The following is a 72,089-nucleotide window of genomic DNA, read 5'->3' on the forward strand; positions in this document are numbered from 1 at the left end:
GTCAGCAACACTGCTCCTGGTGAGGAAGATATCACCAGGGTCAGCAACACTGCTCCTGGTGAGGAAGATATCACCAGGGTCAGCAACACTGCTCCTGGTGAGAAAGATATCACCAGGGGCAGTAGCACTGTTCCTGGTGAGGAAGATATCACCAACGTCAGCAACACTGCTCCTGGTGAGGAAGGTATCACCAGGGTCAGCAACACTGCTCCTGGTGAGGAAGATATCACCAACGTCAGCAACACTGCTCCTGGTGAGGAAGGTATCACCAGGGTCAGCAACACTGCTCCTGGTGAGGAAGGTATCACCAGGGTCAGCAACACTGCTCCTGGTGAGGAAGATGTTACCAAGGTCAGCAACACTGCTCCTGGTGAGGAAGATGTTACCAGGGTCAGCAACACTGCTCCTGGTGAGGAAGATATCACCAGGGTCAGCAACACTGCTCCTAGTGAGGAAGATATCACCAGGGTCAGCAACACTGCTCCTGGTGAGGAAGATATCACCAGGGTCAGCAACACTGCTCCTGGTGAGGAAGATATCACCAGGGTCAGCAACACTGCTCCTAGTGAGGAAGGTATCACCAGGGTCAGTAGCACTGTTCCTGGTGAGGACGGTATCACCTTCTTCACAGTACCTATACGAAAAACTAACCAACCTATTGCTTTTCGCCCCATCTCATTGACCAGTTGTATGTGTAAAACCTTTGAGAGAATGGTGCTTAACAGATTACTGTATCGGGGTAACGTTGATATCATGTAACATGTGCTCTTTATCATACATGGTCACTGTGTCACAACCATGTTCACTCTTCATGGAAATAGAAGAAAAAAATACACAACAATTAAAGATTTAAAAAATGTATTTGATATTGCTAAGTGGGAAGTTATTCTGTATGAATTAGCAAGGTGGTCAGTTGTTACAATGGATACGAGGTTAGCTTACCAACCGCAAGTCTTCAGCACTCTTACAAGGCTACAAAAATTTAACTATATTATTGCATCTAGACACCTCACAAGACGTACTAAGTCCCCCTCTTCTTTAATGTATGAAAATGTCTTGCTAATATCAAGAGCAACTAGTCCTACAAACATCACTATTAGCTATACAGATAATAGTGATGTTGATACACCCACTACGAAATGCAAACAATCTTAAATTGTATACATCCAGCTTGTGAGAGCCTAGGTCTTGTCTCACACACACACACCTTGAGAGCCTTGGTCTTGTCTCACACACACGCACCTTGAGAGCCTTGGTCTTGTCTCACACACACACACACCTTGAGAGCCTTGGTCTTGTCTCACACACACGCACCTTGAGAGCCTTGGTCTTGTCTCACACACACACACCTTGTGAGATATATGTCTTGTGCAGGCATATATGCAACTGAAAACTCACACCCCAGAAGTGACTCGAGCCCATACTGCCAGGAGCACTATGCAACTGGTGTACAGGTCACCTTATACAAATATAAAAAGCCTCGGGGAAATAGCCTATAAATAGGGGAAATAGCCTCGGCTACCATCTGCTTTTGTCCGGTCGTGATGGTCAAGTGGATAAGGTGCCCTGTACACCAGTTGCATAGTGCTCCTGGCAGTATGGGTTCGAGTCACTTCTGGGGTGTGGGTTTCAGTATACATACCTTGTGAGAGCCTTGGTCTTGTCTCACACACACCTTGTGAGAGCCTTGGTCTTGTCTCACACACACACACACACACACACCTTGTGAGAGCCTTGTTCTTTTCTCATACACGCACACCTTGTGAGAGCCTAGGTCTTGTCATACACACACACACACACATCTTGTGAAAGCCTTGGACTTGTCTCACACACACACACACACACACACACACACACACACACACACACACACACACACACACAGACCTTGTGAGAGCCTTGGTCTTGTCACACACACACACACCTTGTGAGAGCCTTGATCTTGTCTCACACACACACACCTTGTGAGAGCCTTGATCTTGTCTCACACACACACACCTTGTGAGAGCCAAGGTCTTGTCTCACACACACACACACCTTGTGAGAGCCAAGGTCTTGTCACACACACACACACCTTGTGAGATCCTTGATCTTGTCTCACACACACACACCTTGTGAGAGCCTTGGTCTTGTCTTTCACACACACACACCTTGTGAGAGCCAAGGTCTTGTCACACACACACACACCTTGTGAGATCCTTGATCTTGTCTCACACACACACACCTTGTGAGAGCCTTGATCTTGTCTCACACACACACACACCTTGTGAGAGCCAAGGTCTTGTCTCACACACACACACCTTGTGAGAGCCTTGGTCTTGTCTTTCACACACACACACCTTGTGAGAGCCAAGGTCTTGTCTCACACACACACACACCTTGTGAGAGCCAAGGTCTTGTCTCACACACACACACCTTGTGAGAGCCTTGGTCTTGTCTTTCACACACACACACCTTGTGAGAGCCAAGGTCTTGTCACACACACACACACCTTGTGAGATCCTTGATCTTGTCTCACACACACACACCTTGTGAGAGCCTTGATCTTGTCTCACACACACACACCTTGTGAGAGCCTTGATCTTGTCTCACACACACACACACCTTGTGAGAGCCTTGATCTTGTCTCACACACACACACCTTGTGAGAGCCTTGATCTTGTCACACACACACACACCTTGTGAGAGCCTTGGTCTTGTCTCTCACACACACCTTGTGAGAGCCTTGATCTTGTCTCACACACACACACCTTGTGAGAGCCTTGATCTTGTCACACACACACACACACCTTGTGAGAGCCTTGGTCTTGTCTCTCACACACACCTTGTGAGAGCCTTGATCTTGTCTCACACACACACACCTTGTGAGAGCCTTGGTCTTGTCACACACACACACACACCTTGTGAGAGCCTTGATCTTGTCTCACACACACACACCTTGTGAGAGCCTTGATCTTGTCTCACACACACACACCTTGTGAGAGCCTTGATCTTGTCACACACACACACACCTTGTGAGAGCCTTGGTCTTGTCTTTCACACACACACACCTTGTGAGAGCCTTGGTCTTGTCACACACACACACACACCTTGTGAGAGCCTTGATCTTGTCTCACACACACACACCTTGTGAGAGCCTTGATCTTGTCTCACACACACACACCTTGTGAGAGCCTTGATCTTGTCACACACACACACACCTTGTGAGAGCCTTGGTCTTGTCTCTCACACACACCTTGTGAGAGCCTTGATCTTGTCTCACACACACACACCTTGTGAGAGCCTTGGTCTTGTCTCACACACACCTTGTGAGAGCCTTGGTCTTGTCTTTCACACACACCTTGTGAGAGCCTTGGTCTTGTCACACACACACACACCTTGTGAGAGCCTTGGTCTTGTCTCACACACACCTTGTGAGAGCCTTGGTCTTGTCTCTCACACACACCTTGTGAGAGCCTTGGTCTTGTCACACACACACACACCTTGTGAGAGCCTTGGTCTTGTCTCACACACACACCTTGTGAGAGCCTTGGTCTTGTCACACACACACACACCTTGTGAGAGCCTTGGTCTTGTCTCACACACACACACACCTTGTGAGAGCCTTGGTCTTGTCTCTCACACACACCTTGTGAGAGCCTTGGTCTTGTCACACACACACACACCTTGTGAGAGCCTTGGTCTTGTCTCACACACACACACACCTTGTGAGAGCCTTGGTCTTGTCTCACACACACACCTTGTGAGAGCCTTGGTCTTGTCTCACACACACACCTTGTGAGAGCCTTGGTCTTGTCTCTCACACACACCTTGTGAGAGCCTTGATCTTGTCTCACACACACACACCTTGTGAGAGCCTTGGTCTTGTCTCACACACACCTTGTGAGAGCCTTGGTCTTGTCTTTCACACACACCTTGTGAGAGCCTTGGTCTTGTCACACACACACCTTGTGAGAGCCTTGGTCTTGTCTCACACACACCTTGTGAGAGCCTTGGTCTTGTCTCACACACACACCTTGTGAGAGCCTTGGTCTTGTCTCACACACACACCTTGTGAGAGCCTTGGTCTTGTCTCACACACACACCTTGTGAGAGCCTTGGTCTTGTCTCTCACACACACCTTGTGAGAGCCTTGATCTTGTCTCACACACACACACCTTGTGAGAGCCTTGGTCTTGTCTCACACACACCTTGTGAGAGCCTTGGTCTTGTCTTTCACACACACCTTGTGAGAGCCTTGGTCTTGTCACACACACACACACCTTGTGAGAGCCTTGGTCTTGTCTCACACACACCTTGTGAGAGCCTTGGTCTTGTCTCACACACACACCTTGTGAGAGCCTTGGTCTTGTCTCACACACACACACCTTGTGAGAGCCTTGATCTTGTCACACACACACACACCTTGTGAGAGCCTTGGTCTTGTCTCTCACACACACACCTTGTGAGAGCCTTGGTCTTGTCTCACACACACACCTTGTGAGAGCCTTGATCTTGTCTCACACACACACACCTTGTGAGAGCCTTGATCTTGTCACACACACACACACCTTGTGAGAGCCTTGGTCTTGTCTCTCACACACACCTTGTGAGAGCCTTGGTCTTGTCTCACACACACCTTGTGAGAGCCTTGGTCTTGTCTCACACACACACCTTGTGAGAGCCTTGGTGTTCTCTCACACACACCTTGTGAGAGCCTTGGTCTTGTCTCTCTCACACACCTTGTGAGAGCCTTGGTTTTGTCACACACACATCTTGTGAGAGCCCCTTTTCTAGTCATGCACACACCCTGTGAGAGTCTTGGTCTTGTCTCTCACACACACACACACATTGTGAGGGCCTTTATCTTGTCACACACACACACACACACACACACACACACACACACACACACACACACACACACACACACACACACACACACACACACACACATTGTGAGAGCCATGGTCTTGTCTCTCACACACACACACACATTTTGAGAGCCTTGGTCTTATCTCACTCTCACCTCTCTCACACACACACACACACACATTGTGAGAGCTTTGGTCTTGTCTCACACACACACACACACACCTTGTGAGAGCCTTGGTCTTGGCTCACACACATCTTGTGAGAGCCTTGGTCTTGTCTCACACACACACCTTGTGAGAGCCTTGGTCTTGTCTCACACACACACACACACACACACACCTTGTGAGAGCCTTGGTCTTGTCCTACACACCTTATGAGAGCCTTGGTCTTGTCCTACACACCTTGTGAGAGCCTTGGTCTTGTCTCACACACACCGTGTGAGAGCCTTGGTCTTGTCTCACACACACACCTTATGAGAGTCTTGGTCTTGTCTCTCACACACACACACACACACACACACACACACACACACACACACACACACACACACACACACACACACACACACACACACACACAGACCTTGTGAGAGCCTTGGTCTTGTCACACACACCTTGTGAGAGCCTTGATCTTGTCTCACACACACACACCTTGTGAGAGCCAAGGTCTTGTCTCACACACACACACCTTGTGACAGCCAAGGTCTTGTCTCACACACACACACCTTGTGAGAGCCTAGGTCTTGTCACACACACACACACACACACCTTATGAGAGCCTTGGTCTTGTCACACACACACACACCTTGTGAGAGCCTTGGTTTTGTCTCTCACACACACACCTTGTGAGAGCCCTGGTCTAGTCATGCACACACCCTGTGAGAGCCTTGGTCTTGTCTCTCACACACCTTGTGAGAGCCCTGGTCTAGTCATGCACACACCCTGTGAGAGCCTTGGTCTTGTCTCTCACACACACACCTTGTGAGAGCCTTGGTTTTGTCACACACACACCTTGTGAGAGCCTTGGTCTTGTCTCACACACACACACACCTTGTGAGAGCCTTGGTCTTGTCTCACACACACACACACCTTGTGAGAGCCTTGGTCTTGTCTCACACACACACACACCTTGTGAGAGCCTTGGTCTTGTCACACACACACACACACACACACACAGTTGACGGTTGAGAGGCGGGACCAAAGAGCCAGAGCTCAACCCCCGCAAACACAACTAGGTGAGTACACACACACACACACACACACACACATTGTGAAAGCCATGGTCTTGTCACACATACACACACACACACACACACACACACACACACACACACACACACACACACACACACACACACACACACACACACACATTGTGAGAGCCTTGGTCTTATCTCGCTCTCACCTCACACACACACACACACACACACACATTGTGAGAGCTTTGGTCTTGTCTCACACACACACACACCTTGTGAGAGCCTTGGTCTTGTCTCACACACATCTTGTGAGAGCCTTGGTCTTGTCTCTCACACACACACACACACACACCTTGTGAGAGCCTTGGTCTTGGCTCACACACATCTTGTGAGAGCCTTGGTCTTGTCTCACACACACACCTTGTGAGAGCCTTGGTCTTGTCTCACACACACACACACACACCTTGTGAGAGCCTTGGTCTTGTCCCACACACCTTGTGAGAGCCTTGGTTTTGTCTCACACACACCTTGTGAGAGCCTTGGTCTTGTCTCACACACACACACCTTATGAGAGTCTTGGTCTTTTCATACACACACACACACACACAGACACACACACATTGTGAGAGCCTTGGTCTTGTCACACACACCTTGTGAGAGCCTTGGTCTTGTCACACATACCTTGTGAGAGCCTTGGTCTTGTCACACACACACCCTGTGAGAACCTTGGTCTTGTCACACACACACACACACCCTGTGAGAGCCTTGGTCTTGTCCCACACACACAAACACACACCTTGTGAGAGCCTTGGTCTTATCTCACAAACCTTGTGAGAGCCTTGATCTTGTCACACACACACACACCCTGTGAGAGCCTTAGTCTTGTCACACACACACCCTGTGAGAGCTTTGGTCTTGTCCCACACACACACACCTTGTGAGATCCTTGGTCTTGTCTCTCACACATACACACACACACACACACACACACACACACACACACACACACACACACACACACACACACACACACACACACACACACACATGGCCACCATTAACATAATAGAAAGAGCAGCTTCTGTTGCTAGCAGGAATGGATCTGGACTACTAATTATGGGAGACTTCAACCATGGAAAGATAGATTGGATGAACAGACCCGAATGGAGGACCAGAAACATGGAGAGCTAAGCTGCTGGACGTGGCAACAAGAAACTTTCTAAGCCAGCACATCAAAGAACCAACAAGAATGAGAGGAGAAGATGAACCAGCAATGCTTGATTTGATATTTACCCTAAATGAGTGGGATATAAGGGAAGTTAAGATGGAAGCGCCCTTGGGAATGAGTGACCACAGTGTATTGAACTTTGAGTACCTGGTAGAGCTAGGACTTATCTCCCCCAAAAAAGAACTAGGAACCAAAAGGCTGGCATACCGAAAGGGGAATTATGAACAGATGAGAAGTTTCCTTAGTGAAATACCTTGGGACACAGACCTCAGAGCTCAGTCTGTACAAGACATGATGGACTATGTCACCCAAAAGTATCAGGAGGCAGTAAACAGGTTCATCCCGGCCCAAAGGGAAAAATCCGAGAAGCAACAGAAGAATCCATGGTATAATAGGGCATTTATGGAAGCGAAGAAACTGAACAAAAGGGCGTGGAGGAACTTCCGGAATAACAGAACACCAGAAAGCGGAGAGAGATACCAGAGAACCAGGAATGACTACGTCAGGGTGAGAAGAGAAGCAGAGAAAAGTTTTGAAAATGATATAGCAAACAAAGCCAAGACCGAACCAAAGCTACTCCACAGTCACATCAGAAGGAAAACAACAGTGAAAGAACAGGTATTGAAACTTCGAACAGGCGAGGACAGGTATACAGAGAATGACAGAGAGGTGTGTGAAGAACTCAACAAGAGGTTCCAGGAGGTCTTCACAATAGAACCAGGTGAGGTCACTGTGCTAGGAGAAAGGGAGGTAAACCAGGCAGCCTTGGAAGAGTTCGAAATTACGAGAGAGGAGGTCAAGAGACACCTGCTGGATCTGGATGTTAGAAAGGCTGTTGGTCCAGATGGGATCTCACCATGGATACTGAAAGAGTGTGCAGAGGCACTTTGCTTGCCACTCTCCATAGTGTATAATAAGTCACTGGAGATGGAAGACCTACCAGAAATATGGAAGACGGCGAATGTGGTCCCTATATACAAAAAGGGCGACAGGCAAGAGGCACTGAACTACAGGCCAGTGTCCTTGACTTGTATACCATGCAAGGTGATGGAGAAGATCGTGAGAAAAAACCTGGTAACACATCTGGAGAGAAGGGACCTCATGACAAATCGCCAACATGGGTTCAGGGAGGGTAAATCTTGTCTTACAGGTTTGATAGAATTCTACAATCAGGTGACAAAGATTAAGCAAGAAAGAGAGGGCTGGGCGGACTGCATTTTCTTGGATTGTCGGAAAGCCTTTGACACAGTACCGTATAAGAGGCTGGTACATAAGCTGGAGAGACAGGCAGGTGTAGTTGGTAAGGTGCTCCAGTGGATAAGGGAGTATCTAAGCAATAGGAAGCAGAGAGTTACGGTGAGGGGTGAGACCTCTGATTGGCGTTAAGTCACCAGTGGAGTCCCACAGGGCTCTGTACTCGGTCCTATCTTGTTTCTGATATATGTAAATGATCTCCCGGAGGGTATCGATTCATTTCTCTCAATGTTTGCGGACGATGCTAAAATTATGAGAAGGCTTAAAACAGAAGAGGACTGTTTGAGGCTTCAAGAAGACCTAGACAAGCTGAAGGAATGGTCAAACAAATGGTTGTTAGAGTTTAACCCAACCAAATGTAATGTAATGAAGATAGGTGTAGGGAGCAGGAGGCCAGATACAAGGTATCATCTGGGAGAGGAAATTCTTCAGGAGTCAGAGAAGGAAAAAGACTTGGGGGTTGATATCACGCCAGACCTGTCTTCTGCAGCACATATCAAGCGGATAACATCAGCGGCATATGCCAGGCTGGCCAACATACGAACGGCATTCAGAAACTTGTGTAAAGAATCATTCAGAACTTTGTATACCACATATGTCAGGCCAATCCTGGAGTATGCAGCCCCAGCATGGAGTCCATATCTAGTCAAGGATAAGACTAAACTGGAAAAGGTTCAGAGGTTTGCCACCAGACTAGTACCCGAGCTGAGAGGTATGAGCTACGAGGAGAGACTACGGGAATTAAACCTCACTTCGCTGGAAGACAGAAGAGTTAGGGGGGATATGATCACATTCAAGATTCTGAAGGGAATTGATAGGGTAGATAAAGACAGTCTATTTAACACAAGGGGAACACGCACAAGGGGACAGAGGTGGAAACTGAGTGCCCAAATGAGCCACAGAGATATTAGAAAGAACTTTTTTTGTGTCAGAGTGGTTGACAAATGGAATGCATTAGGAAGTGATGTGGTGGAGGCTGACTCCATACACAGTTTCAAGTGTAGATATGACAGAGCCCGATAGGCTCAGGAATCTGTACACCTGTTGATTGACGGTTGAGAGGTGGGACCAAAGAGCCAGAGCTCAACCCCCGCAAACACAACTAGGTGAGTACAACTAGGTGAGTACACACACACACAAAGAAAATTGAGAAGGTTTTCAGGTTAGGCTGGTACAAAAAAGACCGACACCGTGTGTTAAAGATAGTGTTTGCAAACGAGAACACAAAGGACACGATTCTAACAAAGAAAAGCCACCTGCAACATGTGGGAGAATTAAAAAAAAGTATTCCTCCAGAGGGACATGACGAGGGAGGAGAGGGCCATGGCAGCAGAAGCAAGGAAGAAGCGCAGGGCGAGAGGAGAAAACCAGGAAACCACAGCTCCTAACACATCACCCCCAGAGGCAAGGGTGGACCCACAACCAGCTACGCTGAAGCCTCAACTGAATCAGAACACGAGATGTCTGGTACACAGCCATTTGACGAGACGGTTGTGACAGATGACTCTGACTCAAGTCTTCCACCTCCTCAGAAAAGACATAGGTGTATTGTTGATCAGAAAATCGTCTGAACTACAAGCTGAAACATGAAATTGTCAAACTGCCAATACGTCTGAGGTGTCACGTGTGCGCAAAGTCCGGTATAAGGAAGGAAACCGGCATAAGATGCATGACCTGTGATGTTGGACTGTGTTATTCCGTGCTACACCAACTACCACTGGAAAAGGGTGTATTGGGTGGAGAAGTAACCACCCGCAACAGCTTCACTCCACCTACGAAAGATCTGTTGAGCAACTTCAGGACAGTTGACCTGAAGGAGGTGGAGTGGATAAAAAATGCTGAACTTATTGTTCTATAATCATCTTTCCCTTGGTAAGTACACATAAGTGGTCTAAGTTTTTATAGTCTTATAGTCAAATTTATTGCGACTACGTTGATACCATAATGAACACTGTATCACAAACTGCCGTAAGTAGACTCGAAACTTCATAAAAGTTTTTTTTGGGTGTAGCGGGTGTTTGTATGAGTGTCCCAAACGGGTTACAGTAGGGTGACTTTGGGCGTTGGTACAGGTAGGGTTTCCCCAGATTTTTTTTATATGCATATGTCTGTGTAGGGAATTTTATTCCGATCACTGTCCAACCAAATAAAACAAACAGTGTGCCACAAGTATAGACTTGACAAACATGACAACAGTAGAAACATTTCGTTGGTGTTTGACGCTCACGGATATGGACCAGCATAGTTTTATATTTGGCACATATCTAACTTACGCTTTGTTGACCTATTTTACCTATGCTCTTATAGAACATTCTATTGCGAACACATTGCTACAAATATTAAATACGTATATAGAAAAATAATGTCAGGACAGTGAAAAAAGAATAAACTTTCAAAGTGTTGTATCACAGATGTGTCGTCACATCTGATATACCGGGTAACGTTTCGGCCACTTCCCACACTCTTGCAGGTGGCCCGCGACCATGATTCTACATTTATAGACATATGTCTGCGTAGGGAATTTTATTGCGAGTTCAGTGATACCAAATTTAATGCTGTAGGAATAGTGTGGAGTTGACAACCTTCAAAAGAGTAGAAACATTTTGTTGATGTTTGGCGCTCACGGCGAGTGATCTCTACATTCTTGTAAAGTCACTAACACAGCGTTTTGGGCAGGTCTTTAATCTAATATATTTATTTATTTATTTATTTTAGCTCAGGTCAGGTCTTAGACCTGGCCTACAAACTAACCTCCACTGAGTTATATAGATTCATTCAGTGATTGGGTACAAACACTGGACTGTCTGTAGATAGAGAGTCACACTAGCTCACTGTCTGCGGATGAAATACACTAGCGCTACACCCATTGACGCTATTGACTTCACCACTATTTTCTACCATGCAACTAATTCTACTACCTCTTCTCACTTCAAATACGCCAACCCCAAAAGCATCAAATTTCTCCTTGCCACTGAAGACGTACTTTTTGCCTGTCTTAAAGAACCTGCTCATAGTAAACAAGCCCAAGCTTTTCTGACCCCCAAGCTCACTGTTGAATAAAAATGTAAATGCTCTGTTCTTGAGTGTAATGTTGATAGCTCTGTTCTTTCTGCACTTCAGGACACCGATCTCTCTCAGGACATTTCAGACAGGAATGACATTACTGTTAAGGAGATTTACCCAGTGCCTAATACCAAACACCTCAAGATTCAATGTTCCTCTCCTGCAGAAGCCCAAAACGCTTGAAACAGGGTGTAAAAATTATCAGTACTAGTACACCTTCATCTTGCATCAGTCCAGCAAAATGTCTTCCATTGATTCAATGCTTCAAATGTTACAAATATGATCATGAAACCCGTAAATGTAAAGCCCCATCGAATTTGCTAAAGGTGTTCTGCCCCTGATCACTTCCATACTGACTGCATATCTACTGCACCACCCACCTGTACTAACTATAAAGAATCGCACAATGCTGTTGTAAAAACCTGCTCTGCTAGGAAACAAGCTCTGAAAGACCTTCACAATAACCAACCACAGCATGCATATTCATCAAGCACAACTTCCAATGCACATCAGCCTTCTTACAGCCGGCATACTTCTCATTCCTCTCAGTCATACTTCCAAGCTGCACAATCTTCTCCATTCATACATTACTCTCATCCCCATCCTGGATATCCTTATCCTCCACCGTCTCCTACCCAATCCCCTTTTCTTCCCTTTATATAACCAACAACATGACTTAATTAGCGCCAAGATATATGCTTGCATTTTCTCAGCCATGATCCAGACCCAATGGAACATCAGGACTTTTACTGTTAACTTTCCCTTATATCTCAAGCATCATAATCACCCTGTCATCGATGTCCCTCCATCTCTTCTAGGCCAAAACCCTGAACACACTCCACACCGCCCATCACATTATCCTCCTCCTCAACATTCATATCACACCTTCAACATCCCCCACCTCTATCCCCCACCTGCAGGGTTTACTGCATTCACAGTTAGGTCAGTATTTAGGCCATGTTCTGTGACTGGTGTGGGATCAGGTAGGACTATTGTTGTAGAGTCATCGGGGAATATTTCCTGGAAAGAAGGTAGAGATTGAGTAGGAGGATGGAGTTCTCCATCTCTATTGTTTTACAGTCCATCCATCCTCCTCCTCAACTCCATCCTTCTACTCAATCTCCACCTTCTTTCCAGGAAATATTCCCCGAATGACTCTACAATAATAGTCCTTCCTGATCCCACACCAGTCACAGAACATGGCCTTAATACTGACCTAACTGTGATTGCAGTAAACCCTCTTCCTCCCCCACCACCAACTCAATTCTCCACACCCATCAACTTCCTCACCCCTTCTTGTTCATGTGTCTACTTCTACCGATGCTCCATTACCTATTCCATCTGCTACCCCCCATCTCCTTACCTCACCCAGAGATCCTGGAAACAACCAACCAACTCCATCCCCCACCCTCATCCCCTTGGCTTCCATTTATCACTTCCAGCACTTCCTCCTATCACCATCACAATTCTCCTGATCGTGTATTCCAAAAACCCAAACCCCACCCCCACCCCCATCCCCCTCTCCATCGCCCAGCACTTCCTCCCCTCCCTCTCCTGCTTCCAGTTCTCCTGTGAGCAAAAATACACGTGTAAATAGCCTCAGCAACAAATTATCACATTCATAAAGCAGTTCAATGTCAAGAGCATATTTCACCATTCGTCACCTGGTGTCTGATTTTATTGAGACTGAACGACCTGATGGGCTCATTTAAACAGTACATACACATCACGAACTCATATAAAATCAAACATTATGGTTATTCTTCTTATTAATCACCTGACGAAGCACATGAAGGCGTTGCCATACTCTTACGACGTTCATACAAACATGAACTTTTACACACTACCTGGCTTCACAAAAACTTTCTAGCCATTAAAGTCCACACCCACATGGGCCCTCTCAGCATCTGCACGACCTACATCCTTCCTAACACTGGCATTCCCATGAAAGACATCACCACCCTTCATTCACACTCACTAGCCTATTTTCCTGCTTGCAGTCTTCAATGCACAATATCCTACATTCCACCTCAATACCACAAATCAACATGGTCAACAGCTTTATCAACTATACATCCAAAAACATATGTTCTTATTTGACCCAGAATTCCCTACTTCTTTCATTCATGCAGGTTCTGGCAGACCTGATCATATATTCACAAATAGACTTTGCAACAACGAACAACACTACATGCTATCAGGACCCATTACCGGCTCTGATCATATTCCCTTATTTCTCACACTCTCCACCAATCCTATTCTCATCCCCAGCACTCCTCATTTCTCATACCACAGGACAAATTGGGACATGTTCAAACAACACAATGATGACATTGATCTCACTTATGAATACAATGACAAACATCACGCTGACATTGACACACAACCACGCAACATACAAGACACCATCATACATGCAGCAAACATCTCCATTCCTAAAATATCACACAAACCACATTTTAATTTCACCCCTTCCATTTACACTAAATGCCTCTTAGCTTGTTATCACTCGATTCTTACACAACATACATCGATAGGGACAAGTACTCTGGGATCTCACAACATTAAGAAGCCACAGCCTCAACAGCTTAGATGAAGACCACACAAAACACTGCAAACACCTCACTGAACAAGCAGTACAACACATAAAACTGACACCTCCGGAATTTTGGAAACAAATCAAACGCTTACAAAGATCAACTCATACACCATTTAAATACCTTCTACAGAACAATAACAAAATCACTGAACCTGATGAAGTACTGACAATTTTTAAGCATCATTGGGGACGCATTTTTCAGTCACATCCTTCTGGACCAACTGCTCTTCCTAAAATTGAAGTAGTTAAAGACTGGGTACACTGTTACGGCCCTCTCGGGTCGCAACGGGGTTCGTACTCTGATGTCGTTAGAGGAAGTTGTATCCGGCCCCGAGCCAGTAGTGGCTTTCAAGGAATGAGATCCGTGACGCAAGAAACTTAAAGGGGGAAGGGAAAGAAAGTTAAGAACTTAAGACTATAATTATTACCATCACCAAATAAATAATATATAAAAGAGTGCACAGGGGGAGGGGTATTAACACTGTACAGGGGAAATACACAAACGTCTTCTCCTGAAGACTCTGGATCCAAACTCTCGGTGCTGAGTCCTCGGTACTTTCGTGGTCTCTTGACGAATCCTTCGACCAAGCTGAGTCTACCCCAAACACAGGCCAGCCAAAACACAGTTCCACTGGGGGCACCGCCGTGGAGGCCGTCAACCACAAGTCCAGCAGGTCTGCTGGCAGGTTCCGGAGCAGCAACGCTGGTCAGGCCACTCCACGAGCGATACTAGGGTAGCGCCCAAGTCAGGAGCCTCGTGTGATGCCACAAATCACTCTCCTGTTCTCAATACCCCAGTGGATAATCGTCTCCAGCAGTCGGTCCCGGGTAAGACAATCATTCTACTGCCACTCCACTGGCAGGGTAACACCACAGTGTTCTTCCGGGAGGCGACTTCACAGCTGCTGCAGCAAAGCACAAGGTATGGGGACTGCTGCCTTGGGTAGACTGACTCAACTTCCATCACAGCAGTCCCAGGTCGACTCTGTAAGCAGACACGTCATCAATAACTGGGACACATTAAAGCACCTCACTTACAGGCTCAGACACAAACGCCCACCTATCCACTCCATAGATGGCGCTGTTGTCTGAGCACCACCTCACCAGAGGTCAGCAGCGGCGGTGTTGTGCTGAACAGGACTGGAAACTGGCCCTTGTGGCCAGTACACCTTGTCCTCACCAGGTGTCGTCGTCCATTTGGTGGGGGTTTCGGGAGCTGACCCACAGATGGCGCGGTCGTCACTGCTCCGTGCTCGGATGCTGGATCCGGGTTCGTAACATACACCAAAACAGACATGAAACCACACCTGATGACCTCATCCACCTTGACAACCTCAATTCACGCTGAACTACAGACTCCCCTGACTCCAGCTGATGTCAAGACAGCTTTTATGGGCACTCGTTGTAAAGCCCCTGGTGCGTCTGGCATTGGACATACCCTCCGCTACTCTCTATCTCTATCATTGCTCCTGTCACTAACTTATTCAACGCCTCTCTTGCCTCTGTGCATTTTTCTCTCCTCTTCAAATCTGCCACTGCTGTTCTCATCCCAGTTAACATGAGACTCACAACGCATCTGGAAAACAATGACTTATTCACTAATAAACAGTTTGGATTCCGGCCTTACCGGTCCACACGTGATGCCTTAAATATCATGAACAATTACATCAGCATCAATCATCACCAAAGACTTAGGACTGCACTCATCACTAAGGACGTTGAGAAGACCTTTGACACTGTTTTGCATAAAGGCCTCAAATTCAAATTATACAATAACTTCAATCTTCCACTTATCACCACTTAACTTCTTTCTATCTACTTAGACACTTGGACAATGAGGATTAAGTTTCTCCGACAACACTGATTACTTCAACTTACATGCCAGTGTTCCCTAAGGCTCTGTTCTTGCCCGAACAATTTGCATCCTATACATTAACGACATTCCTGATCCTATACATTATTACCTATCTGCTATGCTGATGATGTCTCTCACCTTGTCACAAGCAACTCAATAGAAACTATCACGAAGAGCACAAGCAGAACTCGACGCTGTAACTGAATGAGAATATAACTGGCGCATTAAAACCAACTTCAACAAATAAAAAAAATCATCTACTTTTTCTGTAATAGAACTGCACGGCCTATTTCTGTTCAACACGATTCTTTCATTTGTAATCCAACTAAAATTTCTATATCTCCTTCCACCACAGTTCTTGGCCTTACACTTGATCAACACTTATGCTTTCAGAAACACACATTGCGCAGACAGTGCTTCTTCAGTAATGTGCAATCATTCTGTTAATGAGCCTTGGGGGATCATGACAGCTGAGTGGGCAGCACTCGGGATTCGTAGTCCTGAGGTTCCAGGTTCGATCCTCCAGTGGAGGCGGAAACAAATGGGCAGAGTATCTTTTACCCTGATGCGCCTGATCACCTAGCAGTAAATAATTACTTGAGAGTTAGACAGCTGCTATGGGCTGCTTCCTGGGGGTGTGTAACAAAAAGGAGGCCTGGTCGAGGCCGCAGGGAAGCTAAGCCCCGAAATCACCAAGATAACCTCAAGAAGATATCCATGATTTACTGGATAAAGGTGTGCTTCAGAGGGGACCAGAACCTTGTCCCGGTCAGAGATCCTGGACTTGATCTCAACAAAAACTACGGTTGCACCACTAGACATGATGGATGATGGTGGACCCCCAACTGCTGCTCAGCAGTGCCGTAGCTTTACAGGGTCTGTAAGGCAACCCCACCACTCTCACTGCTCTTGAGGCGGCGCATCTGATCCTCACCCGACCTTGTCACTAGTTTGCAGCCAGGACGGTGTTCGTCTGCAGAGTGAGCTCCCTGATCTCTGAGAAACTAGTCACCGACGTCATCACCAGCATCAATGACTAGAACTCTTCATTGACTGCTGTCACTGTCAAGTTCATCACTGAAGCTGACAACCACCTCGCCACCATAAAGGTTACCTACAAGACACCTGAAGAAGCTACCTTTGATGCTGACAACGGATTCCGGTGTTTTGGTATCACCAGCATACCTCATCAGATCACGATCTCGAAGAATTGAGGAAATCAAGATGTCCAACGCCAGCCAGGCCAACACCACTCACCGTGCACCAACAACTTTCAACGTGCAAGCCGCCGACTTCCCAAAGCTTCCGGATGGAGCATGAGCTACCTTGTAGCCTGCAAGCCAACCAGGGCCTAGCTCACAGTTCGCTAACCATTCATTGACTAAGCCGCCACAACTTCCCTCTGGCCAATCATCAAGCAAGCCTTCACCACACCAGTTGCCAGCTCCCAACATCGTTAATAGTACCGTCTTCACACTTACACAACTGGCCGAAATGATGGCAGGCACGAACTACAAGGAATTCGTCTGAATTTTCAACAAACTCTACGTTGCAAATGGCCTCCCAACATTTACTGTTCCAGAGGAACTCCTAACGACTTCAGCGTCAGCCACTACTGTTACATATCCCTAGTTATGGATATTCACAATATTTAATATAAAATAAATTATTGTATTTAATTTCTTCATATATAAGTTTATGCTTTTTTGTAAGTGTAGTAGAACATGGCAGCATAGTTTGGAGCAAGAAGCGGGCTTGCTTGTTGCCCTGTTTAATACATGTCCATTCCGGGTTACTTTCTGGACCAGGAGACTGGAGTGTTCATTTGTGGAGTTGCTAGATGCTACCTCTTAAATAATTAATATTTCAGTATTTACTTTAAATAAATTTACTGCATTTTTATTATTGTCGTTTGCATGTTACAATGTATATTTCATTTCATCTTATGTCTGTGTGAGAACGATTACTTTTCTCATTAATTAGTTTCATGTAAAAGTACTCGTTTGCCAACCCTGTTCTGGATGGAGAGGGAGGAGGGGTGTTTTGGGGGTAGGAGTGTCCGACACGCCTCAGTAGGGAGGAGACACTCGGTCGGGGTACATCGTGTCATGATAAATCTGTGAATCTTATTTTCGTTTCATTATAGTAGATTAATTATCTGGTGAGACTATATATATTTCCATGTGTTGATTTCCCATCTGATTATATTGTGATATTGAAATGAATAATCTTTGTATTAACTAGAACTTGCATATATTTTATTGATATTATATATAATTTTTTATGTGCATGTTTCTATATCCAATTATTGTGTTATTCTCTTGTTTGTATTGGCTTACAGGGCACTCTGGTATATCGTGCTTTAGAGACAGTGACTTACCCTAGACTATGTTTATCACTGTCCCCTGATTATACGAGCTGTGTGTAAAGGTCGGTAACAAAATATTGGAGGGGGGGGGGCTGTAAACTGGAGACTGTTCCCACATGAAAACCTGTAGCCGGGAGATTTCCCGCATTATATAAAACCTTACTAATCTAACCTTGCCTTCCTAGGAATAAGTGTGACCTAGGAAAATTTGTGAAAACTATTTCCGTGACAGTGATTATTGTCCAGTTTCACCATACTCAGCTAGTGTCAACATACACGCATTCACGATTATGAGGCAAGTCATTTATATTGTGTGTGTGTGTGTCATTTATATTTTACTTGCCCTGTGGGCCAAGCAGTTCTCAGTGTCGCACTAATTATTATTATAAAATTTCTATAAAAATGAAGTGCCAAGTGTTAACCATGGAGAGCCAAGTAGAGTCGCCATTGACTGAACCAAACTTTGAAGGGATTAAGAACCTAACAAAGTCTGCCTTGATCAGTATGGCAGGTAAACTAGAGTTAGCAACCAGTAATAAGATGGTTAAAGCAGATAGTGAAATTGATAATTACTCATCTAGTGGAAGATGGTAAACTAGGGGAAGAGGTCCTGGAAGAATTAGTGATGGGACAAATAAGCAAGTGTCATTAAGACGTTTTGAGCTCGAATTGCAGCTTGAATTTGCTAGGCTTCAGACTCAGCAGAAAAAAAATTGAATTTGAGACTTAACAGAAACAATTAGAATTAGCGGGTCAAGAAGAACAAACTAGACAGAAATTAAAAGACAAATGGCAGAGGACAATAACAAAGTAGAAACAGAGAGACTGGCAGCTGGACATGGAAATACTAGCAATATTCCAAATAATACGAACCCTCAATCTAATGTAAATAAGTATGTCGAATTGCCTAAGTTCAATGAGGAAGACTGAGGTTTTCTTTTCACATTTTTCCAAAATTGCAGTAAGTAATTATAAAAAAAAGGCACCAAACTGGGAAAAATTGCAGTAGGTACGGACAGGCCAGTAGACCAGTGGGTAGCTATAATGCAGTCAATTCAGGGGGAAGAGTCAAGAAGTAAGTAATTAATTATCAAAAGAAGGCACCAAACCGGGAAGGCTATGTAGCACCATCAAATGCGCAAAATAATCAGAGGGCGATAAATATCACCAAGGATGCCAATACGAGAACAAAAACGCATAAGGCGAACGATATCAAAAGTATCCGAGTCACCAAGAATTCTATTGAGGGACAGGTGACCGCGAGGGGCGGTCGGAAAGCAAGACACACGCTCGTCCTGGAAGTCAGGACATTCAAGAAGGACATGCACGACCATAAGAGGGACAATGCAACTACGACAATAAGGAGCAGGGCGGCGCTCCATCAAGTGACCATGGGTTAAGCGAGTATGGCCAATACGCACCTCGCCAGAGCTGTTTCCCACTGCCGGTTAAGGTGGAAGGAGGACGGCCACGAGGAAACAACATTTAGGAGCACGTAGTTTGTTACCAGTAACAGACAACCAAGAAGCCTGCCAACGGGTAAGGACGGAGGAATGGATAACCGGGAAAAAGTCGGAATACGGAATACCTTTACAAGAGATGGGACAAGAGCGGACAGCTTCCTTGGCGGCAGCATCCGCACGCTCATTTAAAGACACACCAATATGGCTGGGAACCCAACAAAACTCAACCAACTTAAATTTACTGTGAACAAGAAACAGCCAATGCTGCATCTCGACAACTACTGGATGAACCGGATTAAAGGACCCGAGAGCCATGAGGGCACTACGAGAGTCAATAACAACTACAAAGGAAGACTGACAATGAGAAAGCAGGAGACGAAGAGCATAGAGAATAGCATAAAGCTCCGCTGTAAAGATGCTAGTCTCCGGAGGTAAGCGACACATATAAGTGCGATCAGGAAAAACAACAGAGTAGCCAACACCATCCGCAGACTTAGACCCATCGGTGAAGACAGAAACGGAGCGGGAATGAGAAGAAAAGTGCTCAAGGAAAAGGCGTTTTAGAACCGCAGGAGGGGTAAAAGCTTTAGTGATACGGGTCAAGGATGTACAAAACCGCGGAAGAGGGACTCTCCACGGGGGCAAAGAAGGAACAACACGAGGAGAAACATTAGAAATACGAACGGAAAGAGAGTCCTGTAGGCGAGATAACCGGACAGAAAGAGGGAGGTGGTGAAGAGGAACAGGAACCGCAGGAGGGGTAAAAGTTAAAGCAGGACAGAGGCGAGAGGAAGAATGTTGTAAGGACCGCGCAAGATAGCGAAGACAGTAGCGATCACGGCGGTCTTGGAGAGACAGGAAGCCAGTGTCAACATACAAGCTAAGGACGGGAGTCGAACGAAAGGCACCAGAACTGAGGCGCAACCCAGTATGGTGCAAAGCATCAAGACGGCGAAGAGTAGAAGGAGAAGCAGACGAGTAAGCAGGGCAACCATAATCGAGCTTAGACAGGACGAGAGAGGAATGTAAAGCAAGGAGAGTGTGCCTATCTGCCCCTCAAGAAGTATGGAACAAGACCCGAAGGAGGGTAAGGGCCTTAGAGCACTCAACACGGAGGTAAGAGATATGGGGAGACCAAGACAAACGAGTGTCAAGGAATAACCCCAAAAGCTTCGCGGAATCTTTGTACTCAAGGGGATGACCATAAAGCGACAAAGAGGGACGAAGAACGACCCGTTTCCACGTAAAAGTCATGGCGCAAGTCTTAGAAGTAGAGAACTTGAAGCCATGATCGGTGGCCCAAGAGGACATGGCATCAATTGCAAGTTGAAGCCGGCGCTGAAGGAGAGGCGAATCATCACCCTGACAGCAAAGGGTAAGATCATCGACATAGAGAGCGGAGAAGACACCTGAAGGAAGAGAGGAAAGAAGACCATTGAGGGCAACCAGAAAAAGAGTAGTGCTCAGAACACTACACCTTCGTATTGCTGAAAAGAGGCAGAGAGAGCGGTACCAAGGCGCATCCGAAAGGAACGACGAGAGGAAGCTGCGGAGAAAGAGAGGGAGACGACCACGAAGGCCAAAAGAATGAAGTTGAGATAGAATATGATACCGCCAAGTGGTGTCGTAAGCCTTTTCCAGGTCAAAAAGGACGGCAACAACGGAGGTCTTCGCAGCAAAAGCAGTACAAATATATAGACCTCCAAGTTCACCAGGACATCTGTCGTGCTGCGGCACTTGCGGAAACCAAATTGAGAAGGGGAGAGGAGGTGATGGTGTTCCAGGAACCACATCAGACGAACGTTAACCATACGTTCAAAGAGTTTGCAGACACAACTTATGAGGGCAATAAAGCGAAAGTCCTTAGGGGAAGTACCCAGAGACCCCGGTTTGCGAACGTCACCGCAAAGAGAATGACGACAATTGAAGTCACCCAGCAGGAGCACAGGCTCCGGTAAGGAGACTAGGAGGTGTTTCAAATCAGGAAGAGAAAGCGGGACACTCGGGGGGAGATAAATGGAACAAACTGTGTACCATTTCCCCACAGAGATACGAGCAGCAGAACAATGGAGAGGCGAAGGAAAAAGTAAAGGAACAAAGGGAACATCAGCACGAATCAAGAGAGCAGAAGAATTAGAAGCCCCAGCAATGGCTGGGGGGGAGGGAGAAAGGAATAGCCACGAAAACGACCAGGACGAGCACCAAGCATCGGCTCCTGGAGACAGACACAAAGGGGGCGAGAACCGTGAAATCAGAAGTTGGAGTTCGAGGAAATTGGCGTAATAACCTCGAACGTTCCATTGAAGAATGGACAACAACGAGAAGAGAAAGGACAAAAACAGAGAACAAGGAAGAAACAAAGGCGAAAGAGCAACAGAGCACGTTAAAGAATATCAGGGTCGGGATCAGGGTCAGCAAAGTCAGGGTTAAGGGGCATGGGTAAACTGAGCAAAGACGGAGGGAAGGAAACGGGAGAACAGATCAGAGGTGGGCGGGCGGGGTCCGGAGGAGGAGGAAGAGGAAGAGACAACGGAGAGGAGCAGTCAAGGACAGCAGCAGGAAGAGGGGGAGTAGAAAGAGGGGAGCGCACCCCAGCAAGAGCAGCAACCGAAAGGGAAGCAGGGGCCAAAGAAACCTCCATAGCAGGAACAGGGGGCGCAATCACTGAAACGGGAGGGGAAGGAGCAACAGAGCCAGAAGTAGGAGCTGAGGAAGAAAGTGAAGCCTTCTTACCCGCCGGGGAAGAGGAAGGAGAGGAGCCAGGCTTATGCTTCTGACTTAAAGAGACTGGTGTCCCAGCAACTACGTACCGGGCAACGGATTCCAGTGTCTCAACAGGAGAAGCTGAACGAGAGCACACACGACGGCCGTTAGGAGAGCGATGGACATCCGCCTGCACCGACAGGCGGCGGGGAGAGTCGATAGATGGAGGAAGAGGATGGGAAGGAGGATCGGAGGGGGACGAGGAAGAAGACACAGGAGACATAACAGACCGGGTAGAAAGAAGAGGAACCCCAGACAGAGGACCTGGAGGGGGACCCCTCGGGACAGAACACAAAGGAACAGAGGAGGGGGCAGTGGGCGTATCAGGGTCCAAGGCCCAGAAACGGTTGTGAGTCTGAGGAAGGGGGGAAGGAAGAGGAGAGGAAGAGCGCAACACGCGAGCATAAGAGATGTTAGCATAAGGCAGGAGCCGGCGAACCTGGCGCCTCGCCTCAGGAAAAGATAAACGCTCCCGGTGCTTTAAGTTGAGGACGGCTGCCTCAAGCTTGTAATGGACACAGGCACGGGAGAAGGTAGGATGGGCCTCACCGCAGTTGAGGCAGCGAGCTTGGGGAGAAGTGCACTCCGACTTATAGTGACCTTCACCCCCACACAAAGGACAGAGAGAGACAGTCCCAGAGCAGCGGAGGGCACCATGCCCAAACCGCCAGCACTTGTTACAAAGTCGAGGAGAAGGAATATACTCCTGGACAGAGCACCTAGCACCAGCAAGAATGACAGGATGGAAGGGTCCTACCATCAAAGGTGATCTTCACAACGCGAAGGGGTTGACGGCGACGACCACGAGGGGGAGGAGTAAACGAGTCAACCTGGAGGACAGAATGGCCTTGGGCATCAAGGATATGCCGAATATCATCGTGGCAATCCTGCAGATTCCGAACACCGGTTGCAACATGGGGTGGGAGGAGAATAGTGCCAACACTGGCATTCATCTGAACGTTCTTGGAGACCCGAACAGGGATCTCGCCAAGACAAGATAAGGCAACCAAGCGGGAAGCTGCATCCTGAGAAGGAGCAGCAACGACACGTGTACCGAGACGAGTGGGGTTGAAAGTAACAGACGCATCCACGGAATCTACAAGATGCCGATGGAGGGAGAAATCATCAGGAGGCGCAGAATCAAGAGGGAGGAGATCAAAGTATTTGCCCTCGGGTGGCTGGGGCGCGAACGGCGTTGAGAACCCCTAGAGAGAGAGGGGTCAAAAGGCGCAGTAGTCACAACGAGAGACTTAGCCGCACCAGGGGACGAAGTGGTCACCACTGGGGGCTGGAAGCTCGACCCAACCACAGAGGAGGGAGGGGAGCTGGGGGAAGAACGGAAACATTCATCGACATAGAGACGAAGAGAAAGAAATTCATTCACGAATGTGCCCCCATACCCACCATGGAGCCACAATTAGAGGCAGGACACCCAACAGGAAGGTATCGCCGATCATGCTGGGGCCCCCTAGGGGTGCGTCGTGAGTATACGCCCCACAAACGCCACCTTAAGAACCGTCAGTCCGTCGAGATCGGGTTCAGCGACGAAAGGGGGATTGACAATAAAAGGTTCCCCTCGCTCGAGACGTTGGGTACTACAGTTCTACGGGTGCAAGAGTATGCCTCCTCAAGCACCCGGCGTCAAAATAGAAGAAGTCCAAAGAAATAATCCAAAACAAGCAAAAGGTCGGCAGGAAACGACAAGCAGATAGGAGAAGAGGGGGGAGAAAAACGAAACATAAGGAAAAGGAAAAGCGATCCGGCACAATTAGAGAAGACAGCAGCAGGAATGTAAGGCCAGAAAAGGCCAGAGGACTGCCCCACGGAGCATCACACTCCGGCAGCCGTCCACCAAGCCCCCTCACGACGCCAACGGGCCAGATGGGGAGGGGGGGGAAGAGTCAAGAAGTGTTTGTCGGAAAATCCGACACCATTTAATAATCATACAGATAATAGCTGTATTGTATAAACAAGTTACCCATAGAAAACGTAACTTGTAGTGGAATTACCGTCTAAAGAAAACGGGATATCATCACCACATACTATTATAATTCACCACCTATTATGGTGGGAATTATTCTTAAATACATTAGTCTTTGGACTTTACCATCATAAAAACATCTTATATAAATTAACTTAATTATCAATATTAAAGTAGAGTAAATGTGACCCTTCTATCACTTTCTGACATGTGGACAATGTAAGCCAGGCGTCAGAGGGAGGAAGGAGGGCAGCCATTGTTGATACTAGACCAGAGGCTCACACGGGAGCAAATTCGGCTCCTGTTAAATTTACTTGGACGAAGTGTTATGGAAACCAGTGGTGTACCATTATCACACGCTGTCAACAAATTCAAGTTAAGTGTCTATCCGAAACCCATTATCTATCATTAGTGGCCATTAATGTCATTAGGTAGGGTTAGCCGGTTAGAACGCGAAATCGCCTCAAACTAAAGGTAATTAAGCCAGGTCTTTATTGTTCCATGTACAATGTTTCTCTGAAATACCTGTCATATACTAGGTTTCTAGCTTCACAGCTAGCGCCCTTTTAACAGGTCAAGACGAGGATGCAAGATTTTGTGCACCAGTTACTGGGTGATGGAAGCTACCTCAAAGAGGATAATTTGGTGTCTACACCCTAGTTATACCTGGTGGACTAGCCTGCTGTACTATAAGATAAGGAACCTCTTCAATGTATGTAGTTAATTCTGTAGTTTGATTGGCTGCATATATATAAACTAATAAACCCCCCCTAATGTGTAGAGGATCGATTTGTGAGATTATAAGATTATTGCAGAAACACAGTCCACTTATCATTATACAAATTGCTATCGAAGTATATAAATTAACGTAAATATAAATTCATATAAATTAAATAAATATAAATCTCACAGGTCGGTTCCCACATTATTTGGTCCTTCGAACCGGATGACGGATTATTTGATCCTTTGAACCCACATTTGGTCATCTTAGTACCGGATGAACCAGTTAACCAGTGGATTCATTAAATATACTAGTGCAGTGTGATTTAAACAAGGCCAGCCAGTCAAAGATAGCGGCGTTGCCTCGTGGGAGCTCAGGAGCCTCCCTCAGCCCAGATCAGCTTCGTCAGCGGTTTCATGCACACCCACAGATATTTGGTGGCGTGTTATTCTGTGAAATGACAGCGCTAATATAGAAGCCAGCCAAATTAGTGACTGTGTCTTCGCGATATTGTTCACGGATTTCGTGGTGTTAAATTTCGCGAGAGATTATCTACGAATTTTGTGGACTTTATTTCGCGAGGTCACTAATAATATTTAATACTTCTTGATAATATTAGAAGTTTCATAGAGGCTAATTAAGAGGCTATTATCAATAATTGTGTATATTATTTCTCCAAAATAGAGAATTATTTTATATATATTGCACTAGTGATCACAGTATAATATTTACTAATTGCCAACCCACAACAGGGTAGGATATTAACCATTGACTAGTTGAACTATTATCGTTCATCCTAGTCCCATTATTACCATAGTCAGTTGTACTATATTCAATAATCTAACACCATTAATGAATGGTCCAGACCCTATTTTGGGTGTAATTTTTATCAACTCGAATTGAGTTGTATATATAATAATTTACTTATGATCATTACACCTTTGAGTGATTAATTAGTGTCTATTCCATCCTAGGGTGATATAGAAGAGCTAACCTAAAGGTACTTCCAGTGACACTGGTTTATCACTTAAATCATTAGTGTGTATGATTGTATATATATATATAATGTGTATTAATTTTAAGTGCTAACCTCTAGTAGAGGTAGGATTATTGCCTAGTGAGTTCAGAATTTACCCTAGGCTACCATTAGAGCTTGTTCAGTATTATGAGCAGCCCAAGTACAAGCCCCACAAGGCTTCACCAACTAGCCAGTATGGATAATGCAGGGAGAATGAAAAGAACCCTTGCAGGTCTTAAAGGCCACTTAACAAGACAGATCAAGAAATGTGAAGATTTGTCACAACAATCTCAAGTTGATTATGCTGACCTGGAAAGCTATTATCAAGCAGCTGCAGGTAAATTTGAGCAAATCAAATGCCAAATAGCATCATATGTGGCTGAACTTGCCAACACCAATTTATCAGAAACAGAAATAGACGACATTATGGTTGATCTTGCGAATTATGAAGATCACACTCAGGCCACGTTACAGCCTTATGTCAAATTAATTGCCCAGAACAAGGCAACAGCAACAACAACAACAGTTGCATCTAATATGAGTCAAGCAGAAGCTCGACTCCCTCCAATTAATTTACCCACTTTCTCAGGAAAAGATGAGGAAGATTGGGATGAATTTTGGAACAAATTCGTTGACCTTGTAGACTCAAAACAATCTTTACCAAAGAGTAGTAAATTCTCTTATTTGCAAGGCCAATTATCAGGTGAGGCTAAAACAGTAGTATCCCATCTGAGATTAACTAATGACGGCTATGATCTGGCAGTAAAACTCCTCAAGGATAATTATGCTGATGCAGAAGTAAGAACATCACATTTAGTTCATGAGCTGTTGCATTTACCCCCACCGGAGGCTTCAGCTGATTCACTCCAAGTCTTCAAGCTGGAGATAGAATCATTGATCAATGCCCTCAGCCTGACAGCAGATACAAACGGGGCTGAGTGGGTCTTGAAAATAATTGTCCAGGAGAAAATACCTAGGGACATATTGAGACAAATGAGTGCTCATTACAATAAAAGCATCTTATCCATGAATGAAATATCTGAAGGTTTAAAGTCAGTAGTTCATCAATTACGAACACATGACAAATTAAAACCACCAAGTAAACCCTCAGAAACCAATAATAGTAAACCACAGAGTACCAAAGGTACTCCAAATCAATCTAGACAATATAATTCTACACCAAAGTGGAACAGTAGCAGTGTGGGCGTATATGCAGTGGGACCCTCCAAGCCTATAGTTACTGTGTCACCCAAGAACGTGACACCAAAGGGTACAGGAAGCTATGGAACATGTATCAGTTAAACCCTGTGGCACATCGACAGAAATTCAGAAATTTAAAGAGGGTACATGAACAAACAATTGGTGATTTCACCAGGTTGAAAACTAATTATTGTAACAGTTGGCTTAAATCACTTTCTATTACAGAGCTTGATGCTCTTAAATATCTTCTCATTACAGAAGAGGTTTTATCATGTCTCCCAGATAAATTATCTACTTTTATGGTGGAACAGAAAAGCACCACAGATATTAATGGGCTGTCTAAGCTCGCTGATGAGCATGAATTGTTATCAAGAGCACATTTGAAAGCCCAATCAAATAATTTTACAAGTAAACTATAATGCTCACAGAAATACTTATCAGCACAAACCCAGTACTAATTCTCCAGCTACTCCCATGAACTCTTCTCTTACAAAAACTAAGCTTGATAAACCATTAACAGGGACACCAAACCCTAGTAATGTGAATTCTAAATCTGCAGTAAGTAAGTAAGTAATTATCAAAAGAAGGCACCAAACCGGGAAGGCTATGTAGCACCATCAAATACGCAAAATAATCAGAGGGCGCTAAATATCACCGAGGATGCCAATACGAGAACAAAAACGCATAAGGCGAACGATATCAAAAGTATCCGAGTCACCAAGAATTCTATCGAGGGACAGGTGACCGCGAGGGGCGGTCGGAAAGCAAGACACACGCTCGTCCTGGAAGTCAGGACATTCAAGAAGGACATGCACGACCGTAAGAGGGACAACGCAACTAGGACAATAAGGAGCAGGGCGGCGCTCCATCAAGTGACCATGGGTTAAGCGAGTATGGCCAATACGCAACCTCGCCAGAGCTGTTTCCCACCGCCGGTTACGGTGGAAGGAGGACGGCCACGAGGAAACAACATTTAGGAGCACGTAGTTTGTTACCAGTAACAGACAACCAAGAAGCCTGCCAACGGGTAAGGACGGAGGAATGGATAACCGGGTAAAAGTCGGAATACGGAATGCCTTTACGAGAGATGGGACAAGAGCGGACAGCTTCCTTGGCGGCAGCATCCGCACGCTCATTTAAAGACACGCCAATATGGCTGGGAACCCAACAAAACTCAACCGACTTAAATTTACTGTGAACGAGAAACAGCCAATGCTGGATCTCGACAACTACTGGATGAACCGGATTAAAGGACCCGAGAGCCATGAGGGCAATACGAGAGTCAACAACAACCACAAAGGAAGACTGACAACGAGAAAGCAGGAGACGAAGAGCATAGAGAATAGCATAAAGTTCCGCTGTAAAGATGCTAGTCTCCGGAGGCAAGCGACACATATAAGTGCGATCAGGAAAAACAACAGAGTAGCCAACACCGTCCGCTGACTTAGACCCATCGGTGAAGACAGAAACGGAGCGGGAATGAGAAGAAAAGTGCTCAAGGAAAAGGCGTTTTAGAACCGCAGGAGGGGTAAAAGCTTTAGTGATACGGGTCAAGGATGTACAAAACCGCGGAAGAGGGACTCTCCACGGGGGCAAAGAAGGAACAACACGAGGAGAAACATTAGAAATACGAACGGAAAGAGAGTCCTGTAGGCGAGATAACCGGACAGAAAGAGGGAGGTGGTGAAGAGGAACAGGAACCGCAGGAGGGGTAAAAGTTAAAGCAGGACAGAGGCGAGAGGAAGAATGTTGTAAGGACCGCGCAAGATAGCGAAGACAGTAGCGATCACGGCGGTCTTGGAGAGACAGGAAGCCAGTGTCAACATACAAGCTAAGGACGGGAGTCGAACGAAAGGCACCAGAACTGAGGCGCAACCCAGTATGGTGCAAAGCATCAAGACGGCGAAGAGTAGAAGGAGAAGCAGACGAGTAAGCAGGGCAACCATAATCGAGCTTAGACAGGACGAGAGAGGAATGTAAAGCAAGGAGAGTGTGCCTATCTGCCCCTCAAGAAGTATGGAACAAGACCCGAAGGAGGGTAAGGGCCTTAGAGCACTCAACACGGAGGTAAGAGATATGGGGAGACCAAGACAAACGAGTGTCAAGGAATAACCCCAAAAGCTTCGCGGAATCTTTGTACTCAAGGGGATGACCATAAAGCGACAAAGAGGGACGAAGAACGACCCGTTTCCACGTAAAAGTCATGGCGCAAGTCTTAGAAGTAGAGAACTTGAAGCCATGATCGGTGGCCCAAGAGGACATGGCATCAATTGCAAGTTGAAGCCGGCGCTGAAGGAGAGGCGAATCATCACCCTGACAGCAAAGGGTAAGATCATCGACATAGAGAGCGGAGAAGACACCTGAAGGAAGAGAGGAAAGAAGACCATTGAGGGCAACCAGAAAAAGAGTAGTGCTCAGAACACTACACCTTCGTATTGCTGAAAAGAGGCAGAGAGAGCGGTACCAAGGCGCATCCGAAAGGAACGACGAGAGGAAGCTGCGGAGAAAGAGAGGGAGACGACCACGAAGGCCAAAAGAATGAAGTTGAGATAGAATATGATACCGCCAAGTGGTGTCGTAAGCCTTTTCCAGGTCAAAAAGGACGGCAACAACGGAGGTCTTCGCAGCAAAAGCAGTACAAATATATAGACCTCCAAGTTCACCAGGACATCTGTCGTGCTGCGGCACTTGCGGAAACCAAATTGAGAAGGGGAGAGGAGGTGATGGTGTTCCAGGAACCACATCAGACGAACGTTAACCATACGTTCAAAGAGTTTGCAGACACAACTTATGAGGGCAATAAAGCGAAAGTCCTTAGGGGAAGTACCCAGAGACCCCGGTTTGCGAACGTCACCGCAAAGAGAATGACGACAATTGAAGTCACCCAGCAGGAGCACAGGCTCCGGTAAGGAGACTAGGAGGTGTTTCAAATCAGGAAGAGAAAGCGGGACACTCGGGGGGAGATAAATGGAACAAACTGTGTACCATTTCCCCACAGAGATACGAGCAGCAGAACAATGGAGAGGCGAAGGAAAAAGTAAAGGAACAAAGGGAACATCAGCACGAATCAAGAGAGCAGAAGAATTAGAAGCCCCAGCAATGGCTGGGGGGGAGGGAGAAAGGAATAGCCACGAAAACGACCAGGACGAGCACCAAGCATCGGCTCCTGGAGACAGACACAAAGGGGGCGAGAACCGTGAAATCAGAAGTTGGAGTTCGAGGAAATTGGCGTAATAACCTCGAACGTTCCATTGAAGAATGGACAACAACGAGAAGAGAAAGGACAAAAACAGAGAACAAGGAAGAAACAAAGGCGAAAGAGCAACAGAGCACGTTAAAGAATATCAGGGTCGGGATCAGGGTCAGCAAAGTCAGGGTTAAGGGGCATGGGTAAACTGAGCAAAGACGGAGGGAAGGAAACGGGAGAACAGATCAGAGGTGGGCGGGCGGGGTCCGGAGGAGGAGGAAGAGGAAGAGACAACGGAGAGGAGCAGTCAAGGACAGCAGCAGGAAGAGGGGGAGTAGAAAGAGGGGAGCGCACCCCAGCAAGAGCAGCAACCGAAAGGGAAGCAGGGGCCAAAGAAACCTCCATAGCAGGAACAGGGGGCGCAATCACTGAAACGGGAGGGGAAGGAGCAACAGAGCCAGAAGTAGGAGCTGAGGAAGAAAGTGAAGCCTTCTTACCCGCCGGGGAAGAGGAAGGAGAGGAGCCAGGCTTATGCTTCTGACTTAAAGAGACTGGTGTCCCAGCAACTACATACCGGGCAACGGATTCCAGTGTCTCAACAGGAGAAGCTGAACGAGAGCACACACGGCGGCCGTTAGGAGAGCGATGGACATCCGCCTGCACCGACAGGCGGCGGGGAGAGCCGATAGATGGAGGAAGAGGATGGGAAGGAGGATCGGAGGGGGACGAGGAAGAAGACACAGGAGACATAACAGACCGGGTAGAAAGAAGAGGAACCCCAGACAGAGGACCTGGAGGGGGACCCTTGGGACAGAACACAAAGGAACAGAGGAGGGGGCAGTGGGCGTATCAGGGTCCAAGGCCCAGAAACGGTTGTGAGTCTGAGGAAGGGGGGAAGGAAGAGGAGAGGAAGAGCGCAACACGCGAGCATAAGAGATGTTAGCATAAGGCAGGAGCCGGCGAACCTGGCGCCTCGCCTCAGGAAAAGATAAACGCTCCCGGTGCTTCAAGTTGAGGACGGCTGCCTCAAGCTTGTAATGGACACACGCACGGGAGAAGGTAGGATGGGCCTCACCGCAGTTGAGGCAGCGAGCTTGGGGAGAAGTGCACTCCGACTTATAGTGACCTTCACCCCCACACAAAGGACAGAGAGAGACAGTCCCAGAGCAGCGGAGGGCACCATGCCCAAACCGCCAGCACTTGTTACAAAGTCGAGGAGAAGGAATATACTCCTGGACAGAGCACCTAGCACCAGCAAGAATGACAGGATGGAAGGGTCCTACCATCAAAGGTGATCTTCACAACGCGAAGGGGTTGACGGCGACGACCACGAGGGGGAGGAGTAAACGAGTCAACCTGGAGGACAGAATGGCCTTGGGCATCAAGGATATGCCGAATATCATCGTGGCAATCCTGCAGATTCCGAACACCGGTTGCAACATGGGGTGGGAGGAGAATAGTGCCAACACTGGCATTCATCTGAACGTTCTTGGAGACCCGAACAGGGATCTCGCCAAGACAAGATAAGGCAGCCAAGCGGGAAGCTGCATCCTGAGAAGGAGCAGCAACGACACGTGTACCGAGACGAGTGGGGTTGAAAGTAACAGACGCATCCACGGAATCTACAAGATGCCGATGGAGGGAGAAATCATCAGGAGGCGCAGAATCAAGAGGGAGGAGATCAAAGTATTTGCCCTCGGGCGGCTGGGGCGCGAACGGCGTTGAGAACCCCTAGAGAGAGAGGGGTCAAAAGGCGCAGTAGTCACAACGAGAGACTTAGCCGCACCAGGGGACGAAGTGGTCACCACTGGGGGCTGGAAGCTCGACCCAACCACAGAGGAGGGAGGGGAGCTGGGGGAAGAACGGAAACATTCATCGACATAGAGACGAAGAGAAAGAAATTCATTCACGAATGTGCCCCCATACCCACCATGGAGCCACAATTAGAGGCAGGACACCCAACAGGAAGGTATCGCCGATCATGCTGGGGCCCCCTAGGGGTGCGTCGTGAGTATACGCCCCACAAACGCCACCTTAAGAACCGTCAGTCCGTCGAAATCGAGTTCAGCGACGAAAGGGGGATTGACAATAAAAGGTTCCCCTCGCTCGAGACGTTGGGTACTACAGTTCTACGGGTGCAAGAGTATGCCTCCTCAAGCACCCGGGCGTCAAAATAGAAGAAGTCCAAAGAAATAATCCAAAACAAGCAAAAGGTCGGCAGGAAACGACAAGCAGATAGGAGAAGAGGGGGGAGAAAAACGAAACATAAGGAAAAGGAAAAGTGATCCGGCACAATTAGAGAAGACAGCAGCAGGAATGTAAGGCCAGAAAAGGCCAGAGGACTGCCCCACGGAGCATCACACTCCGGCAGCCGTCCACCAAGCCCCCTCACGACGCCAACGGGCCAGATGGGGAGGGGGGGGAAGAGTCAAGAAGTGTTCGTATCATTGCCAGATGCAAATAGCTTTGACTACCAGTTTGTCAAGAACAGCATCTTAAATGCATATCAGTTAAACCCTGTGGCACATCGACAGAAATTCAGAAATTTAAAGAGGGTACATGAACAAACAATTGGTGATTTCACCAGGTTGAAAACTAATTATTGTAACAGTTGGCTTAAATCACTTTCTATTACAGAGCTTGATGCTCTTAAATATCTTCTCATTACAGAAGAGGTTTTATCATGTCTCCCAGATAAATTATCTACTTTTATGGTGGAACAGAAAAGCACCACAGATATTAATGGGCTGTCTAAGCTCGCTGATGAGCATGAATTGTTATCAAGAGCACATTTGAAAGCCCAATCAAATAATTTTACAAGTAAACTATAATGCTCACAGAAATACTTATCAGCACAAACCCAGTACTAATTCTCCAGCTACTCCCATGAACTCTTCTCTTACAAAAACTAAGCTTGATAAACCATTAACAGGGACACCAAACCCTAGTAATGTGAATTCTAAATCTGCAGTAGGTTCAACAGATCCGTTCAACACTCTGATATTGCACTCACTGTAAGAGGAAAGGACATGTGATTAATTCTTGTTTTAGTTTGCATCCTGAATTAAGACCAACTGGTCTCATTATGCGTAAAGGGTTACACACAAATAATTCACCATGTATTTCAATCAATCCCAATTGGATGACTGCGTCCAACCATATATTTCTACAGGTACATTACTGTGTAAAGATGGTAGTAAAAAGACTGTTCAATTACTTCGTGATACTGGAGCTAAACAGTCTTTAATTTCTAATAATGTGCTTGTTGATGTTGATACAAGAGATCATGGTGAGGTTATACTACTCCAAGGTATTGCAGGTAGTGTGCAACAAGTATCTTTAATACATATTAACCTTGATTTCACCTATACTTCTGGATGGTGTAATGTTGGTGTGAGTAAACAGTTGGCCATTCCAGGAGTGGATATTACTCTAGGGAATGATTTTGGGAACCGTAAGGTTGAAGGGACCAAGTGTCCATCATGTTAATTAACCCAAATAATGTACTAGCTCAACCAGATGCAGATGATGGCATTATTTACCCTGCATGTGTTGTAACCAGGTCAATCGGAAAAACGGGTGATAGTAATCCTGTCCAAACCAAGGTAGATGTTCCCAAGATCAGGACCCCTTCAGTTAAGGAGTGGGAGGTGGATCTTGAGGATTCTTTTATGACTCAGTTGGATGATGAGAGCGAGTCCTTAGTAGAAGCCCCGCCGAGCCCAAACCACAAGGAAGGTAAAGGTGAGGCTGAACTAACTGTGACTTGCCCACTTGTCTTCACTTCTGAACCAGTTGTCGAGAGCGAGACTGAAGTAGCTGTGACTCCATTTTATTCTGACCAGTCAGGGTCAGGAAAGGAGATCAAGTTGCTAGGTTACTTAACTGCTCCCTTCTTAATTTGAGTCCATAACCTTGAGTTCCTTACAGAATACTGATCCCAGTTTACTTAAATGTAGTTCAGAAGCCACTGCTACTATAGATGCATTGGAAGACGGGTTTCTTTTTCAAGGATCAACTTCTGATGAGAAGATGGAGACCCATGGGAGCTCCCTCATCAAATGATTGAGAGACGAGAACCCAACTAGTTGTCCCTCAGTGTTTATCGCGAGCATGTCTTGCAGGCTGCACATGATGGACCCCATGGGAGGCCACCAAGGTATAAATAATATGTACCATAAAATATGTAAGTATTTTTACTGGCCTAAATTGAAGAGAGATGTAGTCAGATATTGCCATAATTGTGTAACATGTCAAATTGTGGGGACGCCCAATCAATCTGTACCTCGAGCACCATTACAACCTAATAGTTCCAGAAGAACCTTTTTCTCATGTTGTCATGGATTGTGTAGGTCTTTTATCGAGAACTAAGTCAGGTAATGTTTTGTTCACCATGATGTGCATGATGACGAAATTTCTTGAGGCACATGCTTTAAGGAACACTAAGGCTCATAATCTTATCAAGTGTCTAGAGCAGGGGTGGGCAACCTCTGGCACGCGTGCCAAACTTGGCACGCTGATGACTTGTCTCTGGCACGCAAAAGCATAGGTTACCCTAAGCGCAGATGCAAGCACATGTTACCCTAAGCACAGACAAAAAAAAACTACTTTCCTTGGGGTATAAGCTTACATGCCATGACAGTATATGTACGTCCTGGTGGTGAAGAGGTTTAAGCTCTACGAAGCTAAAGAGGTCTCAAGAAAAAGAAGTTGATCTTGTTGCCATAGTTACCTTCTTTTTTTACGTCATCGATCATGCCGATGTATGACGATTCCCCTCTATTTACTTTGGCTCATTTTATGTAATAAGCCTTTCTAACCTAAAGGCTGCACCCATAACCATAGTGTACACTGACAATCATATCTGTGAAGGCAAAATATGCCATGCCTGCCAACCTTTAAAAATAAATTTCGTAAACTTTCAATTTAAACCCCCACATCTCCCCCCCCCCCTTAAACCTCATGTGTTTCAATGCTGTCCGACTTCAGTTTGATGCATATTAATTAAACTCACTTTACTATCTAAATCTAAAGCATCTTCACCTTCGAAAGCTAAAGAAAGATAAGAATTCTTATGCTCTCCCCTTCTCTCCATTGACGGCCGTAATATAATCAGTGAAATCAACAGTCCCCCACCCCCATGAAGTCCCCGTAATGAACACATGTTCAGACGATCTCAGACTCGTAACTCTCTCTCGCAGTCTTGCTTCGTAGTGTTTCTCACAGTTGCTCACTTGCCTCCTCCCTGAGAAGAAGGTCAGTACTTCATCTCCAGGTGAAAATTATTCCTCTTATAAATCAATAACTTTGTGAAACTCAATATCATTGTAAGAATAATCTTAATCCTTAAATTCCCACGTACTCGCTCGCCTGCTCCCTAAGAACAGAGCTGACATAAGCAAGATGTCACCGACTCAACGATGTTTCGCAACAACACACCACAAACACACAAAAACGGGTTTTGTCTATCGAACCAAGTGAAGTCTTATAAACTCTTGGCATAAGTACTCAATGCCTAGGAAGTAGTGTCTTTGTGATAAGCGGCTGCTGGTGTTGTTTCTGGAATTATGTAAAATAAAGAAAACCCTCGAATTTTCATAAAAGAAAAAAAAATCCTCTGAAGATTTTTATTATGTTCATTGTCTCGTCACGCTTACCTCAAACATTGGCTTATTAAACTTATTGATTGGTATTAGAATAAACGTACATATACTTTACTACAAAGTTTGTGTGTGCTATAATATTAACAGGAAATAAATAATTCTTTAAATACTCGCATTTCAGTAGAAGTAGACTAATTCATTTCTCGTCACTGCACTTCACAACGACAACACAATCCGTTATCATTGCTATTCATTGGAGTTACTCATCATATACTATTTTGACTTACTTTTGACCTTCCTTCTCTTCCATGCATATCAATATATTACTTATTTTAGTTTCATGCCCTTTACAGATTGTAGAGAATGTCACCACCAGCTAAGAAACGATGTCAGTCAAATGAAGAGGTAGAGAATTTAAGGAATACTGGACTGAAAAGTTTGGCATGATTAAGAAGGATGATAAAGCTTTATGCATTTTCTGTTCTGACACAGTTGTTTGTAGAACTTCTTCTGTAAAGAGACATTTTGAAAATGTTCATAAGAACTTAAGCAATAAAACTGAGGAGGAACAAAGAGAATTAATTTCTCGTGAACTGAGCAAGACAAAAACACAAGCTGAAACTTTTATGAATTATTTTTCAGGTAGGCCCAGTTCCAACTTAGTTGCTGCTAGTTTTGAAGTTTCAAAAGTTATTGCCCAACACGGAAAGCCTCTCTGTGATGGGGGAGTATATTAAAGAAGCTTGGCTAGAATGTGCACCTTTTCTTTTTGACAACTTTTCAGAAAAGAAAAAGATTATTCAGCGCATTAAAAATTTGCCTGTGAGTAGGAAAACAGTTAAGGATAGGATACTTAAGTTGGAAAGAAATACAGCTGAACAATTGACAAAAGATTTGTCTTCATGCAAGTTTTTTTCTATTTGTGTTGATGAAAGTACAGACATTACATCATCAGCTAGGCTAGCCATATATTCTAGGTTTTGTAGGGGTGATGAAGTATGTGAAGAGATGGTTGCTCTTGCATCACTACCTGAGCGTACTACCGGGGCTGAAATATGTAAAACAGTTGTGAACGAATTCTCTACTCGGCAAATTGACATTTCAAAAGTAGTATCCGTCACAACAGATGGTGCCCCAAACATGACTGGTGAGAAGGCAGGATTTGTAAATCTGTTTGCAAAGTGTTGGTCATCCACTGATTGGCTTCCATTGCATCATACATGAGGAAGCTTTATGTGCAAAAGCTGGCCTAAAGGAACTGCAAGAAGTGATGCAAACAGTTACCAAGGTTGTTAATTACATTTGTGGTCGGCCTTTAAATAAAAGACAATTTCAAACTCTACTGGATGAGGTAGAATCTGTGTATAAAGGACTGAAAATGTACAACCATGTTCGTTGGCTTAGCAGAGGCTTGGTTCTGAAACGATTTATTGAATGCTTAGATGAGATAAAGCTCTATTTGAACGACCAACAAGTGTCATACCATGAATTTTCTGACATCGTGTGGGTTTGTAAACTGATGTTTTTTGCAGATTTTTGTGAACATTTAAATGAATTGAATATTAAGTTACAGGGCTCTGGTAAGACACTTTATGTTATGTTTTGTTACATTAAAGCTTTTGAAATGAAGCTTAAAGTTTTTAAGAGGGATGTAGATAATGAGAGATTTAGATACTTTCCAAACCTAAAGAGGTACATCAGTGATCTAAAAGATGACAGAACAGACCACAAATGTCTTCAAAAGCTGTTTGTAAACATTATCGAGTCAACAGTTTGGCAGTTCTCTACAAGATTTGCCAAATTCAGAGAACTGGAAGACACAGTAAAGTTCATCAAGTTTCCAGACAGCATCAAAATGGATGAACTAAACTTGCAAATGTTTTCATGGATAGACATGGATGATTTAGAGATGTAGTTGATTGAATTTCAGAGTAGCTCAATTTGGAAGCAGAAATTTGTTGACCTTAGAGTTGACTTGGAAAATATTGAAAGAGAGAGATTAGAGATGAAAGTAACAAAGAGAAATGCAGAAAACGAAGTATTAAGGACTTGGAATACTATTCCAGAAAATTATGTCTGTTTAAAAAACCTTGCAACAGCATTGCTAACCATGTTTTCGTCTACATACGCTTGCGAATCTTTGTTCTCAATTATGAACTTTGTTACGTCTCGTAACAGGAGTAGCATGACAGATGAAACTAGCGCTGCATGCATATCTCTCAATGTTACTAAATATAAACCCGATGTAAAATCTCTGTCATCAGTTATGCAGCAGCAGAAGTCTCACTGACAGTATATAAAAGGAGTCAACAAGTTTTTTATCTGTTGTATTCTATTAAAGTCACAAAAGCTTAAAGGCTGTTGAAATGTACTTCTGAAGGTTAAATAAAAAAAAATTCTGTTTTTTTTATACTATGATTTACTGCACTGAGGTAATTAATTATTTTTTCGTTTAAAAAGTTCTTAAGAGATACCAAATATGTTCTAAAAAAAACTGGATGGCACGTGGAAAAAGTTTGTGTCAGAGACTTGGCTGATTTTGGCACGCACTCTCAAAAAGGTTTCCCACCCCTGCTCTAGAGCTATTTTTCTCCTTGTTTGGGATGCCTCGTGTTATCCAGACTGATAATGTGGGAAACATTGGAACCAAAGTTTTCAGAACTTTTTGTGAATCACATGGGATTCAACATAAGTTTTCGAGTCCATATCATCCACAAAGTCAAGGTGGAATTCAGCGTTTTCATCAAACGTTGAAGCAGATGCTGAAGACTACAGGGGAGACTTATCCACGTCATTGGGACGAAAATCTTCCTTTTGTTCTTTTTGCAGCCAGAGAGGAGTTACAAGAGTCGGACTTCTACAACCTTGCATGAACAAGGTTGTTATCCATTTGATCTCGTATTCGGACACCAGGTAAGAGGTCCATTGAAGATGCTTGAAGAAAGGTTGCTTGGTCATGTCTCTGTTCATCAGAGTTGTCGAAACTTGAGTGATGTAAAGAACAAGTTGTGCCGTGCAAAAGAGTTGGCTATGGAACATTTTGGGAAGACTCGGGAAGAGATGAAGCAGTGATGTGACAAGAAGTTTAAGACAAAGCTCAGGTCGTTTGCAGTCGGTGATTTGGTGTTGGTGTTGAAACCTCGTCTAGGGACTTCCATGTCCCATAAGCTTGAAGGACCCTACCAAGTGGTAGAAAAGTTGGGAGATTTGTCTTATAAATTGTATAACACTAATCTTCAGGACAACAAATGATTGTGCACCTCAACCGTTTAAAAGCCTATTGTGGACCAGGTGTTGTAGCTTGTTTTATTCTGGAGGAGTTACCACCTGAGGAGGATTATAATGAGGGGAAAGATGTTAACATTCATTATCTCGGTTGCAGTTCCGAAGAGGAGATGCTGTCATTTACAGGAGGAGCAGTGTGATGAGTTCCAGGTCCTGCTGTACACACATGTGAATCTGTTTGGTGAGATTCCCACACAGATTCATCTTTTCACCTATGACATCCAACTGCTTGACAACACTCCAATCAGACAGCATCCATACAGGGTGAATCCCGAGAAAGGACAACTCATCCAACACGAAGTGGATTATCTACTTCAACATAACTTCATCCATCCAAGCCAAAGTTCTTGGAGTTAGCTTGTTTGCTGGTACCAAAGCCAGGGAAAACCTGGAGGTTATGTGTGGACTATCGCAAGTTGAACACGGTAACATCGATCCCGGGCACCGGCGAGAAACAATGGGCAGAGTTTCTTTCACCCTATGTCTCTGTTACCTAGCAGTAAAATAGGTACCTGGGTGTTAGTCAGCTGTCACAGGCTGCTTCCTGGGGGTGGAGGCCTGGTCGAGGACCGGGCCGCCGGGACACTAAAGCCCCGAAATCATCTCAAGATAGCCTCAAGATAACAACCGTTGATGTGTTCCCATTACCACTTTTAGAAGAATGTATAGACAAGATTGGAAATGCTCAATATGTGTCAAAACTTTACTTGTCTAAGGGTTACCATCAGATTTATCCAAGTGATTATGCTAGGGAAGTGACAGCCTTTATTAAAACTGATGGTGCTTATGAATTTAACGTAATGCCTTTTGGTTTGTGAAATGCACCTGCCACTTTCCAAAAACTTATGAATTGTTTGCTCAAGGACGTGCCAAATTGCAGGGCATACCTAGATATAGTCTTGTATAATAAGTGTTGGACAGACCACCTGTCAGGTCTAAAGAAGGTAAGGTAATTATCAAAAGAAGGCACCAAACCGGGAAGGCTATGTAGCACCATCAAAGTGCGAAATAATCAGAGGGCGCTAAATATCGCCATGAATGCCAATACGAGAACAAAAACGCATAAGGCGAACGATATCAAAAGTATCCAATTCACCTAGAATTCTATCGAGGGACAAGTGACCGCGAGGGACAGTCGGAAAGCAAGACACACGCTTGTCCTGGAAGTCAGGACATTCAACAAGGATATGCACAACTGTAAGAGGGACAACGCAATTCGGACAATAAGGAGCAGGGCGGCGCTCCATTAAGTGACCGTGGGTTAAGCGAGTATGGCCAACCCTTAGCCGTGCCAAAGCAGTTTCCCACCGCCGGTACGGCGGTAGGAGGAAGGCCACGGGGACACACTACGTTTGAGAGCACGCAGCTTGTTACTAACCACAGAGGACCAACAACCCTGCCAACGAGCAAGGATGGAGGAATGAATAACAGGATAAAAGTCGGAATAAGGAATACCTTTACGGGAGATGGGACAAGAACGAATAGCTTCCTTAATTAGCGGCAGCATCCGCACGCTCATTGAAAGAAACACCAATATGGCTGGGAACCCAGCAAAACTCTACTGATTTAAATTTACTAGAAATAAGAAACAGCCAATGTTGAATCTCGATGACCACCGGATGGACAGGATTAAAGGACCCTAGAGCCATGAGGGCACTACGAGAGTCAACTACAACCACAAAGGAGGAATGATAATTAGAAAGCAGGAGACGGAGAACATAGAGAATAGCATAAAGTTCTGCTGTAAAGACGCTAGCCTCCGAAGGGAGGTGACACATATAAGTACGGTCAGGAAAAACAACAGAGTAGCCCACACCGTACGCAGACTTAGACCCATCGGTGAAGATGGAAATAGAGTGGGAGTGCAAAGAAAAGTGCTCAAGGAAGAGGCTTTTCAGAATTGTAGGAGGGGTAAAGGCTTTAGTAATACAAGTCAAGGAAGGAACAATATAAGGAGAAACCTTAGAAATATGAACAGAAAGAGAATCCTGTAAGCGAGATAACTGGACAGAAAGAGGGAGACGATGAAGAGGAACAGACTCTACCGGTGGAGGAAAAGTCAAAGCACGACAGAGGCGTGAGGAAGGATGTTGTAAGGACTGCGCAAGATAGCTAAGACAGTAGTGATCATGGCGGTCCTGAAGAGAGAGAAAGCCAGTGTCAACATACAAACTGAGGGCGGGAATCGAACGAAAGGCACCAGAGCCAAGACACAACCCAGTATGGTGCAAAGCATCAAGACAGCGAAGAGTAGAAGGAGAAGCAGAAGAGTATGCAGGGCAACCATAATCGACTTTAGACAGGACGAGAGAGGAGTGCAAATAGAGGAGCGTGCACCTATCCGCTCCCCAAGAAGTATGAGATAAAACCTTAAGTTGGTTAAGGGGCCTTAGAGCATTCAACTAGGAGGTAAGAGATATGGGCTGACCAAGACAAACGAGTGTCAAAGACTAACCCAAAAAGCTTTGCGGAATCCCTGTACACAATGGGATGACCATAAAGCGACAAAGAGGGACGAAGAACGACATGCTTCCGAGTAAAAGTCATAGCACAAGTCTTAGACGCAGAGAACTTGAAGACATGATCGGTGGCCCAAGACGACACGGCATCAACAGGACTTGAGGACAAGGACTGCCTTGTGAGGCAGTCCTATAGCGATTTTGTGTGCAGTCCTATAGCGATTTTGTGTGTTTTTATATTGGCATGACTATGGAATTGCAGGTTTGTTTGGGGAGGAGTTGATAGAACTTCGAGGCCACGGAAGAAGTTAAGGGAGGAAACTTCGAGGCTGGAGGAGTGTATGCTGAACTCTGTGGGAAAGCAGAACTCCAGAGTGAGAAATTGACCTCAAACAATGGAAAGGAGCAGAGAAGAGGAGTTTCCATGTGTCTCCGTGGAATCAGTGAAGCATCACTGGTGTTTGAAGAGGACTTCATTGTGCAACAGTTTGGGAGAACTGCAGAAGTGTCTTGTTGAACATTTTGGAGGACCTAGAGATGATAGTGGTAGTGAGCCTCTAGGAGCAGAACATAGGTTTATGGTGGATACACAGGAAAGTATAAAGGTAGTGCTTGAATACTTATTGGCATGTAAGACGCAGTGTAAGGTGAGAGATTGATTTCTTCTTGTGTCCGGGAATAATTATGTAGATGTTTTTGGTCTTTCAGCCCCAATGTGCGTTTCATATACTTTTAGGGCTGAGTGTACAATATTGTTGTGATGAGATTTCAACCCCATTTAGTGAGGAAGTGGTAAGCCAAGAGTTGAGCAGCCACTTGATATGGATAGTGGGTGAAGCCAGGGTATGATACTGGATTGCTAGCAGGCTGTAGCAGCTTAAGAGTGTTGTATGATAATATCTTATTTCTTTCATATCATGTATTGGTATATGTTTTTCCGTTTATTAAATGGGTATTGTTAGCTGGCTTTCGCTCTTGTCCTGGTGAGGCTTCCAGAAAGCAGGAGAGAGGGAAAGGATCACGGCTGCAGACAGGGTGGTAGAAAATTCTAATTCACAAAAGGGGGATTTAGGAGATCATTCCAAACAAGGAGAGAGTGGGGGAGTCACGGCGGCTCAAATAAGGTGTGTGTACACGAGACAACGAGGCCAGTGTTGGAGCCGCACCCCTTAATATGTGATGTTGAATCCCTCTCCAAGATCAAGAGGTGTACAGGGTGATCTGAGTAAATTGCAAGCACTCCAGTGTTCGTTGCTGGTCGACCAATGGTAGCGGGAGTGTGGCTGCCAAGGTCGGTTGTCTGTTCCCGCAGAGTGGTTGGGGGACGTTGTCTGCCTGTACGCAAGTAACAGTCTGGTGCAACAACCAGAGCTCTCTTTGGAGGTTTAAGTTCCATAAGCCCCAACCCCCTCAGGCCAGAACATGGAGCAGTGCCGACGACAGTGCTACCTACTGCCTTTGTTGTGACATTGCCCACCACAGTGCAACCTACTGATGGGGCAGTGCCACATACTGCCATTAATGGGGCAGTGCCCAACACCTCACATGACGCTTTGGCAACTCCCAGAGTTTCCAAAAAGGGTAAAGATACCCAGAGCAGTGCCACAAAACGATTGTAATTATTTAGACTAGACACAGAAGAAACAAATGGCAGTGACAGTGAGTGGGAAGAAATTAATTATAAAATAAATTCACATGAGACAGTGCTAATGGTGACAGATAGGGAACTTGAAAAGTACCTAAATGATAATTATAGATGTGAGTATTGCTCACATTCTACACAACATCATACATTGAAGATTGATCACCATGATGTACAAGTGACCAAGAGCTGTAGTGACTGTAATATTACAGTTTCACGAGTACTGATGGAAAATCATGAGAATTTGAAGATATTGGTGTACTCCAACATGCTAAATAACCAAGGATACATATTTTACAAGAGTATGTGTTCCAGAAATATAATGAAATTTGTGCGACAGCAGGTGTATATCAGGTGGCAGAATCATGTAAGAGATCCTGCTAATATGAAATGGGAGAAAGTACAAGAAAACACTCGCACTATCATATTTGACCATTACAAAAAACAGCTACATAAGACACCCCATTAATGGCTTCCTTGACATTGATGTGTCCTTTGATGGATCTTGGCATACAAGGGGCGATCATTCACAAATTGGCACTGCTTTTGTTGTAGAAATATTCACAGGCACGGTTGTGGGACCTTAAGTGTCCAAGCATGTCATTGCACAATCAAAGTAACCAACCCAAATCGACTCATTCCATCGCAAACTAAATTCAAAACAAACATCTCTGGCTGTGAGAACCAGTGCATGCTGCCCACCACCGCGCTGCCTGACGCAAGTTTCCACCACAACATATACTCCAGTCATCCTCGACCTATCATGTCTCCCAGGAACAAGACTGTGCAGGTCAATAAGAGCAACAAAGCCCCTAACAAATCATCCATCACGACAAATACTGACAGTCATAGTGTTTCTCCCTCTGGAAGCTCTGGGGCCTGTGGCGGCGGTGCTGCCCTCCCCTCCACCCCATTGAGCCAGGGAGCGGTGTCCTCTCAATCCTCTCCTATTACCATTCTTACATCCCAGTTTACGAAATTCAAGCGTGCTACTGGTCCCTCACCTGATTTCCCTAACTGGGCCGATAATCAGTGGGCCAAAAAGTTGTGCTCAGTCCTTGAGGCTCAAAATACGATCATCTTGAGTCTTCAAACTGAAAATCAAGCAAACTGTGTGAACCTCCATCAACAACAACAGGAAATAACCCTCCTCTGCGAGGATATTAGAAACTTGAGGGCTAGCCAAGATCAACTCCAGCATGACTTGAATGATCTCCGTGAGGAAAACTTTCGTCTAAAATCCGATGAAGCCGTAAAAAACAAGAGGAAGCTCTCAGCAAAATGACTGCATGTATCAGTACATTATCCGCCCAACGTTCCATCACCCAGGATGAACAAGATCAGCAAAAACTGCTCGACTCTATAGTTTTGTCGTCCCAAGATATTCCAGTGGAAAGTGAAGGTGAAAAGTGTATTGAAATAGTTCAGGATCTCTTAAAAAAAGAATTGCAGTTCACTCTAAACAAAACAGACATTATTGCAGCCTACAGAGTAGGTAAAAAGAATCCATCAGGACAAAACCAGCAGAAAATTCGCCTGAAACTGGCTTCCCAGTCCATGAAATCGCATCTTGTCCAGACAGCTACATCCCAACGACAGGGAATCTAGATCAACGAGTGCTTGACTAGAAAAAGACAGCAACTCCTCTACCGCCTGCGTCAAAACCCAGATGCGATTCATCAGTGCTTCGTCAGATATTGCTTGATTAAAGTGATTGACTTCAGTAGGTAAAATGTTTATAATTGCTAATGATGATAACCTCAACACTTTCCTCACCCAATGTGGTTTGTCTCGCCTTGTTATCACTCTCAATGAGTCAACATAATTAACCCCCTTGTCACCTAGTGTAGGCTAGGTAACCTAAGTCTCTTTGTTTCACTTTTTAAATTAATTTTTAATTTACTTTTTACTAGTCATTTATTGGACTTAATTAACTGAGTGCTTTAATATTTATTTAGGTCTTATTAATTATACGTTCATAACTAAACTATTTATAGGTAATAATTCTTTAGCTTAAATTTGCCTATGTTTATTAATCAACTTTTTTCTTTGATTTCATTATTACCTAGGTTGCCTAGCCTCGCCATACTCCCTTACTCCATTGTACCCCTGGCTTTGCCTGTGTCTCATAATGCAAATTAGTTCTTACAGTGTACCTGAGAGTACTTGTAAGCCCCTTGTAAGCTTCCTCATTTTTCTTTTTTTTGTTCATTCTGTGTTTGTTTTGTATAGTCTTGTTTATATATTTTTTTATCTTTCCCCCTTTTATTTCAAATTTCTATTTTGTAATTGCCATTCTTGCCTTGTTTTCCAACAACCAGCCTTTTTATGCAGACAAGTATAGACCCAGAACTAAACCCCTTATCCACTATCTATGACAATCATCACTTTAATGGTCAAAATTGCAGATATTATACAGCACATGATGTAAACAATGTATTAACACATAATCACAATATCTCTGTAATCAACTTGAACGTTAGATCTCTAAGTAAACACTTCGATGATGTTAGTGCCTTGATTGAAACTATTGACAACAAATTCTCTTTTATTATACTTACTGAAACGTGGTTAAAAGAGGATACTACTCAACTCTTTAACATCCCTAACTACTCGGCAGTTCACAACTGTCGTCAAATTCAGAGGTGGTGGTGGCACTGCTCTTTACTACCACCAAGAACTAACATGCTTAAAAGTAATTAGAACTAGAGACTGCTGTGGGGAGTATATCTTCGCCAGTTTCAGAGTCAAGGGTGCTGAGTCTGTCCTGTCTGTGGGTGCAGTTTATAGAATTCCTAACACAGATGTGTCCGAATTCAACTCAAACCTTAGAACTTTAATACTAGATAACAGACTGAACAAAAACCATCTAATTATCGCAGGGGACTTTAATATTGACCTCTGCGAGCCTGAACACCCTACTTCTGTTAGCTTCCTCAACTGTATGAATTCCTGCTTCCTCATACCCTTAATCACTAGACCTACTAGAATCACTGATAGTACTGCCACGACTCTAGATCACATCTGGACCAACATAACCTCTCCACTTAATTCAGGTATAATCACCGATAGCACTACAGACCATTACCCCACATTTCTCTTAATAACATTAACAAACCACCTCTAGAGACAAGGGAGTTAAGCTTTAGGCTGCACAATGAAACTGCTATAGGCAATTTTATAACTGCTGCTGATAATGTCAACTGGGAGTCCGAGTTAGGTAACATAGGGGACATCAACCTAGCAGTGCAATCTTTTCAAAAAACTCTCAGCCTTTATAACACCCACTGTCCTATGCTAAAGAAACAAGTCACAACTAAAAGGCTAAACAATCCTTGGCTTAGAAAGGGAATACTTAAATCCATTAATAAAAAACATGACCTTGAGAAGAAGTATAGGTTAGGAACCGTCTCCAAAGAATTCTCAAACAATTACTCGTTATTGCTATCTAAAATAATTAGACGAGCCAAAACTAAATACTACAAAGATAAATTTACCCAAATAAACAGCAACATTAAACAAACTTGTAGCACAATTTCACAAATATTGGGATCAAAGAAGATTTTAAATAACAAACCAACACTCCTGTCCAATAACGATGGTCAGCTTTCAGCCTCTGATTCTGCTATTGAGTTCAATAGGTTCTTCTCTTCCATTGGGTCATCCCTTGCAAATGATATTCCATCTTCCAGTACTGACGTTAAGGACTATCTTACAGGTAACTATCCACAGTCTCTGTACCTAAAGCCTACTAATTCCACTGACGTTAATGAGATAATCCTTTCCCTTAAAACCAAGTCTATTGCCCTTGAGGAGATACCAACTTTAATTTACAAAAAAGACTCCAGATCTTTAGCCCCTGCTATTGCCTTGCTTTTCAACAAGTCACTTGAACTCCAAACCTTTCCAGATATTCTAAAAAAAGCGAGAGTAACCCCTGTCCACAAATGTGGTGATCTCACAGATGTTAACAACTACAGATCCATATCAATACTGCCAAACTTGTCAAAAATATTTGAAAAACTAATCTACAAGCAGCTTTACTCTTATCTAGCCAAACACAATATACTTAGCTCTTGCCAATATGGCTTCAGATCCAAAAAAGCACTAACGATGCACTTATTAGTATGATTAACTTAATTCATGCAGCTCTTGATAAAAATGAGTTCTCTATTGGGTTATTTGTGGACCTGCCTAAGGCTTTTGACACTCAACCACCAAAACCTTCTTCTTAAATAGCATCATTATGGAGTCAAAGGACATTCCCTGCAATACCTCAAACCTTACCTTACTGACAAGCTACAGTATGTTTCTGTGAATAATTATATTTCACCCAAGCTAGCCATCAACATCGGTGTTCCTCAGGGCAGTATACTTTGCCCTCTCCTCTTTCTCATCTACATTAATGACCTTCCAAATGCCTCCCAACACCTCAAACCAATTCTATTTGCTGACGACACAACCTTAATTTACTCCAGTCCTGACCCCCTTGCTCTAAATGCCACAGTAAATACTGAGCTAAATAAAGTCCATCTTTGGCTAACTGCCAACAAACTCACCCTTAATATTGACAGAACTTTCTATATTCTGTTTGGCAATAAATCCTCTAATCAAATAAAACTCAGAATAAACAATACCCAAATTTGTAACAAATTAGATGGCAAATTCCTTGGCGTTCTCATTGACAACAAGCTGAATTTCCAGGGACACATTCTAAATATATCAAAAAAAGTTTCAAAAACTGTTGGCATTCTTTCCAAGATCAGATATTATGTACCCCGCCCTGCCCTGGTGACTCTCTATTACTACCTCATCTATCCATATCTCAACTATGGTATTTGTGCTTGGGGTTCTACTACCCAAAATCATTTACGTCCTCTAATTACTCAACACAAAGCTGCTATTAGGACAATATCCAACTCTGGCCCCAGACATCACTCGGTACCCCTACTCAAATCTCTGAATATGTTAGATATTAAGTCACTGAACATTCTCTCATGTGTATTATACATATATAAAACGCTGAACTGTAATGCCAATCCTGACCTCAAAAGCTTCATTGAAGGTTGTAACAGAACCCATGAGCACCACAAAAGAAATAAATACAGTTTTGATATTCCTAGAGTACGACTTAATCAAACTAGAAATGCTCTACAAATCAAGAAACCCAGAATGTGGAATGACCTTCCCAACCATGTTAAAGACTGTACCTCTCTCAACCAGTTTAAGATAAAAACGAAGCACTGCCTAATAAATTCCCTGTAACCTACCTTACCCCTCTATTGTCAACCCATGTCTGTTTTTTTAAACAACGCTGTTTGTCGACCTAATTGTATTTGTGCTGCTTTTTCAGCCACGTTCCCCCCTTTTTTATCTTTATTTTTATTTGTTCTCAACACATTTTATACTTTATACTCATTTAGTATTAAGCTTTAGTCATTAATGTTTTTCATGCCCGAAACGCTTTGCGTAATAGTGGCTTTAGGCATTGTATGTACTAGCTATACCTATAAATCGATCAATCTTTGTATAATCTCTTGTATGTATGTACCTTACTTAAATAAACATTTATTTATTTATCTATTTATTTATTTATTTGATACGTGCTAAACTCGTGGTGTGACTATAACGCTGGCAGTGAGATAGCATTTACAACTGCAGTAATTTACCTCGGGTGGAAGATTACATTGATTCTAAGTTTAGTTAATTTCCAGTCTAAAATAAGATTTTCTAATTTAAAGAAAACATTAGACTGGAAATTAACTAAACTTAGAAAGAATTAATGTAATCTCCCAACAGAGATTAACTACGCAGTTGTGAATGCTATGTCACTGCAGGTGTAATAGTCACACCAAAGGTTTAACACGTGTCAAATGTGCTTTAAACTCCAAAATCTTCTAGTCAAGCTCTGGGAACAATAAAAAAATGTTTTCTGGACTTAGAATCCATAATTAAAGCGTAAAATAATGCCTAACTGTTCTAGTTAATAAGTTAAACTTTGTAGCGTAACTATTATTGTGACGAACACCTGAATAGGAGGAGGAAGACGCACTTGTGCAAAGGAATTAACTCCATCAAGAGGGAAGCAAATTAGTAGCAATGGATAGTTAAGTCCTCGTGGTTCTACAACGTTCTTACAATACTACAACTTTCAAACTACAAAGCACACAGTATCCGGTCTGTTTTATAGACTCAATTATTGGTGTATGGTCATATAATCAGGTATTTCAGTAAGCGTTCGGTTAAGCTGCACGGAAAACAAAATCTCTATGGTGAGCACATGTTTAGTTAGGAAACAATTGCTACTGAATTGAGATTAGCTGTGAGGATATTTATTTTTAGTGTTTTTTGTGTAAACTTTTCGCCGAAGGAGGTGATCAGCTGAGAACCTGGTGTTACCATATAGTAACATCAGGTACACATGACTCGTACCTGACCCTTCTGACATTCTTCAAATAATTCATGCTGAAACCTTCTTCACAGCTAAGGCTTATATTAGTTTCAGTAGTTAGTGATTAACCCTTTAACATTTCTTATTGAAATATATCTAATAATTATAATTACTATTGAATAACTCCTCCCCTCAAAAAAATGTGTTGAGGTATCACCAAGCAGAAGTTAAAATTTAACCAATACAGTCCACTTTCTTTTAATACAGTCCATTTAATATAATTAGCTAAATTAATTTATTTACCTGCTGGGAAATTTTCCACACCCTCATCAAGTGATAAACATCATCTATAATGTAGTGTCCTGTATTCGACAACAAAACCATGTGGATCTAATTGCAACTCGCGATGTACACAAGGCCTTTGACAGCTTATGGCAAGACGGTCTTGTGTATAAGTTAACGAACATACCAACGCAGAACTGGACTTTCCTCAGACTTATCAGGAACTTTTTATTACATAAAATAGTTTCGCCTTACTTCAATGGGAAAACTGCAGAAAGCTTCACCCCAACAACTGGTGTTCCTCAGCTCCTCTACTATTCAGCATCTTTGCCAACGACCTCTCACAATCTGAATACAGACACACCATCATCACCCAATTTGCAGATAACGTGTCACATATAATAACATCTAAACCGGGAGTCAGAACAACTAAGTTTACCACTGTAGTGCGTAAGGCAACACTGAACTCGCTTTGACGGCAGATTGAGTGAGAAAATGGAGGATTACAACCAACCCTGATAAGTTAAGAATGAGCACTGTGGGCTGTATGCTTACTCCAAAGAAAACATTGAGGGGTCTGCATCAGGGGACAACCCATTGCTATAAAAAATGTCAGTATCTTTCTTGGCTACAACTTCAACCGGCTCAACTCCACACAGTACATGACTTTGAAAAATGCAATAAAAAAAATCGCTCTCAAGGTTATACAGATTTAACCAAGCCCCCTCCCACATCAAACTACATCTGTACAAGACGATCATCAGACTAGCTTTGGAGTACCCATACACGCCCTTATGTTTGACCAACAAAACCAACATCAAGAAAATTCAGAGTGCAAAAAAACGGTCATCCGATTCGCTGCAAAAGTATCATTAATGGACAGGGTACGTACAGAACAACTTCTCAACACACTCAAGTTTAGCCCATGAATGTTCGACTTAACCAACTATCCAAGAAAGTACTGTATAGGATGCAAGTACTCTATATACCAGACCCAAAACACCCATTAATAGTAAAGAACACTACAAGTGACTTTATACTACAAGGACCTCCTCATAGACCTCGTTGTCTCAACCTCCAACATATAGTCCTGAGATACATTCACAGCCCAGACTACCAGAGGCCACACATCCTGAAGGATTTACCGGAGAATACTGAAGATTGGATCCTCCCAGAACCAATGTTCACATAAAAAACACATACAAAACTTAACAGGCAAGCAACCATGCAGTAATGCCGATACTTGGGGAAGGGCTGTTACAAATGTTACAAATGAATAATACTTAATTGTGACATTTATCATGATAAGCATTAATATTACTTATTTCACTCCTCAGTTATTTGGAAGTTCACATTACATACTGTGTTGATTACTTAAGTTTTTTGTTTTGTTAACTGTATCATGCTGCCGTGTGGCAGTATGGTATATTTTATGTTATGTGAATTTATTCATGTGAGTGGAGTCAGTTGGCATCTCCTGGGAAGGGGGAATGCCCATACAAGGATATTTTTCGACAGCATTGATGTGCGCATTTTAACCAACTTAGCGTCATTAATCAGTCATGTAATAATTTTTTGTTATTGTATGTACATTTTTTAATTCACACCTCATTGGTGTTAATTGTATTTCCCATTGATTACAATTATGTTTGAAAGTATTACTCCCAGCTATCAGAGTATTCATGTATGTCAGATTTTGATAACTTGTAGATGTTATGCTTTGGCGTCAGCATAGTCAGTAGTGCGGGGTAGAGCTGACTAGAGTGGATCTGTATTTTTGAGAAGTCATTTGGTGCTTGTTTATTGTTCTGATACATAGCTAATTATCTGGTTAGTCCATTAATTGCATTAACATCTATTCTGATATAGTTTACTCATGTGATCAATGCTTATAGGTGTTATTTCACCTCATTATTGTCTTTGAATATTTCTGGAGATACCTATTACTTGTGTTTCATTTAAGTGTTTGTGCTTTGTCTACCCATTCTTAAATATATTGATGTGTCCGTCAAGTAGTAGTATCATTTACCCCTAAACGTTTGGTGTTGGCAAGGCAGCATTTATTAACAATTTACGACTGCAAGGCACATGAACCTTATGGGGGTTATAACAAAATGAGGGCCTAAGTCTGTGAGATGAATTGCCATAATTTAATGTACTCAGTGTTAGTACATATCATTAATTTTACTACCTTTCTGGATACTGTGTATCCACCTAGTTGTGCTTGCTGGGGTTGAACTCTGCACTTTCGGCCCGCCTCTCAACTGTCAATCAACTGTTACTGATTACTAACTATTCCTTCCCCCCCCCCCCCACACACACTTCCCCCAAAAGCAGCCCATGACAGCTGTCTAACTCCCAGGAACCTAACCTCCCAGGAAGCTGGACACAAGTGAATAGTTTGTGTCCAGGGGCCAAGCGAACCTTCAGTGTGGTGTTCAATTTAGTTAATTACTGTAGTGTTAAATTAAGTGGTTGCCATGGAGGAACAAGTTGCATTGTTGGTGGAGTAGCCTAATTTTGGTGAAATCAAAGACTTAAGTGTAGGATTGATTTCCATGGCTGGGAAATTAAATCTGCAAGTTTCTAAGAGAATGTTAAAGGCTCAGTTAGTGAGAACCATTGTCACATGTCTGGTGGAGGAGGAGAAACTAGAGGAAGAGGTGTTAAAAGAGTTAGAAGAAGAGTCAAGTGACCAGATGGCAATTATGCGACAAGAGTTGAAATCCAAGTTGGAGATGGCCAGAATAGAGGGAGAGAAGCAAATGCTATAGGCTCAGAATCACACACACACACACACACACACACACACACACACACACACACACACACACACACACACACACACACACACACACAAAAAAAAAAAAAAAAAAAAAAAAAGTTGGAGCTGGAAACTCAAAATAAACAGCAACAAGTGGAACTAGAGGCAGAGAACAGAAGAATAGAAGCTCAGCTGAAGCTAGAGGAGGCTAGGCAGAAATAAGCAGAGCTTGATTTATGTTGACATGTTGGTTTACCACAAATCAACGAGGATCCAGATTTTTTTTTAACATTTCAAAAAGCAGTTAGTATGAATTGGCCTGTGGAACAGTGGGTTGTATTATAGTCGTGGGTTGGTTGTGTTGTCGTCGCTGATCCTTCTCTACGGACAACCCAACCCACAACTCGGTAGAGTGCTTATACTAGGAGATCACCCTTGGCGCTTCTGGCTCTTGGAGAGGGGCTCAACGTCACACGTTTAGGGGATGCGGCTCCAACACTTAGCCTCGTTGTCACGTGCACACACCCACTCGAGCCGCTGTGACTCCCCACTCTCTCCTTATGAGATATGATCTCCTCAATCCCCTATGACTTACTAGTATTACCTCCTACCCTGTCCACAGCAGTGGTTCTTGGTTCTTTCTCTCTCTCTCTCCTTCTTTACTACCTCCTGGGAAGCCTCACTAGGACAAGGGCAAACACCAGCAAATTGGGATACATTTACTGGACAAAGCACATACACGATACATACACACATATAATAATAATGAATCCTATACTCTATAATATCACAATCAGGTTGCTCTCCAACACAACCAGAACTCTACCATCAGCTTATCAAGTGGTATGCTATCTCCTGGTTCACCACCTGATACTATCAACCTCCTCAAGTTGGTCAAGTCTACATACACTGTTGCACCATCAGCAAGATAATATATATATAGAACATCAGCATTTGAATGCAATAACATATATCAGTATAAATGTTCATTGATGCACAACAATGATCAATCGATCACTGTCAGTCCTGGAATGCATACATCTGTAGGTAATCCAGCCTACGACTGTAACTCTAAACTTCAGTATAAAACCCTCCTTGACATAAGGATGCAAACAGTCACTCACCTCTCACTGCGTCTTGCACGCTAATGACAACCAAACACTATCAACTCCCTACTAGTAATCCACCAGAACTTCCCCTTCCACCTCTGGAAGTTCACTACCCTAATATCTTCAGGTTCTTCCGGGCTTCACTACCAGGATCCTCTGCAGCTCCTCCAGGCTGCTATCATGAAGTTTTCTCGAGCAACTAAGGTGCTCCACCCTTCTGCTAGGTTCCTCCACAGCTCTCTTGGCTGCTACACCGTGAAGTTTCCTCGAGCAACTATGGTGCTTCTCCACCTCTGCCGAAGCACGTGACACTCCTCTTCACTGCTGCTTCTCCTCACAGCTCGAGGTCCTCTGCTCCACTACCTTGGAGTCTCATCAATTACCTCATCTAGGCTGGCTTCGAAGTTCTCAGCAACTTCTTCCCCAAAGAACAAACCTGCAACCCATCGACACTCCAATAAAATTGTTTCCCTTTAACACATAAACAAAAATAACCACACAATATGCTTGCCTCAAACCTCTATCTGTTCTCTACATACAGTGAGAGTGGACTCCCCCGTTTTGGGCGGGTCCACACTCCACCTCGCCCGGTGGCGGTCCTCACTCGCTGGGAGGGTCTTCCTCCGTCAGGAGCCGGGCTTCCTCAGTCGTCGGTCAGAGCTCAGAGGGGACGGACGCCGCTCCGTGCTCCTCCCTCTTCACTCTCCTATTTCAGGCCTTCTGCCTTATTAAAACATGTCTAACTTATAAATAAACATTGCTACTGTCGCTGGGCACACGACCAACTACAAGCAATCACTATGAACTGGCGTATATCGTGCTTACCACAGATTAACTGATCGAGGGCGCTTTCCCTCTGACGGCGTCTGGTCAGGGCGCTCCACACAGCCCACGAAAATGCCTCTGAGCAGCTTATTAAACTCTCCTCGCCATCCAAGACTTGACACCACAACGTTCTCAGCTCAATTCCACAGCTGGCACGTCTGCACACTTCTCTTCTCTTAGAGATATATCACTAGGGGTTCCCTTCTGACGGGAGCTCAACGGAGCGCGGCTTCCCCCTGCGATGTCTGGCACTCAAGTGAGGTCAAGGTCCTCCGGAAGCGAGCCTCACGCCTCCAGCAAAATGTCCACATCTCCCAGCCAGTCATTTATCTATTTCCATCTTCATTGCCCATAATCTCAAACTGTTACACATATCCAAGCAACTATTTTACATATGTGTTATCACCTCAATATTCGCTAGACCTTCTAATCAGGTCAGGCTTGATGAATAACTCTCAAGGAGGGAGACTCGTTTCTCCTGTAGGCTGAGATCATAACACTCCCCTCCCCTTATTTTTGAGAGTTATTCCAGTGGCAAAGCTCGGGATAATACATCCGCCACCACACTGTCTCGTTCTTCACCCCATATACTCTCTTAGGAGTCTACAATTAATTCGTTGCACCTTGCAACATCTGGCACACCATGTGCCAGAAACATGATCTTCTCACAAACGATTTGACCTCAAAGCTAGGCTGTCCTCCTTGGACGCCTGCACTCCATCGGTCCACTCTACTTACTGTCTCCACCCTCCGTTTCCTCGTCTTCTTCTCTTCACGTCCAGAGTCAGACATCTGCTGTCTGTACCTCCTCTGTCGTCTTCACACTTCCATCTACTGCCATTATACTTTCGTCTCCTGCCATCATACTTCACTTCCTCGTCTTCACCGTCGCTCCTCCCTTTCGTCTCCTCATTTATCTGAGACCTCATCCTGTTTGACTTCCATCGAGTCCTCGGCTTTCTTCTATTCCTCCATGCTTGTATCATCTTCCTCTTCCCACACTTTCCACCTCTGTACCACTCCATTTCTTCTCCTTCAACTCTTCTTCGTTCCCTAAAAGTTTCTTCGGGCACTGTACTACAACCAACAGCACTCGACTGTACATGTCGCTTTACCTCTCCTTGTGTGCTCGTAAGCATCTCTCCACACATACTGTCTCTTCTCCTTTCACTTTCTCGGTTACTACTCTTCTTCACTATCTTTTCTTCAGGTTTTCTGTGAAACATGTCAACTCCTGACACCTCAAACAACTTAACTCTACTATCCAGATGCCTCTGTGCTCGTGGACAACTTGACGTTCTACTTCCGTCCTCAGTCTGTCCACATCTTTCCTCATTCCTACTCAGCACAGTTGCATTCGCCTTCCGACTCTTAATTTCAGCAGTCTGGGCTCTACTCAGGTCCGCTCTCTTCACATGATTCTTCTTCGGCTGGGCCACATTCACTTTTGACCTCACCGAGACTTCATTTGCCTGGGCTGGACCTTCATCAAACAGCCATGCTATATCTACGTCGATATCCTCTACTGGTTGAATCGACACTGTCTCATCTTCTCCAGTGTCTTCTTTGTCGGCCACCTCTGTCTTCATCACTACCGAGACAGGGTACTCAATGGCTTGGCGGTCTCCTGACTCATCCCCTCGGATGTCAGTCAGGTTCACACTCTCAGGTGTCCCACCCGTGCCATGGCCTTCTGGGCACTCCTCTGGCACAGTCTCCGCTATGACTCTTGGCAACACCTTTGTCCCGCACAAGTCATTCCCCAGGATCACTTGGACTCCTGGAACAGGTATGTCGGGGCATACTCCCAACATCACCTCTGCCGACACATATTCCGACCTTAGCTGGACAGTGCATACGGGCATGTCACTCTCAGACAATAACCCATATACTTTCATCTTCCCACTGCCAGCTAACCGTCGATCATTCCCAATCAGGCTTCTCGTAATCAAGCTCTGATTAGCTCCGGTATCCCTTAAGATACCAACTTCTACCTCAGGTTGGCCTCCTACACTGATCCAACCTTTGCTCATGAACGGCCTATACCTCTCGTTCACTAAGTTCACCTTCTGTGGTTTGTCTTGGAACACATTAGTATATTTACTTCGTGGGTCACACATGGCCAGGGTCACAACTCTCTTGCCCTGCCTACAATCTCGCATCACGTGACCCAATCCGTTACAATTGTAACATCTCATCTGGGAAAAGTCTCTTCTATATGTACCAGAGTAGCTCTGACTCTGCCTACTCGTATTGGAGTTCCTCGGGCCAGGTACACTACCTGCACTCTGTGGGGCTTTACTGGACTCTTGATTTCCTGGATACCGATCAGTTTCTCGTTTAGCTCCTCCATCTTCACTTTCAGATGAAGTGCGCGACCTACTCTTCTGAGTTTTAGGGTACTTACTTTTATCTGCCCATTTATCAAAATTCTTCTCACCCCAGACTCTTCTGGGTCTTTCATAATTTCTTCCTCCCCAGACTCCACTGGATCTGCCATTGCTGAGTCTCGCCTCGCTTCTCACTCTGTTCTCCCTTAAGCTCTTGTACGCTTCCGTAATCATATCCGCCCTATCTGCGGCATCTTTCACCTCCTTTATCCCTGCTTCTTGGATCTTGAACTTTGTTTCGGGATGCATCATCTCCAAGAACTTCTCCATGACCATCAGTTGCTTCAGGTCAGCGTAAGATCCAACTCCAGCAGCCTCAATCCACTTCTGGAATCGTCTTTCCAGATCCCTTGCTGTCTCAGCAAACGTACATGCTCCAACTTTGATCATCTCTCTGAAGCGCTTCCTATAAGCTTCTGGGGTTAACTGAAACGAGCGCAATATGCTGCTCTTTACCGTGGCATAATCCTGGCACTCTTCCAGTGACAATTGGGTGTATGCCTCCCTGGCTGCACCGGTCAATCTTAACTGGACCAGCTGGGCCCATTCCTCCTGTGGCCACTCCTTGATACTGGCTACTTTTTCAAAATGCTCGAAGAAGCTCTCTGCCTCTTCGGGAACAAACAAGGAAATGTCCTTCTCCCTAACCCTAACATCTGGTGGGTGTGATACCTGGGTGGTGCTCTCTGGCAACCCATGTTCAATCCTTTGCTCAGCCAAGGTTCTATTCGCTTCTATCTGCATTTGTTTTGTTTTCTCTTTTTCTTTTTCGACCTGGGCTTTTTCTTTTTCTTTCTCTTGTTCCAACTCCAGTTCCCTTATTCTGGTTTTCTCTTTTTCTTTCTCCACCTCTAGTCTTGCTTTCTCTTTTTCTATTTCCAGTCTGGTTTTCTCTTTTTCCTTCGCGGCTTCATTTTTCATCTGGAGTTCCAATTTCATCTTTTCCAGCTGGAACTGTCTCTCCTCACGCTGTTGTTGGATCTGGAGCTCTAACTGGAATCTCTCCAAGCTCCTATTTCGGCTACTCCTACTACTGCGGCTACTCTTGCTGCTCCTACTCGATCCCTGGGATCTCACGTCATCCTGCCCATCATCCTCCTTTCCACTTTCAGCTCCTTTCTGGGCTCCTTGCTCTGCCGCTTCACTTTTGGCTCTTAACTGCCTCAGGATCTCATCCTTCATCCCAGCTACTTTAGATGCTTTCAACCTGATGCCACATTTTTCTGCTATTTGTTTCAATTGATCCCTCGTGCAACCTTCCAAGTCCTCAGGCTTGCCTGATTCCACAAACGCTTGCACCTTATCCATCTTTGTCCTGTGAGTCTTCCCGAGAGAGAGTATACACCTGCGGTCACACAGTTTATCTCAGCAGGGGTGTACAAATCCACTCTTGGACAGGGTGTGGGTGTGTCAGTTCACTCTCCCGGACAGGCCCCCAATTTATTATAGTCGTGGGTTGGTTGTGTTGTCGTCGCTGATCCTTCTCTACGGACAACCCAACCCACAACTCGGTAGAGTGCTTATACTAGGAGATCACCCTTGGCGCTTCTGGCTCTTGGAGAGGGGCTCAACGTCACACGTTTAGGGGATGCGGCTCCAACACTTAGCCTCGTTGTCACGTGCACACACCCACTCGAGCCGCTGTGACTCCCCACTCTCTCCTTATGAGATATGATCTCCTCAATCCCCTATGACTAACTAGTATTACCTCCTACCCTGTCCACAGCAGTGGTTCTTGGTTCTTTCTCTCTCTCTCTCCTTCTTTACTACCTCCTGGGAAGCCTCACTAGGACAAGGGCAAACACCAGCAAATTGGGATACATTTACTGGACAAAGCACATACACGATACATACACACATATAATAATAATGAATCCTATACTCTATAATATCACAATCAGGTTGCTCTCCAACACAACCAGAACTCTACCATCAGCTTATCAAGTGGTATCCTATCTCCTGGTTCACCACCTGATACTATCAACCTCCTCAAGTTGGTCAAGTCTACATACACTGTTGCACCATCAGCAAGATAATATATATATAGAACATCAGCATTTGAATGCAATAACATATATCAGTATAAATGTTCATTGATGCACAACAATGATCAATCGATCACTGTCAGTCCTGGAATGCATACATCTGTAGGTAATCCAGCCTACGACTGTAACTCTAAACTTCAGTATAAAACCCTCCTTGACATAAGGATGCAAACAGTCACTCACCTCTCACTGCGTCTTGCACGCTAATGACAACCAAACACTATCAACTCCCTACTAGTAATCCACCAGAACTTCCCCTTCCACCTCTGGAAGTTCACTACCCTAATATCTTCAGGTTCTTCCGGGCTTCACTACCAGGATCCTCTGCAGCTCCTCCAGGCTGCTATCATGAAGTTTTCTCGAGCAACTAAGGTGCTCCACCCTTCTGCTAGGTTCCTCCACAGCTCTCTTGGCTGCTACACCGTGAAGTTTCCTCGAGCAACTATGGTGCTTCTCCACCTCTGCCGAAGCACGTGACACTCCTCTTCACTGCTGCTTCTCCTCACAGCTCGAGGTCCTCTGCTCCACTACCTTGGAGTCTCATCAATTACCTCATCTAGGCTGGCTTCGAAGTTCTCAGCAACTTCTTCCCCAAAGAACAAACCTGCAACCCATCGACACTCCAATAAAATTGTTTCCCTTTAACACATAAACAAAAATAACCACACAATATGCTTGCCTCAAACCTCTATCTGTTCTCTACATACAGTGAGAGTGGACTCCCCCGTTTTGGGCGGGTCCACACTCCACCTCGCCCGGTGGCGGTCCTCACTCGCTGGGAGGGTCTTCCTCCGTCAGGAGCCGGGCTTCCTCAGTCGTCGGTCAGAGCTCAGAGGGGACGGACGCCGCTCCGTGCTCCTCCCTCTTCACTCTCCTATTTCAGGCCTTCTGCCTTATTAAAACATGTCTAACTTATAAATAAACATTGCTACTGTCGCTGGGCACACGACCAACTACAAGCAATCACTATGAACTGGCGTATATCGTGCTTACCACAGATTAACTGATCGAGGGCGCTTTCCCTCTGACGGCGTCTGGTCAGGGCGCTCCACACAGCCCACGAAAATGCCTCTGAGCAGCTTATTAAACTCTCCTCGCCGTCCACAACGTTCCCAGCTCAATTCCACAGCTGGCACGTCTGCACACTTCTCTTCTCTTAGAGATATATCACTAGGGGTTCCCTTCTGACGGGAGCTCAATGGAGCGCGGCTTCCCCCTGCGATGTCTGGCACTCAAGTGAGGTCAAGGTCCTCCGGAAGCGAGCCTCACGCCTCCAGCAAAATGTCCACATCTCCCAGCCAGTCATTTATCTATTTCCTTCTTCATTGCCCATAATCTCAAACTGTTACACATATCCAAGCAACTATTTTACATATGCGTTATCACCTCAATATTCGCTAGACCTTCTAATCAGGTCAGGCTTGATGAATAACTTTCAAGGAGGGAGACTCGTTTCTCCTGTAGGCTGAGATCATAACAGTTGCCATCATGCAGGGCCAATTTAAGGGGAAAGCTCAAGAAATATTTGCCTTTCTCCCTGATGCTAACTTTTTTTTACTTTAAATTTGTTCAACAGAGTACCTTAAATATTTATCAACAGATTCCAGAAGCACATAGACAAATATTTTGTGGTTTGAAGAGGGCACATGATCAAACTTATTTCTGATTTTGCAAGAGAAAACACTAATTATTTTGATAGATGGTTAAATTCACTCTCAATTACAGATTTAGAGACCTTGAGAAACCTCATAGTGACTGAGGAGATATTAGGTTCTCTACCAGATAAATTAGCCATGTTTATGGCTGAACATAAACAGACCACTGACATTATTCAACTAGCCAAGCTAGCAGAAGAACATGAGTTACTCACTAAGGTGCCTTTCAGAGCACAGTCTAATACTTATAATGCTAAGACTAATTATCATGCTCCTAAATATCATTTTTCCAGACCAGGCCAGTTAACTCACCAACTCACATGATTTCTTCTCCTGTAAAGCTAAAATTTGAGAAAACTCAGACTGGACTGTCACACACCAATAATGTAGTGTCTAAACATGCAGTTGGTTCGACTGTTTCGGCCACTAGCAGATATTGCACGCATTATAAATAAATAATAAATAACAAATAAATAGTTTATTCAGGAAACGTACATACATAGTTGATTTACAAACATAATGTTGGATTTATAGATAGAGCTTGTACATACAATAACTAATGCCACTAATACGCATAGCGTTTTGGGCAAGTTTCGGTTTCATTGCAAGAGAAGAGGTCATGTAGCTAATTCATGTTTTACTTTGCACCCAAAGTTGAGACCTACCGGTCTGATTATGAGACAGAGGTGGCAAGTAACTAATGTTGTTCCAGTCACTCCCAATTGGATGACTGACTTAAAACCGTACATTTATTTAGGTGAACTACTTTGTACCAGTGGGAGCTGGAAGCCAGTGCAGTTATTGAAGGAAACTGGTGTTTCTCAGTCTCTAATTTTTCACCGTGTTCTGCACGATGTTAGCCCAGAGGACACTGGTGAAGTATTATTATTATTACAGGGTATTGGAGGTAATGTCCAGCGTGTACCTTTAGTTGAAGTTAACCTGAAGTCAACTCTTACACCAGGTTGGGCACTGTAGCAGTCAGTGAGCAGTTGCCCATCCCTGGGGTTGATGCTATTGTCGGTAACGACTTTGACAAGTGTCAAGTTACAGGGTCAGAGTGTCCTGTCATGTTTACTAACCCCTAGTTGTGTGCTGGCTTAACTGGATGGGGATGATGGTGTCATCTATCCAGCATGTGTTGAGACCAGATCAATGGGTAAGAAGGGTGAAGTAAATCCTGCTACTTCCAAGGTTTTTTTTTTTCTACCACAGACGTGGCCACACATTTACAATACTAACCAGCATATATACATTTTCTTCTGTCCTCCATGGACAGGGTTAGAGATGTGTTAAACATAGTTCAGGGGTTTATTGAACAATCAACCACAGAAGGTGAGTCGGTGCTTTTAAAATGCTAAGCTAACCTACATATGTAAATAAATAGATACACAGATTTACGTATGCCCTACATAAAGTGTTCGATGAGTCTTTTACATAGTGTCATTAATGTGCATTTACAAAAGGTGAAATGTAATTCTGATCAGCTTCCATATACACTTTACACACATACATATACATACACCCACACACATATACGTACATATACACATATACATACATATATACACACACACACGCATTCACATACATTTGTCTCTTTTACTCTGACAGGGTGAGATAGCTGATAGAGAAACTAGTGTGCAATTAAGCACTTAATCACTGAAGGTGCTTTTACAAGCTCAGGTTATATAGTTACATCACATATATACATTGTATAATTAATGCATTACATGGTTAATCTTGGGTTCAAGTCCAATATGTCATCAAGTGTTCCAGTACTCATATAGTAATTACACAGTTCAGCATACCTTAGCCCAGAAGGGTGAAAGTCAGTCAATATGGGACATTCTACAATATAATGTTCAAGAGAGTGCATGTTTTCTCTTTCACAAAGTTGACACATTGTGTACTCGACATTTGGGTTTTGAGAAAGCTGCCAGATACGTCTATATCCCAGGCGTATTCTGGCCACTATAACATCACATTGCTGGGTTCTTGTTCTATTAGTCCCATATGTGAATGTCTCCTCACGATATCTATCATAATATTTAATGCTACAACTTTCAGGTCTTTGTGAATTTGTTAAGTCGGTGAGATCTTCATTAGATATTTGTTTAAGTATTCGCTTTGTCACTGCTAATGAAATACCCATATAAATTTCTACCACTGGTTTTCTACAGGCTGTCTTTGCAAGCATATCAACAGTGTCATGCCTTGAGATGCCAACATGTGATGGTATCCATAGGAATTTAATTTCAAATCTGTTTTCTTTAGCAGCTAAAATATTCATTCGAATATCACTGACTATTTTCTGGGTGTCACTACTATGTGCGTTCAATGCCAGGAGTGCACTCTGTGAGTCACAGTATATAAGTCCACTGCCTTTGTCTTTTAAAAATTCAGTGGCAAGGTATATGCCTGCAAGTTCGGTTTGAGTTGTACTTGCCCAGTCATTGGCGCGCTTCATTGCTGTATGTACGAGAGAAGATTGTTCAAATATATTGTATGCACATCTGGTACATCGTCCACCTTCTTCTACAGAGCCGTCGGTATAGCACTGATACACATCGTTACCCATACTCTGAGTACTTTCAGTGATGATTTTCAGTGTTAACTGTTTTAATAATGTAGAGTGCACACTATCTTTCTTGGGCGCATTTACAAAATCAACTGATAGATCCCAGTTATCCCATGGAGTAATTGGTTGATTAATCATTAATTGAGTTGGGTACATATTAAATATTTTGATGGAGTTGGCTACCTTGTAGAACTAAAATACATATTCAGATTTCGTTCTTTTTCCATAGACCTCAGGTGAGTGCAGCATATTAGAAAGTTTAGCTTGAAACTTCATGTGTTGTCTAGATCTACTCAATGCCTTCACGCCGAAAACTGTGCTAATAGACAAAATTCTCTCACTTATGGTAGGTAATTTTAACTCTGCTCTCATATTAACTGTTCTCATGGACTTTGGAGCCCCCAAGGATGAGACGCATAGCTTCATTTTGCAAAGTTTCAAGAGATTTCAGCTCTTTGTCAGTATATAGTGTGAGATGTAGAGCATTGTAGTCAATCACAGAGCGTATAAATGATACATAAAACATTCTAGCATGTCTCACGTTAATTCCATGATTGACACCAACAAGGACCCGCAAGAGCTTTAATCTCTCCCACAGTCTCCTCTTGAGAGAAGAAAGGTACCCAGGGTCGTTAATGGGGACACCAAGGTATCTGTAAGACTCGCAGTTCTCAAGTGCTCGCCCATCTATATGATAATTGGCTGGTGGAATACCACATGGAATGAGGGCACGAGTTTTCTGTACAGAGATAAGGAGGCTACATTCCTCAGCTCTAGTAGCAAAAGCATCCAGCAGAATTTGCATTCTAGGCTCGGAGGCAGCCTGTAAACATACATCATCAGCATAACAAATGACAGTGTCTTCATTATTAGTTGGAAGATCTTTAATAAGTTTATGCATCAGAATGTTGAACAACAAGGGGATGAGGACCCCTCCTTATGGAGTTCCCAGTTCAAAGTGTTTGCTCTCTGTGCCTTTAACACCATTAAACAAAACATATGCTGTTGGATGTTCTCGAGTCCTGGACCCCCTTAGACAAGGTGGTGGAGGTGGACCTTGAGGATACATTCTTAACTCACGCGGATGTCGAGAGTGAGGCTGGTGTAATAACCCCAATTTATTCTGACCAAATGGATATTCAGGAAGAGGTGGCCCAGGTACCATATCCGTGCCCGCTCGCTCCAGCTGTCGAGTCCCAGACCTTGAGTGAATTGCAGGGTACTGATCCCAGTATAGCTGAGTATTACGCAGAAGCAACTGATACTATTGATACCCTGGATGAGAGTATGGGTTGCTGCTTCGATGATCGATGTATGATGAGACAATGGAGCAACCTGTCCTCTTAAAAAGAACGTCAACAGTTGCCGTTTGACTCTACGGCTCCTTTTGGACGTTATTTTGTCTTAAACTACGTCTATTTTCGCTTCCATGGACTATCTCTTGTTATACAATGAAATACCACACTCTTATTATTCTATAACTCACTGACTATGCTCTGATATTTGTTCTTCAAGTAAAAATATATATATTTTTGCCTTAATTAGGCCATAATCCAGAAAATTCCAGCCTATCGATCTTTATATTTAGGAAAACATCTAATAAATTTGGAAATGAATTTTTCGTTCGCCGACAGTTGCCTGTTACTATTTAACCCTCCATGCTTTAATGTCGCTGGTCATTGTGACTTTCCCAGGATTTATATATGTTTTGTAGTAGCATTTAGTCAGACTACAGTAATTTAACTAATGGGAAACCTTTATAGTCGTCGTAAATTAGTAATAATCATTTATCAAATAATAAATTAGCAAACATGAACAACTTCTTATGTTACGACTTTTCGGGTAGGCCGTTCTGTTTGTTTACAACCCCAATGGTTCAAAAAACACAATACTTTTAATATATAAGTGACTAAATATGCTCTAATACATGGTCCTCAATGAAAATTATGTTTTTTTTTGTTAATTTGTCCATAATGAATAAGATTCGTTACTGTTGATCTTTATATTAAGAAAAACATCTAAGAAATTTGGTATTGAATTTTCGTTCAAATAAAGTTTCCAGTTACTATTTCCTAGTTATCCTTAAATGTAGGTCGTTTTTTTTTTTTTTCTTTCTTTTTAGCAGGGATAATCCTGCGCGGGCCCTAAGCCTCTGGCTGGCCCACTAAGTGATGCTCGTTTCTGTTTTACCTGGGTGGAGGATGAGTATGTATGACCCGTATGGTCGCTTCAGTAAGATTTTGCCATATGTGTTTAACAACTTCCTCTGCTCTGTCGAATCGAAGGTGAAATCTTAACGGGTTTGTAACTGTGCACTGTGTTAGATAATGTTCCAGTGGTCTGTCGGGCATTTCTCCACAGTGTTGACATTTCCTCTCACCTTCCGGAACCCGTAAGCCTATTTCCCATGCACATGGGTATCCAAGCCTAATGCGATGTAAGTGCACTTCTGTTGTTCTACCGCCCCCGTTCATCAAACTAAGTGGTTCGTAGTTGGTGGAATTCTTGTACCAACCCGCAGATCCTGATGTTGCAACTGCTGTGTTGTGGTCACTGTACAGCCTTCGCATTGCTCTGTTTCGAATCACTTTCTTCATCTGGGAGAGACTCCGTGGTATGTAAATGTCTACATTCCTCCTCTTAGTAGCAAGTTTTGCAGCTTCGTCTGCAATGTCATTACCTAATAGTCCCACATGACTTGGCACCCAGTTGATAAGCACCCGTCGGCCTTGTCGGTGGAGTGTGTGCATGAATGATAAGACATTGGTGATCAGATGGATGTTATCACATATGTGTTCCTGTTGCAAGGTTTCAATGGCGGTTCTCGAATCTGTATGGACGATAACATGTTGGCGGTGTTCAGCAAGAGCATGTTCCAAAGCCTTTTGAATGGCTAGCATCTCAGTCTGTAAAGTTGAACACCCATTTGAGAGCCTCCAACTATATACAGAGTTTCCTGCTTTAACTGCAGCTCCGGTTTCCTGTCTCTGCTGGTCTACTGACCCATCCGTGAAGTAAGTGAGGCTGTCTGATGCCATGTTTGCTTCTATATGCATCTGTGCAATGTGACGCAGCAGATGAGGATGTGTCTGGTTCTTCTTTCCGTCAAGAGCCATAATCTGAAAGTCTACTGGCAGAGATTCCCAAGGGGCTTGTATAACAAAGTCTGCATGTATGTCGTCGACACCCCTCTCAGTGACTGTGTTTGCCATATCGAACGTATCGATGGCGTTTATCGCACAATGGGTCCACCTGTTGCTATTGGAGGCTCTTCTGTCCAGAGTTTGTGCTCCAGTGATCAAATCTTTAAGTGAACTGATTCTAGGTCTAGTCAATATCTTGGTCAGCATGCACGCAGCAATCCCCTTTACCCTTATTTCAATCGACGTTAGCTTTGTCTCTAGTCTTAGGTTCAGGATTTTAGTCCATCTGGGAGCACCTGTTATGACACGCAATGCATCATTTTGAAGAACCTCAACGTTTGCCCACTGACCAGGAGAAAGAGTGAGTAAGGCAGGTGCTGCATAATCAACCAGGGAACGAACGGCATGTATGTAAAACATTCTCAACACTCTGTGTCCCGCTCCTAGACGGGGCCCTGTGAGTGCTCTCATTATATTTATTCGTGACTTTGCTTTCTCCTTTAGATATTGAATTTGCTTATTGAATGTCATCTTAAAATCAATCCACACTCCGAGATATCGATATTGTGGAACCCACTGAAGGTTAATGTCCTGAATGCGTAGGTGCCTGTCTGGAGCCTTGCCACCTAGTCTCATCGCCTTAGACTTCTGTGCAGATATTTTTAGCCCTAAAACACTGCATTCAGATGTCACTTGATCTGAAGCACCTTGAGCTTTATTTAGAAGTGAAGGACCCGTAACGACTAATGCTAGATCATCAGCATAGCTTAGCAATGTAACCCCTTCTGTAAAGGACATGGTAACAAGGTTTTCCATAAGGATGTTAAAAAGACTAGGACTGAGGACTCCTCCTTGTGGAGTCCCATTCTCGTGCAAGTGGTAGTCCGACACTTGTCCTTGCAACTTTACTCTGGCATACCTGTGACTTAGGTAATCTTGAATCCATGCTAGCATTTTCCCCCTCACACCTTTTTTAACTAAGGTGTGTAGTATTGCTGGCGGGCTTGCAAGTTCAAATGCTTTTTCCAGATCAAGGAAGACCACTATAGCTGGACCCGAGTTAACTGTTCCTAGTAATGTTGCTATGCAGTTGGCAGTACCTACACCTCTAGTGAAGCCAAATATGTGTTTATGAAGGTCTCCAGTCTTCCACAGTAGCCTATTTAAGACCATCCGTTCTGCAGTTTTACTAACGCATGATGTTAAGGAAATGGGTCTGTAATTGCCAGGTTCATTCGGCTTAGGAATCGGTATGATGTCTGCTTTCTTCCAAGAGGGCGGTAGTTTGCCTTGCTGCCAAGACGCATTGATGACGTCCAACATCCCTCGGTCTCCAGCAGGACCTGCATGTGCGATCATTGAGTATGTAATGTTATCAGCACCTGGTGCAGTGACCTTACCACCCTTTTTGGCTCTGCTTAGTTCCTGTTCGGTGAAGGGACAGTCACATTCGTCATTTATAGCTAAGCCCTCATGAATGACTGTCATCCTCTCTTGTTTTAAGTGTTCTTGCTGCCTTCGGACCATTGCAGGAAGCTGATATGAAGCTGTTCTTTCTGCAAATTGGAGAGCAAGTCTCTCAGCCTCCTGCAATGGTTGAATACATGCCTGTGGCCGGGCTGGTCGACCTGATATAGTTTTAATCTGACCCCTGCCTCCTTTACTTCTCGAGAAACTCGCCTTGCTTCAAATATCACCGCTCGTAGCAGAGTTCTTCCTTCTGGTGTGGGGTTTCTCTTTAGATGTTTTCTGAAGATATTGACTCTGTGGTTCTGTTCTTTAACGTCATTACTATAGAACCAATAGTTCTTTCGTTTCGTGTTACCTGTGATAATGATTGGAATAGCTTTGTTCGCAGCAGCTGCAACGGCTTCCTGCAGATTGGTCTCGTGTATGTTCAAATCCTCAGGTGGCGTGTACGTTGCATACCATTTTTCAAGTTCTTCCTGGTATACATTCCAATTGGCCTTTCCTAAATTCCACCGAGGCTGCGCAGGAGGTGTAGGAGGTCGTGCCAGGTTGAGTGTCGTGACAGTAGCATAGTGGTCACTGGTGATCACCGGGTCTACTTCCCACTTCGCCTGTTGCTGGAGTGCTGTGGAGATGAATGTAAGAACAAGGGAACCTCCTAGAATGTGAGTGGGTTCCCCAGTGTTGAGAAGTGTAATTTCAGGTACTTCTCGCAGAGCTGCAGCTAAATGGCGCCCATCTGCATTGGCTGGCCCAGTTGCACCTAACTCTGGATGATGAGCATTAAAATCTCCAGCAATAATTAAATTTTCCTGCGTGGCCAAGGCAAGAACTGCCTCTGCTTCTAGTTTACGTCTAGGGGGCTTGTAGACGTTGTATATGAGGAGCTCAAAATTAGCCATATTCACTGTAACTGCTAATACCTCTACTCCATCCCCACATGAAACCGAGTCTATTTTCTTGCTGGGTATGGTGTTTCTGACTAGGGTCATTAATCCTCTTAGTCTCCCCTGCTCATACGGGAGAACATAGTGCTGATATCCAGCTAATCTGAAGGATTTCGTGGCTGGGAAAAGAGTTTCTTCCAAAACGATTATATCTGCTTTCGTGCTGATTGCAGCCTCCTGAAGTGTGTGTTTTTTATTTCCAAGACCTTGTATGTTCCACTGCAGAATTCGTAATGGCCAGACGACGGGTTCGGTTGGTGTTGCTTGTTCTACTAGCACTCCTCCTCGGAATCGACCTCTATATTCTCCGCCTCGCAAGTCGTGTCGCTGCAAATCGGACTGCATTGATAGTTCGTGGTCATCCCCGACGTTGTTGGAATCTGTGCATAACTGTGGTCCATCGCTATGTTGTTGGAAGTGCTGCAGGTCGGACTGCATTGATTGTCCGTGGTCAACCCCGGCATTGTTGGAATCTGTGCAGAACTGTGGTCCATCACTTTGTTGTTGGTATTGCTGCAAGTCGGACTGCATTGATTGCTCGCGGCCGTTTCTTGTGTTGGCGGAACCTGCGCATCTCTGCTGTTCAATACGTCTTTGTTGGCGTTGCTGCAGATCAGACTGCATTGGCAGTTGTTGTCTGTCACCTGTGTTGGAAGATTTTGTTGATCGTGGGTGGTCACTGCGTCTTGCAGTTGCGTTGGTGAATGTTGATGTCCCGGAGTCTTGACTAGCCGACTGTTGTTGGTAGTCAGTATGTCCAAGTTGCGTTGTTTGTCCTCTTGTGCTCCACCCTGTCGGAGACTGTCTATTTCTCGTGTAACTGTGGTCTGCTGCACGATCTTGTCCATTATCACACAAGTGATGTCTTGAGTCTGTTGTTGTGAGGCGTTCTGCGTCATCTGTAGGCAATTGATAATGGTCTCTGCCATGATCTTCACGATGGTTTGCAGCTGGACCTCGGTAAAACTGTATAGCTGGTGAGTAGATTCCGAAAGTAAGTGTTTTCTGCTCATTTGCACTTGCTGGACTTCTGCAACACTTTCGTGTAATATCTGATTCGGAATTGACAGATTCGGGAAATTTTGCTCTGTGAGAGCGGGTGGCTGTTGTGGCTGTGCACGAGTGTTCCAGACGTTGGCGTTGGTGGATGTACCGCTGGTCAGTGTGTTGACCCTGGCCTGAGCTGTCTGCACTTTTTGTTTCCGTGCAGAGCAGGTTGTGCTCCAGGCATGATGTTTGCCTCCACAATTTGGACATTTGGCTGTTGTGGTCTGGTTTGCCTTGTGCTTGGCAATACAGTCTTTGGTGGGATGTCTCAGGCTGCACACTCCGCACCTCTCCTGTCCTGTGCAGCGTGACTGATGGTGGCCGTATTTCTGACACCTGAAGCAGCGTAGGGGTTCCGGGACGTATGGCCTCTGTCGGTATGTCCCCCAATTTCCAAGACCGAAAGTTTCCGGCACATGTCCCATGACGGTCACCAGAACCTGACGCGTCGCTGCCTTGTCTACTTTTGTGTGGCAACGTTCCGCACTCAGGACTTGCTTGTGTTCTAGCACTGGATCCAGGGGAAAGTCGATTGGGTATCCCAAAAGCACGACTCGTGTGCGTCGTTCTGAAGGGTCCAGCTTTACCAAGCACACAGGTTTTCCCTGCAGGACTCTTACCTTCTCTAAGTAATGTGCAGTCTGTTGGTCTTGAGGTGTCAGTATTATTTCTCCCTTCAGGTTGACTGTAATGGAAAGTTTGAGCTCTGGTTGTTCTTTTTCCATCGCCGTTACTACTCCATATGCAGTAGGAAAGTGGTCGGTCTGCATGATCTTGAATTTCGGAAGAAGTGCAGAGGCTGGCGATGTCTGGTGTGAGACTGGTGGTGTCCTCCCCTGTCCCATACTGCTGTCCTGCGGCTGGGCTGTGGAGAGAGGAACAATGGCCGACATTGGCTGGCGTGAAACCGGTGGTGTCCTCTCCTGACTCATACTGCCGTCCCGCGGCAGCGTTGCGGACAGAGAAGCATTGACTGACACTGGCTGGTGTGTGACTGACGCTGTCCTCTCTAGGTCCATTACGTCCGCTGACTTGCTGGTAGAAGCAAGTGGTAAAGCCTCGATAGCAGTTTTCTTTGGGGCCTGCAGCACATCGGTCCCCCGTCCTTCCTCGTCCGAAAGCTGCTTCCATTCCCTCTTGCGCTGAGCCTTCCCCATGGCTCTCTACACGTAGTGAGAACCGACTCAAACCACCGGAGCAGCAGGCGACACGTCCTCACTGCACGGTAGCTCAGGAGCAACCTGTAGGTCGTCATTATTTTATTGTTATGTATATAGAAATTTAGCATTATGCATTTATAATATAGAACAATTTGGTCCTTCCACTGCCTCATAATTATATAAAATTCATTGTGACAAATACTTGATAATTAAAATCAGAGTTTTTTGACAACTATAAAAAAACTCCTGTTGAAATCATGCCGTTTTGAGTTGTCATACGCTTCTTAGTAAATAATATTGTGTAATGTTTGGCACAATTTATCACTGTATTTGCAAACTGTTTAGGTATTAATGTATTCATTTTTTTTAATGTGTAATATGTTACTTAATCCTAAACTTCTTTTGCAACATTTATATCAGTTATAAATAATTGTCGCGAAACGGCGTATGAAAAAATAAATTTCCCCAAATGAAATTAGTGTATCGGCGATCGAGCGGCCATATTTAAAAGTGTATACTCTTGTCACTGTTCTGACATT

Source organism: Procambarus clarkii, chromosome 72, assembly GCF_040958095.1.
Source record: "Procambarus clarkii isolate CNS0578487 chromosome 72, FALCON_Pclarkii_2.0, whole genome shotgun sequence".
In the NCBI taxonomy this organism is placed as follows: Eukaryota; Metazoa; Arthropoda; class Malacostraca; order Decapoda; family Cambaridae; genus Procambarus; species Procambarus clarkii.